The following is a 72,089-nucleotide window of genomic DNA, read 5'->3' on the forward strand; positions in this document are numbered from 1 at the left end:
TTAGGTCCTTACTACTTCTGGCCGTATGCAACCTATTAAATTAATTTCTTCAAGAATTATGTTTAATCCCTTGCATAACGGAATGATGTACAGAGTATGTTATTGACAAGTCTGTAATCATTCCCCCAGAGTCCGTTAAGAAGACAGGTTGATTCTGTCGTTAACCCTTCCGTATTAGTTACGGTATAATACGATCCTTTATCAACTACATCCTTGAACTGAATCTTATGACTATGGGTAATGTCAAGTCACATATAGCGAGACGTTCGTTTTACTTGTTACTGGCCGAGTCAACTCAAAAAGATAGGTTAAGTGAAATCTGTATTTCTACTCTTAAGCTATCACCTTGCAAGGGTTTAGAGTCAGGTCTTCCACAAGCGATCCTTGGATGTATCTCCCATTAATCGGGAGTGATAAATGCTCAATCCAATGTATAACTACCCTGAAATTACTTCCTGTGACACCCAACCTTTGCAGTTCACACCCCAGAATCATCTCTGTTAAGGATCGTGGGACCACAGGATCAAAGTCTCACATTCAGTAATTCAGAATGACCAATTAACATTCCTTTGAGTCTGAGGATTAGTTATACCTATTAATACCAATGAGATGAACAGTTGACAAGGATGAATCTACCTATCCTGTTATCTCAAATCGGATCCCCAATCCTAATGAACAACGTTTCATTGGATCTATGTAACTGTCCAGATATCTGTATATATGAAGCTTGTGAGATCAGCTTTCTGTCGGACAGAAGACATTGTTACATACAAGTCTCAACAGTGATATATCAATCCTAGACATATCACTTGACTTGGGGTGGTTTTAAGTTTATTAGTTTATTATAAAGTTTTGTCTCACTTCATGCTTGTATGAACACTTTATAATCACTTTAAACAAACTTACGGATTTCCTTTTATTAGACTTTATTTAGTGCTTAAAAGGGATTGCCTTTATATAGTTATAAAACATATATCTCATTAAAACAAATGATATAAAGAACAATTCATTTACAATAAGTTTGTATCCTGCAACAATTGACTATAGGACACAAAACCCCAATACTTGTGTCATGTGAAAGGGAAAATGGAATAGTGTCTTCCTCCTCGGATGACCTTAACAAAACCAATTGGGTTAATCAGTCGCAACATCGCCCTAGAAGACAATTCGGACTGGAATCGACTCTCTCCCCACCGATCATATCATCGATATTAAAAACCTCATTCTCTGAGTAGTAAATAATTTATTCCATCTCCTTTCATTTAATACATTATAAATTTTGTTGAAATTGGAATTGAAACCCATAACCTCATATACATATATGAATTTTATTTTATTTTGCAGTTTAATGGCACAACTCAATTACATGATATTTAGGACGTCACAGATCGATCCTCATTTTCTATATAGTTAAATGTCCATTTGGTTATGGAGAGTTGGGTTTCAATATTAATTTGGTAAGTTCTTAATCTATTTTTCATTTTTAAGGGTTTGATGTTTGAAAATGATGATTTTCCTCTTAACGTTTCTTTAATTATTAACTTCAATCCATAACACAAGTTAATTTTGCCTCTATCTCTAATGGTTAGGAGAACAAACATATGAACTTGAAACATGATCATATAAGACAAGTTATTCGAAAAATGTTAATTGAAAATGTTATTATTTGAATCTCTTCAATCTTTGAAATGTTGAGCTTATGATTCTAATTAATAGAATTAAATTCACATATTAATTTTAAACGTTTTTTTGTACTAAGTGGTTACAATTACAATTCCATTCTCTTTAACTCAAATTAATTTACGAACTTAATACTTTATTAAAAAATATTAATTTCTGAATTAATGGGGAAAAACATTTCCATTCATCTCCTCATAAGCATATATTCTGATATTCTCTCTTATTTTCGAATTACATAAAAACGAGACAAAGATAATTCTCTCACAATTTTCTTTTTGGTCCCTCAATTTTTGTTTTCTATTCATCTGTTTGTTCCGTGTTCTTGTATCTGAAACCCAGTCACATATAATTATTAGAAAATATTAATGAAGTCAAAGAAGTGATATCTGCGAGCATGACTAATATTGTACACAGTGAAAGAATGAAGAATAAGTTGATTGAATATCTTGATGGGATAATACGAGATGAAAATAGGGGACCTCATCACCGGTGATGAGGTCCCCTATTTTCATCTGGTATTAAGCTGATTCAATTGGATATATTGAGTTATTGTAGCCTAATTAATAATTGAATTTGAATACTTTGGTGTTCATAAAATTTCAAGCAAAATGATTATCATAAAGATTAATTTGTGTCTAATTCTTATGAATTTTATTTTTTTTATATGTAATTGAAGTTTACAAATGCAAAGACTAAACATGTATATCTAACGTATTGAATTGATAATGTCTCTTGATGTTCAACATTAGAAAAGTAATGATTGTAATACTTTATAGCATAATAAATTCATGTTGCTTCCATTTCAACATCTATCTATACTATATATAAACTTTCAACCAAATTTTCAACTAAACTTCGATTTATATAATAGTGAAAATAGAGATAAATTGTTTAAAGGCCTTTTTTGACACATTAAGAAAAATACGCTCTATAAAAAATAATTATTGATATGGATTCCTTAATTATAGTTAATTTTCATTATTTCTAAGCTTATATGGTAATTACAAATTTACCATTTAAACAGAAACGGTTTTATGAGAAGATCAATTAGTATCCCTATATTGATTTTCCCTCTATCATTTCACCTTCTATATGGCTTTAATTATCTCTCTCAACTCTCAAGATAAGAGTTTTATTCTTGTACATTTAAAATTCTTTCTTCTTTACTTACAGGTGAGTAAAACCTTTCCCAATTATGATTTTTTTGAAACAAAATTTCATTAAATTAAATCTGAAACAAATACATGGATAAGGAAAGGAGGGAGACATTCCCACACTCCATGAACATACACATAAACTACTATCTTAACTAAGCAATGAGCTGCAGAATTTGTTGAACGCTTCACATAAGAGATTGACACATTATTTAACTCTTTAATGAAATTACCACATTATACTATATATAATAGTGAAAGTAGAGATAAATTGATGGGGAGAGTTTTGGAGGACTACAAGATGTGAACTTGATGAACTTTCTAATCCAAACTGCTAGTTCTGTAATGAACTTTCTAATCCAAACTGCTTCCTTTGCTGCTTCCGCAGCAGCGATGTACTCTGACTCGGTCGTAGAGAAAGCTACGCTTCCCTGCTTGGAACTTTTCCAACTGACCGCGCCCCCATTTAGGATAAATAGATATCCTGATTGGGATTTAAAATCATTCTCATCTGTGAGATGACTAGCGTCTGAAAATCCTTGTATTTTCAGATCTCCTTCTCCGTACACTAGAAACATATCTTTAGTTCTTCTCAAGTACTTAAGAATGTTTTTGACGGCAATCCAATGCTCGTCTCCCGGATTCCCTTGGTAACGACTCGTTACAGATAACGCGAACGCTACGTCGGGTCTAGTGCATAGCATAGCATACATAATCGAACCGATCGCGCTGGCGTATGGGACTACAGCCATGCGTCGTTTGTCATCATCAGTTTTAGGACATTGATGATTGTTTAACTTTACTCCATGTACCATAGGTAAGTTACCTCGTTTCGATTCAAGCATGCTAAACCGATTTAGCACATTTTCAATGTATGTAGCCTGTGAAAGACCAAGCAGTCTACGCGATCTATCTCTGTAGATCTTTATACCAAGTATATAGGCTGCTTCACCAAGGTCTTTCATTGAGAAGTTACCGGATAACCATATTTTCACTGACTGTAATAGAGCAATGTCATTTCCCATTAACATTATATCGTCCACATATAGTATGAGAAATGCTATAGAGCTCCCACTTGCTTTCTTGTAAATGCAAGCTTCTTCGCAATTTTGTTCGAAACCAAATTGTTTTATGGTTTCGTCAAAACGCTTGTTCCAGCTTCTAGATGCTTGCTTGAGTCCATAAATGGATCTCTGAAGTTTGCAAACTTTATTTGCATCCTTTGATATGAAACCTTCAGGTTGCATCATGTATACATCCTCAAGCAGGTTTCCGTTTAGGAAAGCTGTTTTCACATCCATTTGCCAAATCTCATAATCAAAATGAGCGGCAATTGCAAGCATGATTCTGATTGATTTGGACATAGCAACGGGAGAGAAGGTTTCGTCATAATCAAAACCTTGTTTTTGACGATATCCTTTCGCTACCAACCTAGCCTTGTAGGTGCTAACCTTTCCATCCATGTCAGTCTTCTTTTTGAAGATCCATCTGCACCCAATGGGTTTTATCCCTTCGGGTGGATCAACCAAAGTCCAAACTTGGTTAGTATACATGGAATCCATTTCAGAATCCATGGCCTCAAGCCATGCTTTAGAATCTGGACTAGTAAGAGCCTCTTCGTAGTTTTCGGGTTCGTCGTCTAACACGGGAACCTCATCATCATCTCCCACTAGAAAACCATATCTAACTGGGAGTTCACGAACTCTTCGTGATCTACGAATAGGTGCCACTAGAGTCTCATCTAATGGGACTTCTTCGGGTACCTCAACCGCCTCCGTTGTTTCAGTCGGTGTTTCTTCCTCTTGAACTTCATCGAGTTCAATCACGCTTCCCTTTTGTGTTTCTTCGAGAAACTCTTTCTCTAAGAAGGTTGCGTGTTTGGATACGATCACTTTCTGATCATCTAGATGATAGAAGTAATATCCCATAGTTTCCTTAGGGTATCCAATGAAGAAACATTTATCAGATTTAGAATCTAATTTGTCGGACGCAACGCGTTTGACATATGCTGAACAACCCCATACTCTCATGAAAGAGAACACGGGTTTCCTACCAACGAACAATTCATATGGCGTGGAACTAGCGGATTTAGTTGGTACTCGATTTAGGGTGAAGAGGGCAGTTTCTAAGGCATAGCCCCAGAACATCTTTGGAAGTAAGGCCATGCTCATCATGGATCGTACCATATCTAATAGGGTACGGTTTCTCCTCTCGGATACACCATTGTGTTGTGGCGTATAGGGAGGTGTCCATTGTGAGCATATCCCACATTCAGTTAGATAATTCAGAAAATCATCAGAAAGATATTCGCCACCTCGATCAGATCGAAGTGTTTTTATTTTCTTTCCTAATTGATTTTCCACTTCATTCTTGAAGCATTTGAACTTGTCAAAAGCTTCTGATTTGTGCCTCATCAAGTAGATATAACCATAGCGAGTATGGTCATCTATGAAGCTAATGAAGTATCTGAATCCTCCTCTTGCTTGGACTGACATAGGACCACATACATCTGAATGAATGAGTCCTAGAGTGTCTGATACACGCTCACCTTTATTGCTAAAGGGTGTCTTTGTCATTTTACCTTTTAAACATGATTCGCATGTTTCCAATGATTCAGAATCGATTGGATCTATAAGCCCATCTGAATGTAGCTTTAGCATGCGTCTCTTGTTTATATGGCCTAAACGACAATGCCACAAGTAAGTTGAATTATCTAGCTTATGTCTTTTGGTATCAATTGCAAAAACAGGAGTTTTATCATCTAACACATAAATCCCATTTTGTTATATTCCTGAAAAATAAAAGATCGAATCTTTATAAAAATTGCAACTATTGTTCTTTATTGAAATATGAAAACCGTCGTCAACGAGACGGCTAATAGAAATAATGTTACGAGACATCTCAGGAACGTATAAACAATTCCTTAATTCTATTACAAGCCCAGAGGGCAAAAGTAAAACATAATCTCCAATTGCGAGGGCGGCAACTCTTGCTCCATTTCCCACTCGCAAGTTTATGCTTCCTTTCTTTAGTTCCTTAGTCTGTTTTAGCTCCTGCATATTTGTACAAATATGAGATCCATATCCGGTATCAAGTACCCAAGATTCAGACAATGAAACCGTATTTATTTCAATATAGAACATACCAGACGTAGAAGCACCGCCTTTTCCCTTCTTGAGGGTGGCTAGATACTCCTTGCAGTTTCTCTTCCAATGCCCTAAGTCACCACAATAGTAGCACTTTCCTTTGGGCTTCTTTGGTTCCTTTCCCTTTGTTTCGGTGAGCACAGCCCCCATGCATTTATCAGGATGGTTTGGATCGGGAGCGATCCCTTTCCTTTTTCTCGATCCTTCAATAGCAAGGGCCAACATTTCCTCGTTTTCTTTTATAATGGGCTCGACTGACTCGAGCATATGTGCAAGCTCTACAAGAGAGGTTTGCAAGCCACTCATCTGATAGTTCATGATGAACTGTGAGTAGCTCTCAGGGAGGGACTGTAGAAATAAGTTTTCACTTAGTTCATGGTCCATCGCATCTCCAATACTAGAAAACTTGGTTATGAGGCTGATCATCTTGGCACAATGTACCATCACAGATGTGCCCTCCTGCATCTTGCTTTTATATAACTCTTTGGTTATTTCGAAGCGCTCGCACCGAGTTTCTATCACAAATAGCTCTTTAAGGTGCTTGACCATGGAAGAGGCATCCATATCTGAATGTAGTTGCCTTTTAACTTCCGGTGTCAATGATGCAAGTATGATGTCCCCCACTTGATCATCATCAGCTTTATGCTTCAAGTAAGCATAAACCTCTTGGTAGGGAGCATCATCCATTGGGTAAGGGGGTATCGGTGTATCAAGTACATACCCTTTCCTTTCGAACTTCAAAACAATTTTGAGGTTACGAAACCAGTCGGTGAAGTTTGAACCATTCAATTTGTTATCGGTAAGGATGTTTTGCAGATTGGTTTTAGTTATGATTTTAAGAGTGTGTGTTTAAACAAAACCTGAGAGTGAGAAAGAGTAAACGTATGTCATTCATTTGCTTTAAAGTATAACAATCTAAAATTATAGGCCTTTTAATTTATTTCAGATTGCTCCCACTATTTTGCCAAATTAATAACCCTCCATATTAATTCGAAGAATTTCACAAATCCTTTAGTGAGCTAGGATCCTAACTCCTGAGATTTCGCCTTGAGTTTACTCAACAAGCTAGTCTCATTCATTAGGTAGATTCATATAATCAATCACATCTCTAATGTGATTCCTAGGTTATTGGGTTACTAACCACATTAGTAACTAATATGCTATTCATATTAATCCCAACCGTTTTGCCCATTAGTTTATGACAACATGAGTTTACTCATCCAATTATCATAATCTAATTTAAGTATTACCCCATATTCATGAAAAATGATTTTCGATAATTCAGGTGTTACCATAAGACCCCGAGCTTGAGTTTACTCAACAACCCAAAGGCCCCCAGTACTGCCGGCTGAATTATAATATTAGGGAGGGGCAACCGATTTTAATAACTTACTTATTTACTTAACTTTTTAATGAGGGATTTTATTTAAGTCTCATAATCTAACTTAGTCTTGATTTGCTTTAGCATACATCAGACATACACACATTCACATACATTGGCGTTATGGACACATCATCTAAATTATTCCGTCGAGCCAGAGACGGAATAAAAGGCCAAACCTAAGGAAATACTAACTATTACATATTTCTCTTTAGGTCCTCCGTCTTCTCCATGGCGCCTTGAAATTACATATTAATTTCTATACTACTATAAGAAAACTTCAATTGAATTGAAGGGAATCAGATGAGAGGAGAAATTACAATAGATAGTAGAAAGGGAGGACGCGCAGGCCCTATTTCAAAAATACCAAAAGACTAAAAGATGGTCCAAATATGTCCATAACTCCAAACATGCATAGACTCAATTAAATAAATTTAATTGGTTGATTACATAACCGGCTTATGTATTATTTAGGTTAATCATATTAACTCGTCAAATTAACTTTCATCCAATTTTACTTCTAATCGTTTTGTATCTTTATATTAATCCTTAGACTAATATAACCATATAAAATGTTGATTATGCTCGTCCCATTTATTTTGATTTTAATTCATTTAACACTTTGATTTACATATTTGTAAAAACAAACATTTAAACGAATTATTCATTCGATAATCAAAACAGAAAACTATTAATTTCTGAAACATATATATACATTTAACATAAAACGATTTAAAACCTATTTTAAAATCAAGTGGGTATCGGGCCGGGCCCGAGGGCGGGCTGCTGCCGATTAGCAGCAGCCCTTAGGGCACGCGGGGCGCTTTCGCCTTGCGGCAGCGGCGCCCCTGCGCCGCACGCGGCTGCTGCCGCGAGGCAGCAGCCACGTGACAGCGGCCAGTCGCGCCGTGAGGCGCGACTCGGGCTGCTGTCATATATTTTTTTTATATATATTAAATATATATATATATATATATTTATATATATCAGTTCTAAAATAATTTTAAAACGGTTTTCAGAAATAGGATAATCTACAATAGATTTCCGTCTTATCATTTAGAATTAATAAAACTAATTTTATCAACCTAACTATAAAACTAATAGATTTTGTTATAATGATTATCAACCGAAATAATTAGGAACATAAGCATAATCAGTTTTAATTAACAATTAATCAAAACTTTATTTATCTTTAGAATTAATTAACCAAACAATTTGTTAATTAATCCTAACCATAAATATTTATTCAATCCTATTGAAAACTTCTATATTTTCATATATCAAATAACGGATTTAACGATGGCTCTGATACCACTGAAGGAAATTAGGGCTAAGGTATAGCAGCGGAAATATAAAAATTTTAGCCTATTTCCTTTTAACCATAGGATCCGTTAATCGTTATTTCATATAAAGAGGGATAAGAAGGAATACCTTTCGATGAACAATCTACCGTTGTTAAAGAAGCTCCCACAATTCTTCTCCGAGGTTCCAACCGCAAAGTAGAATACGGTGAGGTTAAGATAAAATCAACCCTTATGAGATGCAATCAAAATAGATTGCCTCTAATTAACCAACACAAGATCAAGGAGAAAGAGGGATGAATAAGATTAATCAATCGATGGAATGCCGTATGAATTCTTGTCCACGAACTTGGGGAATAGAATTCTTTTCTCTCTCTCTCTAAGCAATTTCGAAAATCACAAGTGGGGAGGCTTAGGGCTTGGTCGAAATTCACTATAGGGAGGGGTATATATATTAGCTTGTATCTAAACCCTAGTTAGATAGGAATAGGTTACTTAATAGGAATCCAATTCGGAAAAGGATTCCTAATTATTATCTCACTATATATCTAATATATTTAGGATAATAATAAATAACCTAATTGGATAATAATAGGAGAATATTAATCTAATTAAAACTCCTAATTAAATTATCTCTTAATTAATTTAATTCATAATCCTAATCAAATTAGGATTAATGGAATAAAATCAATCCCTTACTAATACATACAAATTTCGGCCCCCTCCTTGTATTTGGGCCTTACTGGGCTCAATTGGGTTTCCATTTATTAATCATATCCATCTCTCTTTTGGTTCCGAGTCTTATGTGTGATCCATTAGGTCCTTACTACTTCTGGCCGTATGCAACCTATTAAATTAATTTCTTCAAGAATTATATTTAATCCCTTGCATAACGGAATGATGTACAGAGTATGTTATTGGCAAGTCTGTATTCATTCCCCCAGAGTCCGTTAAGAAGACAGATTGATTCTATCGTTAACCCTTCCGTATTAGTTACGGTATAATACGATCCTTTATCAGCTACATCCTTGAATTGAATCTTATGACTATGGGTAATGTCAAGTCACATATAGCGAGACGTTCGTTTTACTTGTTATTGGCCGAGTCAACTCAAAAAGATAGGTTAAGTGAAATCTGTATTTCTACTCTTAAGCTATCACCTTGCAAGGGTTTAGAGTCAAGTCTTCCACAAGCGATCCTTGGATGTATCTCCCATTAATCGGGAGTGATAAATGCTCAATCCAATGTATAACTACCCTGAAATTACTTCCTGTGACACCCAACCTTTGCAGTTCACACCCCAGAGTCATCTCTGTTAAGGATCGTGGGACCACAGGATCAAAGTCTCACATTCAGTAATTCAGAATGACCAATTAACATTCCTTTGAGTCTGAGGATTAGTTATACCTATTAATACCAATGAGATGAACAGTTGACAAGGATGAATCTACCCATCCTGTTATCTCAAATCGGATCCCCAATCCTAATGAACAACGTTTCATCGGATCTATGTAACTGTCCAGATATCTGTATATATGAAGCTTGTGACATCAGCTTTCTGTCAGACAGAAGACATTGTTACATACAAGTCTCAACAGTGATATATCAATCCTAAACATATCACTTGACTTGGGGTGGTTTTAAGTTTATTAGTTTATTATAAAGTTTTGTCTCACTTAATGCTTGTATGAACACTTTATAATCACTTTAAACAAACTTACGGATTTCCTTTTATTAGACTTTATTTAGTGCTTAAAAGGGATTGCCTTTATATAGTTATAAAACATATATCTCATTAAAACAAATGATATAAAGAACAATTCATTTACAATAAGTTTGTATCCTGCAACAATTGACTATAGGACACAAAACCCCAACACTTGTGTCATGTGAAAGGGAAAATGGAATAGTGTCTTCCTCCTCGGATGACCTTAACAAAACCAATTGGGTTAATCAGTCGCAACATCGCCCTAGAAGGCAATTCGGACTGGAATCGACTCTCTCCCCACCAATCATATCATCGATATTAAAAACCTCATTCTCTGAGTAGTAAATAATTTATTCCATCTCCTTTCATTTAATACATTATAAATTTTGTTGAAATTGGAATTGAAACCCATAACCTCATATACATATATGAATTTTATTTTATTTTGCAGTTTAATGGCACAACTCAATTACATGATATTTAGGACGTCACAGATCGATCCTCATTTTCTATATAGTTAAATGTCCATTTGGTTATGGAGAGTTGGGTTTCAATATTAATTTGGTAAGTTCTTAATCTATTTTTCATTTTTAAGGGTTTGATGTTTGAAAATGATGATTTTCCTCTTAACGTTTCTTTAATTATTAACTTCAATCCATAACACAAGTTAATTTTGCCTCTATCTCTAATGGTTAGGAGAACGAACATATGAAATTGAAACATGATCATATAAGACAAGTTATTGGAAAAATGTTAATTGAAAATGTTATTATTTGAATCTCTTCAATCTTTGAAATGTTGAGCTTATGATTCTAATTAATAGAATTAAATTCACATATTAATTTTAAACTTTTTTTTGTACTAAGTGGTTACAATTACAATTTCATTCTCTTTAACTCAAATTAATTTACGAACTTAATACTTTATTAAAAAATATTAATTTTTGAATTAATGGGGAAAAACATTTCATTCATCTCCTCATAAGCATATATTCTGATATTCTCTCTTATTTTCGAATTACATAAAAACGAGACAAAGATAATTCTCTCACAATTTTCTTTTTGGTCCCTCAATTTTTGTTTTCTATTCATCTGTTTGTTCTGTGTTCTTGTATCTGAAACCCAGTCACATATAATTATTAGAAAATATTAATGAAGTCAAAGAAGTGATATCTGCGAGCATGACTAATATTGTACACAGTGAAAGAATGAAGAATAAGTTGATTGAATATCTTGATGGGATAATACGAGATGAAAATAGGGGACCTCATCACCGGTGATGAGGTCCCCTATTTTCATCTGGTATTAAGCTGATTCAATTGGATATATTGGGTTATTGTAGCCTAATTAATAATTGAATTTGAATACTTTGGTGTTCATAAAATTTCAAGGAAAATGATTATCATAAAGATTAATTTGTGTCTAATTCTTATTAATTTTATTTTTTTTATATGTAATTGAAGTTTACAAATGCAAAGACTAAACATGTATATCTAACGTATTGAATTGATAATGTCTCTTGATGTTCAACATTAGAAAAGTAATGATTGTAATACTTTATAGCGTAATAAATTCATGTTGCTTCCATTTCAACATCTATCTATACTATATATAAACTTTCAACCAAATTTTCAACTAAACTTCGATTTATATAAACTTCGATTTATGTAATAGTGAAAATAGAGATAAATTGTTTGAAGGCCTTTTTTGACACATTAAGAAAAATCCGCTCTATAAAAAATAATTATTGATATGGATTCCTTAATTATAGTTAATTTTCATTATTTCTAAGCTTATATGGTAATTACAAATTTACCATTTAAACAGAAACGGTTTTATGAGAAGATCAATTAGTATCCCTATATTGATTTTCCCTCTATCATTTCACCTTCTATATGGCTTTAATTATCTCTCTCAACTCTCAAGATAAGAGTTTTATTCTTGTACATTTAAAATTCTTTCTTCTTTACTTACAGGTGAGTAAAACCTTTCCCAATTATGATTTTTTGAAACAAAATTTCATTAAATTAAATCTTAAACAAATACATGGATAAGGAAAGGAGGGAGACATTCCCACACTCCATGAACATACACATAAACTACTAGCTTAACTAAGCAATGAGCTGCAGAATTTGTTGAACGCTTAACATAAGAGATTGACACATTATTTAACTCTTTAATGAAATTACCACATTATACTATATATAATAGTGAAAGTAGAGATAAATTGATGGGGAGAGTTTTGGAGGACTGCAAGATGTGAACTTGATAAAGTTTTTCCCTCTTACTACGTTCTTTCCATAATAATTCATTTTACATGTTCAGTTGGTCCCTGTCCGAGCTGAATTAGTACTTAGCTCTTGAGGGCATCCTTCTAAAGTAGCCAAAATGAATTACACTTCTTGAACTAGTTACATGTATTGAGGATAATGTTTCGAGAAAAAACATGTTTTCACGTAGAGAGTCTCACGCTAGAAAAAAATGAGATTGTCCTTTTTCCATCTCTTGGTCACAAAGCACACATGGTATGAAAAACATGTGTTATGGTGTTCATTTGAAGAAAGCACATGTCTTTGCTCAAAACAACACCATACTAAGGTTTCATTTTCAATGTGTCATACCATCTAACCTTAGTCTCTCTCATTATAGGACTACCTTCGGCTATCTAAGACAGAAGATTTCATTCAAGCAACTCTGATTGAAATCTCAGATTATAAATAATCTTTTTATATACATATTTATCCACTCGTATGTATATTTCTATCCTGCAAGCTAATGAACCTAAATCCATTGTTACTGCAAGACGAGATCAATTATTGAGCAAGTTCTCGTTTACTCAAAAATTCGCATCATCCTTATCTTTGTCAACAAGATTAACAAAATAAAGGTAAGCGCTCATGTGAGTGAGTCGCTTTTCTGTCTGACATGCTCAATTGGAAACATTAACATACAACATTTATATATACATGTATTATAGGTGATTCATAAAGATACTTTATTCAATTTGAAACACATGTTACAAAAGTTACATGTGATAGCAATATGTTTAGATCCTAAATAATCCTTGGGACCTAATATGTTTCACAAAAACATCTTTCTTGATAGGTTTCATTAGAGGGTCAACAACCATGTCATGAGTCGAAACATATTTCATACAAACTTCTTTGCGTGCAACTAATTCTCTAAGAAAATTATACTTAATCTCAATATGCTTTGCTTTACTATGAAATATTTGATCCTTAGAAAAAGCAATAGCAGATTGACTATCACTGCTGATTATTACTGGATAGCTTGTTGTAACAATGTTTAGGCGATCCATGAATCTATTTAACCAAACAACCTCTTGGGTTACGAATGAGTAAGACACGTACTCAGCTTCCATGGTGGATAATGTTATACATGTCTATTTCTTGCTACTCTAGGAAATTGCCCCATTTTTGAGTAAAAAGACGTAGCCGGAAGTGGATTTTCTTTCATCAAAGTCTCTTGCCGATTCCATATCTGTTTATCCTTTAAGTAGAAGATTATTCCCTTGGTAACACAAAGAGTAGTCCGCCGTTCCTTTGAGATACCTTAGTATTCTCTTCACATCAGACCAATGAGCTTGACTTGGATTGGATTGATATATGTTTACCATCCCAATAGCATGGCAGATATCAGGCCTAGTGCATAACATTGCATACATAAGGCTACCAACCACATTCACATAACGAACATTTTCCATTTTCTGTGTGTTTTGAGGCACATCTTTGAGCTCAGAACATGATCTTTGCTCATTGGGCTATATATGGGTTTGTAATCTTGCATATTGAATTGCTCAAGAACTGTGTTGATGTAAGTCTCTTGAGACAAGGCCAATAGTTTCTTTGAGCGATCCCTTGTGATCTTGACCCCAAGGATATATGTTGCTTCTCCCATATCTTTCATCTCAAAGCTTGAACTTAACCAAGCTTTAGTTTGATTTACAAAAGTCATATCATTACATGCAATTAGGATATCATCAACATATAATGATAGAATGATAAAATTATTTTCGGAGCACTTGGTATAGAAACAGTGGTCTTCTTCAATTTTATTGAAGTTATTCGATCTTATCTCATCATGAAAATAGAGGTACCATTGCATTGAAGACTGTTTGAGGCCATTGATCGATTTGATCAATTTGCAAACCTTTTGTACGTAGCCTTCTTAAACAAAACCTACAGGCTGTTACATGTAAATTTCTTCTAACAATTCTCCATTGAGAAAGGTTGTAACATCCCTAAAACCCTAACATATACATCTTCCCACATTCATATATGTTTTCATGATTGAATACATACATTTTAGATTTATCGCATTGTCATTAGAAGTTTCATATGCATAATGCGATTACCGTGCGATTAGTAGACGATTAGTGTATCGTTAAGATGTAACGATTGGTTAATTGAGTTAGGACTTAAATGAATGAATGAATGAATCCATATGTCCTAAATTGATTAAGTTACACTTTAGGAGGGCTGAATTTGAGGTTTGTGAGCAAGCACGAGGTGTCACCCCAATATTAAAACAAAATACACCTCTTCATTTGCCAAATGATGTGCACAACTCATTCTTTATCTATTTCAGCCACAATTTCGACCAAAGCTTCAGCAAAACCTTCCTTGTTCATACCCTAAACCTCTCCAAAGAAAACTCTTCCAATTTCTTCCATTTTCGAGTCAAACAAGTCAAGTTAGGAAGCATACTAGGTGATAGACACGAGTTGAAGGTTAGTATGTTGTTTTAGCTTGTTTTCTATGAGTTTGAGATTCTGAAATACCTAGGTATGATCATAGGATTTGTTGTGGATGAGTTGTGATGGATTTTGTTGAGTTTTGGTGTTGTTTAAAGTGGTTATAGGTTGTCCAAATGAAAGATATGTATCAAGTGCCCTAAACAGAAATCTAGGGTACTGCTTTCAGTCATTTTGGAGCATGTTTTTCATATTGATATTGTTCGAATTTGAAGATACATAAACAATAACATATGTTCCTATATGTGTTATGAAACCCTCTGTAAAATATGGGACTTTAATTCCATATATAGAGGAAGAAAACCTAGATGGATCATGACTGCCTCGAAATTGAATGTCATGTGAGGCAGCCATGTTGATGTAGCATTTTGAGGATCTTAAATTCCGAATTGGAGAAAGTTTCTTCATACAAAGGTGTTCCTAAATACTTGAAGTATATGTCTGTAAAAGGATTTGGCAATCCATTGTGTTTATTGTGAGCTAGGTTGAGTGAATTATGGTAGATGCAAATCTGAATAGTCTGTTTCTTGGCTGGAAACAGGACCGAATCATTTTGCATGCCATATATTGTGTAGAAGTGATATTAAAGTGAATTTTGGATATGTTATACCCATATATGTGTAGTTTCAGTAGGTTCAAGAATCAGGGCATTTGGATTAATATAGAGAAAGTTATGGCAGAATGTGTGCAAGTAGGTCATGTGATGATCTAAGACAAAAGGATTAGATTGCCTGAACTTTGTGGCATTAGTGTCTTGTAAATCATATAGCATTCCTTAGTTTCTATTTTCATTAAGTTTATGTTAAATCTAATTGTATCAATGTTATGTGACATTAGGAGGGCAAGGTGCAATTGAACGCACACCCGCTCGTGTTGAATAGATCGAACCAAGTGCGACGGTAAGCATATTGCTTATATATGTGTATGAATGTATTGTGCCTTGTGACTTGTTGAGTGTGAGATGTGGTTGAATCTGATGTGAATGATGTGGATAATGTTTGAGTGTTTATGATACGTCATGATTGATAAGAAAGTGTTATGATTGAGTATGTTGCAGTGTTATGCGTAAATACGGCATGTTAAGCCTTGTGCACATACTGGAACTGAATAATGGTTGGATTATAAATGAATATGAGCTTGCTTAGATGGATATGTGAAATGGTCCAAGTTGAGAGTGCTATCCGAATATTGTGAGCCGGAAGCACATGTGTTGAGATATATGAGTACGTGAGTGAGTGTAACTCCTCCGTAGCACAGATGATTGTATTCCGAATTTAGTGAGCCGGAATACAGATTGGGCCCAAGGACCATTTTATATATATTGTCTAAGTATAGCAAGGCCTTTCTAAAATCAGTATTACTATTCTAAATGAATAAATTCTAACTTGGTACTGATGACCTATTTTGGTTTGTGCTCTTTACATTACTTGTATATACATATATGTGTAATATGTTTATTGAGTAGGCAGCTCACCCCTTGCCAACAGATTTTACAGGTTAGGTGGAGTTCTTCTTGCTTAAGGTCGCACCAGCAGTGTCAGTCCATTCTCATCTAGGCATTTTGGAGTCTTGTGAATGTACTTTTGTTTTGTAAATCCTCTGTGTAGGATAATGACTTAAACGTGTATTGTAAATTAAAAATGCTTTCTCTTATGTATAATATGTAAAATTTATATGAGATTGAAGTTTATATGATTGAGAATTGAAAACATGTCTATGACTGATATTGTGTGAGATATCATGTGATCCAAATGAAGGGGTTACAAAGGTAGTCTTAACATCCATTTGATGTCGCTCTAGGTCCAAACCTACCACAACTGCGAGTATGAGCCTTGTGGAAGTAAATCTCACAACAAGAGAAAATGTCTCCTCAAAGTCCATTCCTTCCTGTTGTGTATAGCCCTTGACGACTAAGTGAGCCTTGTAGCTATCGATACTGCCATCAACATTTCACTTAACCTTGAGAACCCATTTGTTCCCAATTGCCCTTCTACCCTTAGGTAAGTCAACCAAATCCCAAACATGGTTGACTTGCATGGAAGTTATTTCTTCTTCTATTTCCTTAATACATTTGTCCTTTTTGGGACATGAGAGAGCTTGTTGAATATTCTTCGGTTTCGTATCATCAGAAGGAGTTACTAAAAGAGCTGAGCCTTAGACATCTAATCATCAGTGATCAACTTTTTATCTTTTAGTGTGACGCAGTTCCGAATCCTGGTAGACGAATTTCATGTATTAATCATAATTGAGCATGCTCGCACTGGGACCAAGTTCCATATTTTTCATAATAATGGGGAATTACACTCCAACTTGCAACCAGATCTAGAGTATTCGTAACGTTCTGAGGTACATTGACATGATCTTGTTCCTCGAATTCCTGAGTGATTTAAACATTATCATGTTCCTCAGAAATTCTCCCACTCGAATTAAGAGGTCTGTTAGGCTCTAATTCCTCATAGAGAGTGCTATCTTGGTCCACATCACCTGATTTCGGAAATTCGTTTTCCAGAAAGATGACATCTCATGATTCAAATTCTGTAACTCTTCTATCTTCATTTTCTCCCACTATACCATATCCTTTTGACAGTTCTGGGTATCTTATAAAGATACATTTCTTACCCCTTGGGCCTAGTTTCCCAAACTTACTTGAGGTGTCAAGGGCGAAAGCGGTGCATCCCCAAGGTTTTACATAGTTTAAAACGGGCTTGCAACCGGTCCATAGTTCATATAGAGTGAAAGTTACAGATTTGGAGAGCACTCGATTTAGGACGTAGGTTGCCATGAGTAACGCATCTCCACAAAATAAAATGGGTAAGTTAGCCTTGGCCATCAAGGACCTAACCATATCGAGAAGAGCTATATTCCTCCTCTAGACAACACCATTTTTGTTGCGGATTCTATCAAATTGTCAACTGATGTTCAATTCCCTTTTCATCATATAAAGCATTGAATTCATCTAAAAGATATACTCGACCTCGATCAGTTCTCAAGGCTTTGACTTTTCTATCTAACTGATTCTCGGCTAAGTTCATTAACTTTTTGAAACAACATAATGCCTCAGATTTATTAGACATGAGATAGACGTTACCATATCTAGTATAGTCGTCAATAAGGTGATGAAGTAGTAGGCCACGTGCATTGCCCTCACATTTATTGGACCACCCCAAAATTATTTCGAGCAGACCTGCAAAAATCGACTATGAACAGACATTGGGAGATGTCGCACGCGCCGCGCGTGTGGGCGGCTACCAGCAGCACGTGCAGGCTACACATCGCCTTCTCGACATCCGACGGTCATGAGACTTCGGGCAATGGGGCATTTTTGAGGTCTCTGAGTTTGATGGTATGGTCGGTTTCGGGTTTTGGCGACTGGAAATATACGTTATAGAGCAAACGTTTGGTGTGTATTAAATTGCCTAATCTCGCCAAAAAATTCCAGTAGCCTCTGGAGCGATTTCGACAGACCAAAAATATCTTGAGACACATTAAAAACACAGATTTGAGACTTGACTCAACCGAGCATGCAATTATCCAATTAAAAAAATAATAGAATCACAAATCATGCATAAAGGGTTCCTAACAAATGGAACACGGAGCGAAAGGACTTTGATACCATTGTAGGCTTCATTGGAGAAGCTTAATGGATTTCTCTAACCTCTAAGGAACGAGTAATGAACCTGGATCTATCAATAAGTAAATCAATAGATTTATGCGCAGATCCGTTGAATAACAACGGAAGTAATTGACATTGACTCTGTATCACTGATTTAGGAGGTTACCACACCAAAGGAGTAATGTCAATTATTTTACGAACTAAGAACGTAAATAGAAGACAAAGAGAGAGAGAGAGAGAGAGAGAGAGAGACTCTTTTCTTTTCTTATATCTTAAGCTATCTTAGGGTTTTAGTCTTCTTAGCTATCTATTTATAGCTAGGATAAAACCCTAACCCTAATCCTAATCTGACTAGGTTACAGGCGGGCCATAAATGGATCAGTAAATGGGCCAAGACCCATTTACTCCATTTATCCCTACATAAAGTATTACAATTACACAATTGAGTTCTAATTACAACCAAAGACACTTTTACTTTAAATAAAATTATTTTTACACATAGACAAAATACAATCCCCCAAAAAATAACTTCTTAAATCGAAACAATAAATTATATGGTGGATATTTTACGTTTTTTTACTATTTTGACCATTTATAAACTTCATTTCACATGGTTACAATTTGATTTTGGAGTTTGTATTTTGTCAATATATAAAAGTAATTAAAAAAAATTAAAAAATGCTCTTGATTTTTATCAGAACTTAACAATTTAATTTCAAATATTTTGTTTTATAAAAAAATATCACATACCTCTTTCAAAATTTTAAACCGCAAATTTCTATTTGCAAATAAAGCTACCCACGAGCATTTTCTTGTGTACTTTGCCCTTATTATTTACCGATAGTGAGAGAAGAAAGAGCCTCCAATAATAAATTATTAATAAAAAAAATGAAATAAGAAGAGGACTAGGAATGGAGAGAGACTCCTCGATAATAGAGGGGATGAGAAGACTCTTAATGATTCGTGGACTTACGGAGATGCTGTTGAAGCTGGTTCTTAGCTTTCTCTCTTAAATTTTAGGGTCAAATACATTAATATCATAATTAAGTACAAATTACAACTAGTCATATAATGAAACTTAATTCTTAATACGTCATTATTTTGTATATATTATGATTTTATACCATAACTTAAAAATGGTAGACTCCAATTCATATATTATAAACCCTAAAAAATATATTCTAAACTTCTAATTTATAAATTATAATTATTAAAATATATTAAAAGTACTGATTTTACTAGTTTGATATAATCCAAAATTATGGCTTGACATAGTTGTAAATAGTTTTTAAAAGATGAATTTCTGTGTAATTTTCTCTAAATTTTAGCTTAAAAGCCTCACTAAGAGACGGTTGGAGATACTTTTAACCCTCCATCTAATAGCATCATAATTATTTTTATCAAAAATTAAAGTTTAGTGTAAGAGTTCTCGACTGTGCCTAATGTCAAGAATTTCAAATTAAATAAAATCAAATAAAACATTATAAGAAAATAGTTTTATGTGTGAAATGAAGAAAAAATTTCAAACACAGGATAAAAAGGTTAACCGGTAAAAGACCAATTTATCCCTTATTTAATTTAATCTTCATAATCTAAATAGATTTAACATCCATATAATACACAAATGTTTAGAAGATTACACCTAATTCTTATGATTCTGTTGCATCTCTCGAAAGTAATATGGCATAGCAGTTGTATTAGTGGTAATAAGATGAATTATGATATGCGTATTTATATTTCGATTTATATGTTAATAAATCTAACAAAATGAATTAATTCATTAGTAACTAGATATTGAAAAATTGGAGGACTTAAAATAAAATAAACTTTTGTTTGGACCAAAATAAGATTTTTTAATCAACACTCACTTCCCAACTACTCACTTACACATCCATAAATTGGATACTTATATTTGCACATTTTATTTCCCTTAAAAACTTATGTCCGTGGCTCATCTAATTTCAGCCACAAATTCAACAATCTAAATTTTACTAGATATGTCTTAATTTTGTATTCAAATAGGCTAGATTTTTTTTAAGGTAACAAATAGGCTAGATTTTTGTACTAACCTCAAATACGGTTTGACTTTTTAATACTAGATACATGATTGTTGCCTTATATAGTTACTTTGTCAAAAAAAAAAAAGTAAGCATAGACTCTATCATGATGATTTCAGTAGAATTTTCAAGATTGATATAATACTTTGTTAATGATATTGATTACAATAGCACAAAAACCAGGTTTTTACAAAATTGAACCGGATCAGCCGGTTCGGTTTGATTAGTCCGGATTGAACTTATTAATAGTTATCTAGTTACCAATTCTACTTGGGATTCCGTTTTTAAAACATTGAAAAAGCACTATAAATACACAGAGACATTGGAACTTATAAAATCATAATCAACATATCAACACATTTACTAGAAATGGCTATAGCTGTGTACTTAGAAGTGGCAGCAGCGTTTGTTTCAATTTATCTTGTTTGGCTATGGTGGTCTACCAGAAACTCACTATTCACAGATTGGCCTGTGGTCGGTATGATCCCTGGACTTCTCTATAACATATCTCAAATCCACGATTTCGCAACTGCTGTTCTTCAACAAAATAATGGAACCTTTGTTTTTAAAGGTCCATGGTTCTCCTCCATGGACTTTCTCCTCACTAGTGATCCCATGAACGTTTATCACACTTTAAGCAAAAACTTCTCTAATTATGTTAAAGGCCCTGAGTTTAACCAGATCTTCGATTACATGGGAGATGTAATTTTCACTCTAGATTCTGATAGATGGAGAATTCAAAGGAATATGTTTCATTCTTTGTTGAAAGACAAGAGGTTTGAGCTTGCCGTACACACCTCTTTGCACCAAAAGATTTCAGAATGTTTATTCTCGCTTTTTGATAATGCCTGCAAATTGGGAAATGAGGTAGATTTAAAAGACGTGTTTCAAGATTTTACTTTCGATCATATCTGTATTTTATTGTTTGGTATGGATCCTAAGACTTTGTCCATGGAATCCCCAAGTGCTCCTGCTGTGCAAGCCTTTGATGATATTACACAAGGTTTCTTTTATCGCTATAGTGTTCCTGGTGTTATTTGGAAGCTCCAGAGATGGTTACAGATAGGAGAAGAGAAGAAGATGAGCAAAGCATGCCGTACTTTTGATAATTTTGTGGAGAATTGCATTCAAACAAACCAACAAAAAGAGAAAAACATTAACGAATTCGATATGTTAACATACTTTCTGCAGGTGGAAGATCAGAAAGACAATCTATCAAGCAAGTTTATAAGAGATATGGTTGTGTTTGTTCTGGCTGCAGGAAGAGATACAACAAGTGCTGCTCTTTTTTGGACATTTTGGCTAATTTCAACAAACCCATCTTCACAAAAAAAGGTATTGGAAGAGATGGAACAGCATTTTGGGAGTGATAATAACGATGACAAGTTGAGATTTTTGGATTTTGAAAAAATGGAGAAACTTGTTTATCTACATGGAGTTGTATGTGAGGCTCTAAGATTTTATCCACCGGTACCGTATAACCGCAAAGCGTCGATTGAATCGGATATTCTCCCGAGTGGTCATCATATCTCTAAAAATACAAAGATTATGTATTCTTTGTATGCAATGGGAAGGATGAAGGAAATATGGGGTGAAGATTGCTTAGAATTCAAGCCGGAGAGATGGATTTCGGATAGTGGAGGAATCGAACATCAACCTTCATACAAGTTTATAGCATTCAATACTGGACCAAGAACTTGTTTAGGTAAAAATTTGGGCTTGTTGCAGATAAAATCAGTTGTTTGTGCAATCTTGTGGAATTATTCTCTTCACTTCATTGAAGATCAGAATGTTTTGCCATCTTGTTCTGTAATTCTTCATCCAAAAACTGGTTTGAAGGTTAGAGTTTTCAAAAGACATGCTTATTAAGGAAAGAAGAATGAAACACAGAATAAATATTAATGTTAAGTTGTTTGTAAAACTATGTTTTCATGTCTATGAAATAAATGAAATAACAATGTGTTAGTTTCATTTGCTTATACATTGTAAATGAAGGAATACTAACTATGAAATATATTTTGCAAGTGTGATTATTTTAGTTTTTACATCTGTTACCTAACGGACGGTCTTCCATTGATGATAGCATTTTTTTCTTATGACCCGTTGTCTAGCCGGAAAATCCCAGAAAGAGGTTTTCTTTTCTGGTTCGGCCAGGCTTCTGTCATGGCCAGCCATTGCAGAAGTTGAAGATGAAAGGAATAGCAACGTTATTAATATTAGTGTTTTGATTCTGAATTCCATTAGTGGATGCTTGCCTATTTAATTTGAGTTTGACCTTACCCATTTTTGTCGGTGGTGGTTTTATTTTTCAAGAATTTAGATTGAGTCAGTGAGGTATGAAAGGGGAGATTTTGAGTTCATCTATAATTTGTTTCTGAATGTCATCATCTATAATTTGTTTCTGAATGTCATCAAAATGTTAAGCTTTAATTTTGAGTATTGAATTCACTTATGGGTTTATATGCAAATGAAATTGCAAAATGGATATGAAAAATGTATCTCTGAATTATAATTGTATGGAAATTCTATATGTTACTTTGTTTAAAACAAAGTAATAATCTTTGTTAGTATCCAATACTAATTGAATATATGTTAATAAAAATAATTGAAAAAATTAACCTTCTATAATAGGTTATATTTAATTCTGGAAATTTTAAAAATTATTAATTATAAGGTAAATAATTTATCAGTTTCTATATTTTAATCTAATCACTATTTAGTCATTATGGGTTAATAATATCCTACTTAGTCTTTAATTTTAGTTCAATTCAACAGTTTAGTCCTTTATAGAGGGAACTTATAGAGGGGTGCCTTCTATGCTTACTTTGTTTTTTACAAAGTAAACTTTACTTTGTTCTTCCTACCAGTGGATAAGCTTACTTTGTCAAAGTTCATCAACATCCAATGGTGGAAAAAACAAAGTAATGCTTACTTTGTAAAAAAACAAAGTAAGCATAGCTTAACCCCTTATAGAGGAACTAATATGTTCAATAACTTAAAAATTTAAGTGACAAAACCGTTGATCAAAATAAAAAATAAACAATATATTAGGTATTTAATATAAGGATTGATAAATTATTTACAATATAATTAATTTTTTAAAATTTATATCTAAAACCTATGATTTTAGTTTTTTTTTTGAATTAAGTTCATTTGTTTTTTTATTTTTTTTAAATATCAATTTATTAATTAAGTCATATTTTATGTAAATTAAATCTAAAAAATAAAATAGTTACATAAATTTTAATTTTTTTTTACGTAAAATTCTATTTTCTCATAAGGTTTGTAGATTTTTCATCTTAAAATAAAAATGTTACATAAATTTAGTCTAACTTTTTGTAAATTATGTCAAAAAAATAAAAGAGTTTCGTAAAATTCAAAGGTTTTATGTAAAACTATAATTTTCACAAAGTTTCTAGATTTTTTCTTATACAATTACAAGGTTATGTAAATTTAGTCAAACTTTATGTAAATTATGCTTAAAACATTAACGTAAATTATGCTTAAAAGATTAACGTAAATTATGCTTAAAAGATTTACGTAAATTATGCTTAAAAGATTTACGTAAATTCAAAGGTCTTACGTAAAATTCTATTTTTCCACAAGTTTGTGGATTTTTTCTCCTGCAATGTTACGTAAATTTAGTCAAACTTTACGTAAATTATGTCAAAAAATAAAAGATTTACATACAATTCATAAGTTTTACATAAAACTATATTTTTACAAGGTTTGTGGATTTTTTTCTCTGAAAATAACAAGGTTACCTAAAATTAGTCAAACTTTATGTAAATTATATCTAAAAATAAAAGACTTATGTAAAGTCCAAATGTTTTACGTAAAACTCTATTTTTCACAAGGTTTGTGGATTTTTCTCCTAATGTAACAAGGTTATATAAATTTAGTCAAATTTTACGTAAATTATGTTTAAAAATAAAAGATTTACATAAAGTTCAAAGGTTTTACATAAAACTCTATATTTCACAAGGTTTCTGGATTTTTTTATACAATAACAAGATTATGTAAATTTAGTCAAACTTTATATAAATTATGTCTAAAAATAAAAAGATTTACGTAAAGTTTAAAGGTTTTACAAAAGACCCTATTTTTCACAAAGTTTGTGGATTTTAACTCCTAAAATAACAAGGTTATGTAAATTTAAAAATTTTAGGTAAATTATGTCAAAAAATAAAAGATTTACGTAAAGTTCGAAGGTTTTACGTAAAACTCTATTTTTCACAAGGTTTATGAATTTTTTCTCCAAACATAACAAGGTTACGTAAATTTAGTCCAACTTTACGTGAATTATGTCTAAAACTAAAATATTTACAAAAATTTCAGAGGTTTTACGTAAAACTCTATTTTTCACAAGATTTATGAAATTTTTGTTGAAACACCTTTTCCACATGATTTTGATTTGACAAAATTATTTAAGTTAATCCATGATTAAGGGACAATTAAATTTAAGTGTTTTGATTTAATTGTACTAATATGTTTGTTCAATGTTGAGTATAAACATAGATCAAAACAGAACCAAAAAGTAAGACAAGACGAAGTCAGCATGAGAACACAACACAAGCTGAATGGAGTGCAACTCAGAATAATAGAAGAAAAGTCATCTTCAGAACAAATACTCAAAGATGAAGCTGACCAAAGAAGCTGAGTGGAACGAAACTCAGGATCAAAGAAAGGAAGTCTTCCTCTAAGCCAATGCTTGCAGACGAAGCTGACCACGGAAGCTGAGTAAAAATACGACTCAGAAAAATGGAACAATAGCAACGTCAAAACAGTCAAGCTGAGTGTTCGTCAGGACAGCACGAATGATCCGTTTGCTAAAAGACAAGATCCGACAACTGTCTGCACCAATAATAGAAACCTCGGAATTACGCACAGAGTCAATTTCGAGATGCATGGGTTAATTGTTCGTTAGCTAAACGACGAACTGGCACTAGAAGACGCACCTGCGGGAAAAAGACAAGCCTGATGACTGCGGAATTCAGACGACAAGATTGGCCTGCAAAATATGAAGCTGACCAGAACATGTCGTAAGAAAAAGCCGTTTGAATCCAACGGATAAATCCAGATTCAAATCATTACAGCTTCAGACCTCAACTATAAAAGGACAAGCTCATTCTTGGATCCTAAGCCGATTTGAGACATACAAAAAGAGAAAAGAGAAAAATACAAAGCACAAAAAAAAAAGATCTTACACTAAACTTTCATTTCTGTGTAAAAGCTAGATTGATTTTGTAATCGTCTAAAGTGTTCTTCATCTAGCAAAGAACAAGTTTGTATCAATTGTAAAATTGAGAGAGTTGTGCTGAATACTCGGTTTAAAGTACTCAACAGTAGAGAAATCTAGGTGTTCGGTTATAGCACTTAGTAGGAGTTGAGTAGACGAATAGAGGACGGTACTCTTGCATATTCAACTGCCTTGTAAACGGTTTGTGCTCTACCTTTAAAGAGCTCAGTATTGGATTGAAAAAGCCCGGATGGACTCTGGGGACTGGACGTAGGCAGAGAGGCCGAACCAGGATAAGTCGTACTGAGTAATTTCTAACTCTCTCTCAATATATCTATATATGTGTTGCTTGATTAAATTGCTCAGGATATAAATTGTAAGAGCTGACACTGAGTAATCTTGGTGCTGAGTTGGAAGCTGACCTCAAGTGGTAATTTCCAACTCACAGGTAAAACAGTTCTAGTCAGCATCTGACTAATGCTGTCTTACACTTCTCGGCCGTGCTGACCTGAACTAAGCTAAGTTAACCAAGGAATTATACTAAGTCAGCATAATTAAAACGAAAAAGTTATATTAGTTCCTAACCCCCCCCCTTGGAACTAATCACACGGGACCAACAAGTGGTATCAGAGCTAAGTAGGTCACTACTCAAAGATATAACTATCTTGAGCTGATCCCGATAAATGGCTGAGAACAGCACTCGTTTCCTTCCAGGAAATCAAACAACACAGATACTCCCTTAGGGATTATCAATTAGTCGGCCTCCCTTATTTTTCGGATCAAATTATACATTTTGGAAAAACAGGATGAAGAACTTTATTCAAGCTACAAACATGAGTGCGTGGCTTGCAATAGTTCAAGGACCATATGTGCCGTACAAAACTGTTGACAACGAAAAGGTTGTCAAGAGTGAAACTGAGTGGTTAGAAGATGACCTTAAAAAATTACAAAATAATGCTTCGGCTATCAATATGCTTCACTGTGTGCTAGATGCTGCAGAATACAACAAAATTTCAGGTTGTGAGTCAGCACAAGAGATTTGGAAAAAGCTCGAAGTGACCTATGAAGGCACAAGCAAAGTCAAGGAGTCCAAAGTAAACCAACACATGAGATTGTACGAGCTATTCGAGATGAACGAAAACGAAGACATCTCAGAGATGAACTCAAGGTTCACCAATATTATAAATGAGCTTAAGAGACTAGGAAAGATCTTCACAGAAGAGGAGCAGGTGAAGAAAATCCTGAGAAGTCTCCCCAAGAGCTGGTAAGCTAAGAAGACAGCTGTGGAAGAAGCTCAGGACTTGACCACATATAAGTATGACGAGTTGATCAGATCTGTGCTGACTCATGAGATCTTTATGAAAAATTTTGAAGCTAAAGAGAAGTCAGAAGACAAGAAGCAGAAATCACTTGTCATGAAAGCTGACTCAACCGAAGCTGACTCATCAGATGATGAGGAAATGGCCATGTTCACAAGGAAGATGAAGAAGTTGTTCAGAAAGAATGATAAAAACAGCAAGAGGCCATACAAAAGAGGTGATAGGTACAAAGCTGAGTCCAGTGACAACAGATATAAAAAGGACAGCTTCAAGCCTGTCACGTGCTTTGAGTGCCATCAAACTGGGCACATTAAGTCAAGCTGCCCTAACTTAAAGAAAGAAAAGAAGGGAAGCAAAAACGCAATGGTGGCCACATGGAGTGACAGTGATGAGTCAACCTCATCAGAAGCTGATGCAAATGAGACATCAAACATATGTTTCATGGCCGACGATGCTGCTGACCAAAGCCAATCTGAGCAAGCTAACCTCTCTGATGGTTCTGACCAAGAGGAATATTCCAATGAGGTAACATCTCTACACATGCTTAGAAATGAAATGGTTAATGCCCTGAGTGATCTATATACACTGACTAAAAAGTGTAACAAGAAAATAAAGGCACTCAGCAGGCGGTGTGACGAGATTGAAGAGGTCAAACTCAGTGACCTTCGATATCTTCTCCAAGACAACTCAACTTTGCATGACAACATGGAAATCATGCACAAGTTTGTCTCGGAAGTCCAATCAGATTCAAAGAAACTGAGAAAGGATGTCACAACCCTACAGAACCAAACAAAAGGCTCAACTAAAAAATCCCACGCTGAGTACTCAGGTACTGGTCAGCATAGACAGTTCACTCAGTATGACTGTTGTGGGAAAAGAGGACACACAATAAATGTGTGTTGGTATAATAAGCGGATTGTCCAATGTGACTTCTGCGGAAAGAAAGGTCATACCACTAAGGTATGTTAGCATGCTCAGCACAATGGTGCTGACCAAAGACAATCACCCTAAAAGTGTAACTCATTGTGACTAGTGTGGTAAACAAGGCCACACCATAAATATATGCCGTCACAAATTAAAACATGATATAGCACCTGTCTATGCTAACCATCGAGGACCCAAAAAGAATTGGGTACCAAAAGATGAATGACTCAAAATGCAGGTGAGCCTGAGGTGCGTGGAGAAGTCAAAGCTTTGGTATATTGACAGCGCATGCTCGAGGCATATGACTGGTGATGAAACTCAGTTCATCACACTTGAGCTTAAACGAGGTGGTAACGTAAGCTTTAGAGACAGTAAAAAGGGTAAGATAGTCGGATCAGGTACAATCGGAGGTAACCCTACTATTGAGTCAGTCTCCCTAGTTAAAGGTCTCAAATATAACCTATTGTGTCACCCCCCTCACTTGGATCACATGATATCTCACACAATATCAGTTATAGACATGCTTTCAATTTTCAATCATATAAACTTCAATCTCATATAAACTTTACATATTATACATAAGAGAAAGCATTTACAATACACATTTAAGTCATTATCCTACATAGAGGATTTACAAAACAAAAGTACATCACAAGACTCCAAAATGCCTAGACGAGAATGGACTGACACTGCTGGTGCGACCTTAAGCAAGAAGAACTCCACCTAACTTGTAAAATCTGTTGGCAAGGGGTAAGCTGCCTACTCAATAAACATATTACGCATATATGTATATACAAAGTAATGTAAAGAGCACAAATCAAAATATATCATCAGTACCAAGTTAGAATTTATTCACCTGTTTCACTTATTATAGTAATACTTATTTTAGAAAGGCCTTGCTGTACTTAGACAATATATATAAAATGATCCTTGGGCCCAATCTGTATTCCGGCTCACTAAATTCGGAATACAATCATCTGTGCTACGGAGGAGTTACACTCAACTCACGTACTCATATATCTCAACACATGTGCTTCCGGCTCACAATATTCGGATAGCACTCTCAACTTGGACCATTTCACATATCCATCTAAGCAAGCTCATATTCATTTATAATCCAACCATTATTCAGTTCCAGTATGTGCACAAGGCTCAACATGCCGTAGTTACTCATAACACTGCAACATACTCAATCATATCACTTTCTTATCAATCATGACGTATCACAAACACTCAAACATTATCCACATCATTCACATCAGATTCAACCACATCTCACACTCAACAAGTCACAAGGCACAATACATTCATACACATATATAAGCAATATGCTTACCGTCGCACTTGGTTCGATCTATTCAACACGATCGGGTGTGCGTTCAATTGCACCTTGTGCTCCTAATGTCACATAACATTTATACAATTAGCCTTAACATAAACTTAATGAAAATATAAACTAATGAATGCTATATGATTTACAAGACACTAACTCCACAAAGTTCATGCAATCTAATCCTTTTGTCTTAGATCATCACATGACCTACTTGCACACATTCTGCCCTAACTTTCTCTATATGAATCCAAATGTCCTGTTTCTTGAACCTACTGAAACTAGACATATATGGGTATAACATATCCAAAATTCACATTAATATCACTTCTACACAATATATGGCATGCAAAATGATTCTGTCCTGTTTCCAGCCAAGAAACAGACTACCCAAATTTGCATCTACCATAATTCACTCAACCTAGCTCACAATAAACACAATGGATTTCCAAATCCTTTTACAGACATATACTTCAAGTAGTTAGGAACACTTTTGTATAAATAAACTTTCTCAAATTATGAGTCTAAGGTCCTCAAAATGCTACATCAACATGGCTGCCTCACATGACATTCAATTTCGAGGCAGTCATGATCCATCTAGGTTTTCTTCCTCTATATACGGAATTAAAGTCCCATATTTTACAGCGGGTTTCATAACACATATAGGAACATAGTTTATTCTTTATGTATCTTCAAATTCGAACAATATCCATGTGAAAAACATGCTCCAAAATGACTGAAAGCAGTACCCTAGATTTCTGTTTAGGGCACTTGATACATATCTTTCATTTGGACAGCCTATAACCACTTTAAACAACACCAAAACTCAACAAACTCAATCACAAATCATCCACAACAAATTCTATGATCATACCTAGGTATTTCAGAATCTCAAACTCATAGAAAACAAGCTAAAACAGCATACTAACCTTCAACTTGTGTCTATCACTTAGTATGCTTCCTAACTTGACTTGTTTGGCTTGAAAATTGAAGAAATTGGAAGAGTTTTGTTTGGAGGGTGTTAGGGTATGAACAAGGAAGGTTTGCTGAAGCTCTCTTCGAAAATATGGCTGAAAAATAATAAGGATGAAGTCTTGTACATCCTTTTAAAGATGAAGAGGTGTAATTTGTCTTACCTTGGGTGACATCATGCTTTGTGAGGTGCTTACCTACTGATGGCGGTTTCGTCTAGTGGTCGTATTTCTTACGACGAAATATATATATTATGAGTGTGGACTCTATATCTATGGATGTGATCTTTATAAATTGCTCTTAACTCTACTAGACGCTACGACTACTTAGGGGCAAGTGTACCCCGTCGTATCAAGTAATAATCCGGTTAAGACCGGGTATCGAATCCACGGGATTTATAACTGCAAGTATTAGACGAATCGGTTTTATACGTTATCTAAGCGGTGAATACTTTGAGTTGGTGTGAGACACAACTACAAACTACTCCTAACCTATTGGTGACACAAATTTATGTAATGGAAAACTCCACGGAGTGATATGGGTGACGATAAGTTATAAATATAATATGCAATAACTCCGAATATATTCGGTTGACGATTTACTCTTGCAAAGACGACTACGTGTAGTTTGACCGACCCGTGAAGTACTTAGACTACGTGGTTCCTAGTCAAGGCGTGTCTAATGCTGGGGATCAGAAACTAGGGCCCGTAAGTTCCTTGGCTTGTCAATTCCTACGGTTTCCGGTTTGTCACTTCTGGTAAGGCAACACCTATATGAATCCCTAAAGGTAGCCCGAATGGCGTCGGAAATCGCGTTCCCCTACACAATAGTCAATTATGAGTATCAAAACAAGCAATAAACATCAACACGTATATAGAAACGGAAATTGCAAATCATAAATTATAAATATGGAGGATAAAAATATAGAATACAACCAAGGCTAGTACATAGGATGAGATCAAGCTAATTAGCAAGTAAAAAGGGAAGAATCGGCCCTCGGGACTAGCTAACCGGACTCAAGGCCATCTCTTAGGACTTGGAGGTGGAACTCTCGAGCTTGGTGAACGAAGGTGGAACGGAACTTCGAGGAAATGACGGATCAAATGAACAAGCTCTCGAGGTGGTAGAGTTTTATTACATAAAACTGAATCTAAAACAACAAGAATTCTATCAAAAGAAATAAGATGTAGCTATGTACAAGGTGTCAAGAGATGTCTAAATGAGTGCTAGTCACTCTTATTTATACATCAAGCTAGGGGTAGGATTGTAACTTCACAAGGTACAAGTATGGAGCAACATTATTTGGTGCAGAAAACCCATGATACGCCCCGCGTAAGGTGGTCTACACCCCGCGTAAGTGCCCATTCCATCAGAAATCTCCTGCATGTGGACCAATTCTATGTCTTGTTGTCTCAAACACGCCCTGCGTAGCTGAAGTACGCCCCGCGTAAATGAGTTTCTGAGATTTTATCATTGAGGAATTGTCTGGTACGCCCCGCGTATATGGTGGTACGCCCCGCGTATGGAGAGTTGACTCGGGGAGACAGTGCAGTCTGACTTTCAATATTAGGCCAATTATTTCCGACATGTGTCATACGCCCCGCGTAGGGTGGCATACGCCCCGCGTATGCTGAGTCAATTCCACATGGCGTCTGCGGATAAGGCAATTATTGCTGACACCATGTTTTACGCCCTGGGTAAGGGATGATACGCCCCGCGTAAAGGATGATACGCCCCGCGTATTTGAGTAGATTTTTGCTCCTTGCTCGTACTTGAAATACAAATCTTAAGAGCCGAGTTAGCTTGACGTTTTTATTTCCTAAACTAATCAAAAACACGGAAAATTAACTGAAGGTACGAAATTTATTCTTATTTCTTTATTTTATCAAAACGCTTTATTTTTGTAATTAAACTTATTTATTTTATCCAAAATCAACCCGTAAATCACGCTAAAAGATAGGGGTAAAATACCCCTATCACCTACTAAACTTCATTTCCAACCCTCCATAAGTCTAATTTAATCAATTAAGGACATGTGCATTCATTCATTTAAGTCCTAACGCAATTAACTAATCGTTACATCTTAACGACACACTAATCGCCTCCTAATTGCACTGTAATCACATCATGAATACGAAACTTCTAATGACAATGAGATGAATCTAAAATGTATGTATTCAATCATGAAAACATATATGAATATGGGAATACTCATATGTTAGGGTTTTAGGGATGTTACAGTTCTTCCCCCCTTAAAGAATTTCGTCCCCGAAATTCACTTACCAGAAGCTTCAAATAGGTAAGGATATTGTGTCCTCATATTTTCTTCTACCTCCCACGTTGCCTCATCAAGTGTTTGATTATGACTCCATCTCACCTTAACCATTGGAATTTCACGGTTTCTGAGTCGTTTCATTTCTCGTCCCAAAATCTCTAAAGGTTGCTCACGAATAGTCAAGTCTGTGTTCACTATTGCAATCTCAGGTTCAGGAATCATATGACTTGGGTCTGATCTATATCTTCTTAATAATGACACATGAAATACATCATGTATTAAAGACAATTCTGGTGGTAGAGCTAACTTATAAGCCAATGGTCCAACTCTCTCAATGATCTCATATTGGAATTTTATAAAAAAATTCATCCATTCAAGGTGATTTTATCACTTAATATTAAGATATCATAAAAGGCTCGTGTAATTACAGATAATTTAGGTCTGACCAGTCTTTTGGATGAACATGCATACAACTATTAGAAGAAATTACAAAAAATCATATTTGGTTTTTCTTGTACAATTCACCATCTATGTATGGCTTTTCTCATATATAATACTTTTAATATCAGAAATTCATATTTTTGAATATTGTTTTGTCAAACAGTTATTTCATTCCCTTTTTTACAAGGATGTGTCTATTCATATAAAAACTGTTTATTTGACATTGTTAGAATTTCTGTTACCAACACAAGAGACTTGAAAATATTGATTCTATTTGTAATTATCCTGTAATTGTCCCTAACTATTAAGGCCATTATGGGCTGATGAATTACCCTAACTATTAAGAAATTATGCAGAAATTCCGAGTCAAGTGATTCAGAAGTTAGATTTCGATTCTGTAAAAAGCAATATGATGTACACACATTGTTTATTCAATAATAACAAATTCAGTAGCGTTTAGACATTGTTCCAATTTAGTTTTCATTTTGGTAGTAGACCGACCAAGTCTCTATTATGAAGATTCAACGAGAAGATTGAGTAGAGAATCCGCCCTTGAGTCTGACAAACTCTAACGAAACCCAAGGAAAGGATTGACAACCCGTTCACTTGCAAGTCGTCGAATGTTTCCATGCTCCATGTTCTCTGTAAACTTGTATAATTTATATTTCATCTAATAAAGTCTGTTCTATTCGATAGATTTTTATGCAGCACTTTGGTAAAGGATCTGAAGTGGATTGATGCTGGTGTTTTCATTAAAACGTATTTAATTCAAAATCTTTACAAAAAACTTTGTTGAACACTTAGGCAAATTATTATCTCGGTAGAGTTTTAATTTGATTAAGGGCAATTATCCCGGATAAGGGTTTTGTCATGTTCAAAGCCTAATAATTAGAGGTTCCGTCATTTATTTCATCTTTATAATTCATACAAAGTTTAAAGTTGTTTTCTTTGCTTAATGCAAACAAATACATTTGTTTACTTTTCTAAAAAGTACTAAACGTTCCTGTCTTGCAAATTCATTCTTAAATCAAAATATTTTCTAACATCTTCATACTCTAATCTAATTCTTATTCTAGCAATTTCAAAACCAAAACCGATTAAACGATTTTCCATATTATAAACCTTAAAAGTACATTTAACCGATTCAAAATAAGTTTTGTTAAAAAACGTTCCCTGTGGGATCGATATCTTTTATTACTACAAGCGTATACCGTGCACTTGCGGAAATCGCTCAACAAGTTTTTGGCGCCGTTGCCGGGGAACGCCAAAAATTTTCGTGTTTTATTTCGAATCTAGGTTTATTCATACTTATTTTAATTGTTTGTAATTTAATAATTTTCAATTACTAATATATTTATTCTTCAAATTCTATTTTGTAGGTAGTTTCGGTTCGTGCAAGATTTCAAGTTCATGCGCAGTTCTCGAAGTTCAGGCATACCACCAAAACCACTAGACCCAAAAATTGAAAAGACTCTTAAGAAGAACAAAAACAACAACAAAAACAAAAACAAAAACAAGAACAAAAACAAGAACAAAAACAAAACCCCAGTAAAGACAAATATCGAGTCTGGTAAAATGGCAGACCCACCGACACTTATGGATTACGCTAGGCCAGGAGTGGCCGGTGTGACCAACAGTATAGTTAGACCCCAAATTAATGCAAATCAATTTGAAATTAAGCCAGCTTTGCTTAATATGTTGCAAAATAATGTAACATTTTATGGGTTACCTAACGAAAATCCTAACACCCATTTAACAAATTTCCTTGAAATTTGTGACACTTTTAAAATTCCAGATGTGACTGCAGAAGCAATCAAACTTCGCCTCTTTCCTTTCACTTTGAAGGATAGAGCTAAAGAATGGTTAACTTCTATGCCAGCCGCAACTTTCGCCACTTGGGAACAATTAGCCCAAGCGTTTTTATCAAAAAATTTTCCTTTAGCAAAAACCGCAAGAGTCATTAAAGAGTTAACATCTTTTTCTCAAAATGATAATGAAACTCTTTATGAGGCTTGGGAATGTTTTAAAGAACTTCAACGTTTATGCCCACACCACCAATTGCCCGCTGAACTTTTAATGCAAACATTTTATAATGGACTAAATCCTACAACTAGAGGTTCATTGGACGCTATGTCTGGAGGGTTATTCATGAAGAAAACATCTGCCCAAGCAAGAGAACTTTTGGAGGAAATGGCAATCAACAGTAGTATGTGCCCCGCAGAACGTGGACACATACCAGTAGTGAAACCATCATCCTCAACAACATCATCAGTTAAAGGTATACTGAATCTTGATCCAGTTGCGATGTTGCAAGCCCAGTTTTCTGCCTTATCGCACAAAATTGATAGGTTTATGGCACCGTGTGATCCTAATGGTAAGCCAATCCAAACGAATGTGGATTACGAAGGTATGTGTGAAATTGAACAGGTAAATTTTGTCCAAGGGCAAAACCAAAATAATAACCCTTATTCCAATACATATAATCCTGGATGGAGAAATCATCCTAACTTTAACTGGAGAGATAATAATAATAATGCTAATGCTAATCAAAATCGTACTACTAATTATCAAAATCAATCAAGAGATACGATTAGCACTTTATCTTCTAAAATCGACAAATTTATTGATGCTATGAGCGGAAAAATAAGTAATCACGACGATGGTTTTAAACGGATCGAGAATAAATTCGATCAGCTTATTAAAAACCAATCATCTAGCATCCATAATTTGGAGGTTCAAATTGGACAACTCTCTAAATCAATTCCATCCAGCAAAAAGGGAAGTCTTCCAAGCCATATGGAAGAAAATCTGAAAGAGCATGTTAAGGCTATCACTCTTCGTTCAGGAAAAAATTACTTAGGTCCGGAAATGCCCGGAAATTCGACTTTATCTGGAACTGATTTACCAAAGTCCAAAGAAGATATATTAAATCAAAAAGATGCACCAATTGACTCTAGTATAAAAACTTTTGTACCCAAACCACCTTTTCCACACAAAGTCCGCAATAAGGACTATGACAAACAACTTTTAACATTTTTAGACAAACTTAAAAATTTGCATATTAATTTGACGTTTATGGATGCGATTACGCAAATTCCCAATTATGGTAAATTCCTCAAAGATTTAATTTCAAAGAAAATCAGTTGGGAAGGAATTTCATCCATTTCACTAACTGAAGATTGTAGTTCGATTGTGTCAAGCAATTTGCCCACTAAACTCAAAGATCCCGGATGTTTTACCATTCCGTGTAAATTGGGAGATATTGAATTTCCCAGTTGTCTTTGTGATTTAGGAGCAAGCATTAACTTGATGCCATTATCTATTTTTAATAAGTTAGGCTTAGAAGAAGATATCAAACGTACCAATATGGTTTTGCAATTAGCGGATCAAACCACTAAAAGACCATACGGTATAATCGAGGATGTTTTAGTTAAAGTTGACAATTTTATTTTTCCTACCGATTTCGTTATTTTAGATTTTGCTTATCACGTTAATTGTCCGCTAATCTTTGGTAGACCATTTATGAACACGGGACGTGCTCTAGTTGATGTGTCGGAAGGGAAAGTAGTTTTACGAATAGGAGATGATAAGATTGAGTTTGATATGAACCAAGCGATGAAATATCCTATGGAAGATTTCGCTTGTATGAAACTTGATTTAATTGAAGAATATGTCAATGACATTGTTCAAAAAGAGGAAATAATTAACCTATAATGAGTGAGGAAATAGAAGATAAGGACCCAGAGCCTTTGATTCGTGAAGATGGACCAGTTCCGCCTTCGATTATAGTTCCACCTATATTAGAACTTAAAGAATTACCAAGTCATTTGAGGTACGCTTTCTTAGGCGAAGGCGATTCTCTACCTATAATTATCTCTAACAAGTTAACACAGGTTCAAGAAGAGAAATTGAAAAAAGTTGTTAGAAATAGGATAGGAAGTATGGGTTGGCAAATTTCAAACTTAAAAGGTATTAATCCGAGTATTGTAATGCATAGAATTCACTTAGAAGTAGATAAGCCACCTAAAGCGGATAGGCAAAGACGCCTAAATCCGAATATGAAAGAAGTAGTAAAAAATGAGATTACTAAACTTCTGGACAATGGAATCATCTACCCTATTTCGGATAGTGAATGGGTTAGTCCAATCCATTGTGTACCTAAAAAGGGAGGCATAACAGTTGTAAGGAATGAAGAAGGTGAATTAATACCTACACGAACCACCACTGGTTGGAGAGTTTGTATAGATTATAGAAATCTAAATAAAGCAACTAGGAAAGATCATTTTCCTCTTCCTTTCATTGATCAAATGATCTAAAGGATAGTTGGTCATGCTTTCTACTGTTTTCTAGATGGTTACTCCGGATTCTTTCAAATATACATTTACCCGGATGACCAAGATAAAACAACCTTCACATGTCCTTACGGAACATTTACATATAGGAGAATGCCCTTTGGTCTATGTAATGCACCTGCAACATTTCAACGTTGTATGACTGCGATTTTTAATGATTTCATTGAAGATATCATGGAAGTTTTTATGGATGATTTTTCAGTTTATGGAGATTCTTTTGATTCGTGCCTAAAAAACTTGGATAAAGTTTTGTCTAGGTGTGAAGAAACAAATTTGGTATTAAACTGGGAAAAATGTCATTTCATGGTTGACGAAGGAATTGTTTTAGGTCACAAAATATCTGAAAAAGGATTAGAAGTGGATAAAGCAAAAACTTCAGTAATAGAAAAATTACCCCCTCCAACTACTGTTAAGGGAGTAAGATCATTTTTAGGACATGCCGGTTTTTACAGAAGATTTATTAAGAATTTTTCTGTAATTTCCAAACCACTCACTAATCTACTCATGAAAGATTCAACTTTTGATTTTAATGAAGATTGCGTTAAAGCTTTCGAAACATTGAAAACGGCTCTAGTCAGTGCACCTATTATTGCTAAACCAGATTGGGATTTACCCTTTGAAATTATGTGTGATGCAAGTGATTTAGCTGTCGGATGTGTTTTAGGTCAAAGGAAGGATAAGAAACTTCATGTCATTTATTATGCAAGTCACACACTGTCCGGTGCACAATTAAACTACACCACAACTGAGAAAGAAATGTTAGCTGTAGTTTTTGCATGTGATAAGTTTAGGTCATACTTGTTAGGGTCAAAAGTTATTATTTAGACTGATCATGCAGCATTAAGATATTTATTTGCTAAAAAGGATGCAAAACCACGTCTCATTAGATGGGTTTTATTGTTACAAGAATTTGATATAGAAATTAAAGACAAAAATGGAGTAGAAAACCTTGTCGCCGATCATCTATCGAGACTTGAAGATGAAAATGGTCCTATAGGTGAAACTATCGGTATACGAGATGATTTCCCTGATGAACATCTCTATCAAATGAAAAGTGTCATGTCACCATGGTATGCGGATATTGCAAATTATCTTGCAGCCAATATTGTTCCGGAAGGATTAACTTTCCAACAAAAGAAGAAATTTTTCTTCGACATTAAACAGTATTTTTGGGAAGATCCTTTTTTGTTTAAGACTTGTGGTGACGGGATAATTAGGAGATGCGTTAGTGAAAATGAATATGAATCCATAATATCGGAATGCCATTCTAGCTCTTATGGAGGACATAATGGAGATAGCAAGACAGTAGCTAGAATATTTGAATGTGGTTTCTTTTGGCCTACGATGTTTAAAGACGTCCGTTCATTTATTACTCGTTGTGATAAGTGCCAAAGAACAGGAAATCTAGGAAGAAAAGATGAGATGCCCCTCACAACCATATTAGAAGTTGAAGTCTTCGACATGTGGGGAATAGATTTCATGGGACCTTTTCCCCCTTCTTTTGGTAAAACTTACATATTAATTGCCGTTGATTATGTTTCAAATTGGGTTGAGGCAATTGCAACCCTGACCAACGATTCTAAAGTTGTCATTAGTTTTCTTGACGATATATTTTGTAGATTTGGTTGTCCAAGAGTCATAATTAGTGATGGCGGTACCCATTTTATAAACAGAAGTTTTGAAACGCTTATGAAAAAATATGGAGTACGCCACCGCGTATCAACGCCATACCATCCTCAGTCAAATGGTCAGGCGGAGATATCAAATAGAGAACTCAAATGGATTCTAGAGAAAACAGTTTCATCTTCAAGAAAAGATTGGTCTTCTAAACTCAATAATGCGTTATGGGCATACCGTACTGCATTTAAAACACCAATAGGAATGACTCCATACCGCTTAGTGTATGGGAAGGCATGTCATTTGCCAGTCGAATTAGAACATAAAGCCTATTGGGCTATTAGGGAACTTAACTTTGATTTACGACAAGCAAGTAAGAAACGTTTGCTCGATTTAAATGAGTTAGATGAGTTACGCCATCTATCTTACGAAAATGCGAAGATTTATAAAGAAAAAGTTAAAAAATGGCACGATGACAAAATTAAAGTCAAACACTTTAATGTTGGGGATAAAGTGCTGTTATTTAATTCACGACTTCGTTTATTTCCAGGAAAACTTAAGTCCAGATGGATAGGACCGTATTTAGTCGTCAAAACATTCGATTATGGTTCTTTAGAACTGGAAGGTCCTAACGGAGTTCGTTTCAAAGTTAATGGTAATCGATGTAAAATCTATTACGAAAATATTTCACAAATAGGAATTGAATTCGTAACAAGATTATCTGACGTATAAATCACTCAGTTTTTCTCACACAGTTTATTTTGTTTTATTTCTTTTTATATTTTTGTTCATTTTTATTTTTATTTTTACTTTTATTTTATTTTATTTTATTTTATTTTATTTTATTTTTCCAAATGCCATTTTTATGATTAGATGACTTAATGTTATGATTTAAATGCATAAAATATGTTTATTTCATGATTTTTAGATTTGATTTTAGGAAATTAGAATGAAATTGAAGTTTCAGGCAATTCTCTGCCGAGAATTTGGAATTCTCAGCCGAGAATCCTATGTTTCAGAGTTTTCCAAATAGGTTAGGTTTTTTTTCTGAACTTACCGAGAATAATTAATTCTCTACCGTGAATCAGAAAATGGGTTACGACGCCTGATTTTCGCAAGGAAATCAGCGTGTCGCGACCGAGAATTTGGAATTCTCAGTCGCGACACGCGTTATTCCTGCACTATCAGGCCTGAATCATCCTAAACCTTCAAACGAACCCTTTTTCAAACGAAACCTTAAGTTACTTCATTTCCGAAGGGTGTAATTTTATACCTTTTCGCATTAAAACAACACCTCTTTTCATCCTAAAATCTTATAAATTAGTCCTAGAGGATTCAAGTTCTGTTACAGATCTTTTTCATATTTGTCAGATTTCTGATTTTCTTCAAACACCGTTTTTCATTAAGTAACAGAAACTTTGTTTCTTTAATTCTACACCATGCCTACCAAATACAAACCTTCAAAGCACAATGCTGCCTCAAGCAACAAACGCCCAGATTTATCCAAACGATATGGGGTGCCTTTTCCTATCTTCAATCACGATGAAGGTAGGCGTTACTGGAGGCTCCGTTACAAATTCTTCACTAGAATGTTGTATATGGATGACTTTCTTAACACTCAACTTGGCTTTAGCAATGACATGAGCCGCTATTTGGAACGCTTAGGGTGGACAAAATTCGCCAAAATGCGATTTCCTATAATAGGCGACTGGATACTCGAATTCTTTTGTACCATTCGTTTTGTCAATAAACGACGGGTATGTCTCAGTTTTCGTCGATATGGCGAAATCTTCACTTTCGGCTATCCCGAGTTGCATGCTTGGTTTGGTTTTCCTCTGAAGGATACCATCAAACGTCATCCTGGAAAAGACATGACGTCCACGGATATTTGGAGAATGCTTACCGGTTTTTGGCGTTTCAATCCTAGACTCGCCTATAATCATTCCTTTCACTCCAGTTCCATGCTGTATTTGCACAAATTTTTGTGCCACAGTTTATTCGGTCGCACATTTAGTAGTGTGGTCCGTGACACAGATCTTTATGTTCTTGGAGATATATTCCAGGGAAATGCATGGATTCTTCAAAGATTCTGATGGAGGGTCTTGTCGCCGCTTCTCGATCCAAGGATAAAAAGATTGGGTTCGGCAATATAATCTGTGGAATAATTCTAGGTACCAAGGGTACCATTGATGTTCCTTGGAGTGATGATGAATTCTTCCCGATGATAGACTATGAGTTTTTAGAGTTTGAAGGACTAGTAAAACGTGTCTTTCGTGCAGGCCCGCATTTTCTTTCTGCACCGGAACGTCAAGCTTTCGTGCAGTTAAAAATCGACCGTTATAGGGCCACCGAAATCCCGCTTGATAGGGATGAATATGTAGAGTAGTTTAGGTTTTTCATTTTAATTTGTATATATTTTTCTTATTTTTGTTGTAATTTATTTGTTTGTTTTTAATTTTGTACATATATGATTCAATTAATAAATTCACTTTGTTCATATATTTCATCTTTGTTCATTTATTTTCTAATAGTTGCAAATATTGGTTACATGACAATAATTAAATGTTTAGATTAGTCTACAAAGATTTCTTATTTAAAAACACATAATCCAGTTTCACTAACTTAATTCATTAAGTTTAGTACATTAGGATTTACCAATTCATTCGATTGATTACTTTCATGTATTCAAAAGATATATAAATGCACTTAACATGGTTCTTTTAACTTGTATGCATAAATAAGCATTTAAGTTTCATTAATTCTATATTTATCACCATTTAATTCCAATTAATTAAGGTTAAACCTTTGGTTTTCCTTGCAATTAATAACATTTATTTTAGATTTTAAGTGCAGGGACACTTTATTTTACGTTCAGGAACCAATCCATCAACAAAATTGCACAAACCAAGTCACAAGGCACCCAAATAGCCATTTTTGACCAATTCTCTACCGAGAATTAATAATTCTCGATATGAGCAGCAAAAACGGACCAAAATTCAGGGCAAAAAATTCCCCGAAAGTCGCGTGCAACGGCCGCGGCTTTGCCATTCTCGGTCGCGACACGCGACCTGCAGGCCCTTTTAATTCTGATTTTTGACCTATTTTAGCCTATTCCTATTCCTATTCTACCTCTACATCTACCTATTTTCACCCTATATAAACCTACCTCTTACACAAACCTCACATCACCTCTCTTTTTACCCAATCCCTTACTCCAAACTCTTCCCCATAAACCAACTTTTACTCTTCCCAATTTATTCATTACCATTCCTATACTCTTTTCCATTCAATCACTTCCAATTACAACTCCCAAACTCATCTTCAAGCTTTGCTCTCTCTCTCTATTTTTATTTTTTTTCTTCTTCTTCTCCAATCCTAACCACCATTACCATGGTAAGAACTAAGCGTGTTGGTAACAAGCCCACTGTTACGGAAGCTAATCGCCTTCGGGTTCAATGTGGAGCTTATTTCGACATCGCTTCGGAGGAGGAAGCCGCTCGTTTCAAACATTTTTCACAAGCTGATCGCCAATTTGTGGACATGCACTTCCTAGACTTCCATTCGGTAAGAGCATTGAATTTCTCCACTAGAATTGATGCTTTTATTGAGGCTTTGGGTTGGCAAGAATTCATTAATATGCGTTTTCCCCGTATTAATGAGTATGTGGTGGAATTTTTGGTCACTTTGACCATGAACAAGAAGAAGACTTCAATCTCTTTTAGGAACAATGGTGTGACTTACACCATCGATTATGAAGCAATGGGAAACATGTTTGGTTTCCCTACTTCTGATTTTTATGATAAGCCTAAAGATTTTGATAATGATGCTGTTTGGCAAACTCTTTCGGACCACGAGTATTTTAATTCGAAAAACACCTCAAGCAAGTTGATTAAGGACAATTGTGTGTTCTTCTTTCACAAATTTTTGAGTTTCTCCTTGTTTGGTCGTGTTGAGAGTTCAAAGATTCAGGTTCGGGATTTATTTGTTTTGGATAGTTTGTTTAAAGGCTTGAGGATTGATAGCATTGATATTCTGTTTGACAATTTGTTCCGTGGGTATGTTCCACTCTTGGACATCTCGGCTCTTGAGCGGGCTCATTTATTGCTTCCGCAAGGTCCCCCCGTCTTTATTTCGTATGCTTCCCGTATTGCCCATCTTCGTGGCACTATGGGTGGTGGCGCTTCAAGTTCTCAATTTGTAGGTACCGAAGGCGGCGGAGAGGCGGAAGGAGAGGAGGATGAACCACAAGCTCAACCACAACCCCAAGCACCTCTAGAGGATGATCCGGTGGATTTGCGGAGAATTTTGAACCAAATCAATTCCAACAATCGTCAAATGAATTTAAGAATTGATGATTTGATGGAAAATAACATGGTGATGAATGACAACCTCAACCTTTTGAGGCGTGAGCATAGATCGACTCGGCATCGGATGCTTTCCTTTTTCCGACGCCGAAATGTGGAGACTTCACCAACACCTCCGGATTCCTCAACGAATGCTTAGGTTGTTTTCTTTATTTTTATTTTTATCTTGTTAATGTTTGGTACAATTTTCTTATTATTATGTTTCGTACAATTTTCAATTTTTTATTTTTTGTTGAATGTTTCTTTTGCTACATTTCTATCTTTCATATCGTATGTCTTATTTCGTATTTATTTTTTTATGTTTTCTCAATTTTTGCACCAATGCGGATATGGTCCAATTTAAGTGTGGGAGGAGATATACATATATTAATTTTTAGCACATATAACAAATGCAATGAATAATCTTTATGCAAATGCAACATATATTGCAACACATTTTATTTTCACACTATTTTTATAAACTTGACATTTTTTATATATTTATAAAATTAATCATGAGTTAATATGATTATTTTAGGCTATCATTATCGTTAGAAAAAATATTTCTATACGAGTAATACTTTTCAAATTTTTCACAAATCTCCGATACGATTTTAAGTAAAATTGTCTCGAGTGAATGTATTTTAATTAAATAAATTCTTTATTTTTAATCTCTATTTTTTTATCATGAAATTCATGATACAATAAATCTTATTTTAAATTTTCAATTAGGTTTATAGGCATTAAATTGAACTAACAATTTTTAGCTCGGTTTGATTTCGTCTTACATTAACACTAATTGAAGTTTTTAAGGAAACTTTAGCCATAATACATGTTGAATTTTAAGTCAATATAGGATGAATGTGCTATCTTTCTTTTTCCCAATTTCAAATTTATATTTCATATTAATTAATCAATTAGTTGAATTCTTAACTTTTAGCCACGATTGAGACCAACCTTATCACAATCGAGGTATGAAATGGAAGAAAATTAAGTACCGTTTACTTTTGGCCACGGTTGCGACCACCCTTATCACAATCGAGGTATGGAAGGAACGTTAAAAAATTAAGCGTGTTTAAGTTTAAAGTAACGATTGCGTCCACCCATGGCATGGTCGTTACCTCTTAAGCAAACACAAAGTAAAAATACGTATAAGGTTACGGTTGAGACCACCCTTATCTCGGGCATAACTAAGCAAAAAAATTAATCCTAAGTACTTATTCATTTAATATATCTCATATATTAGTTTAGGTTTGGGAAAGGAAATTTTGTGCTTTGAAATGCCTTGAGACGAAAGACTCAATAACATGCGTATATCATCCCGAATACTTCAATCAAAATTGAAAATACAAGACGAATGATATATCGTATTTATACTAAGTTAGTTTGATATTTTGCGTTTAAATTTGCCATGAGAAGTTAGTCTTTTCGGCTTAACTAATTTAAAAGGTAATACAAAGATATATATTTTATTTTCATAAAGAGATTAGTTAAAGAATAAATTCAGTGAAATTTTGCTCGGGACTAGCAAAAGATTAAGTGTGGAGATTTGTTAAGCCCAAAATATACCTAAAATATCATCAATAATTACATCAATATTGCTACGAATTTGTGCTATTTATATCTGTTTAGAAAGCTTTTACTCTCGAATATGTTTCTTTTATGCAAGGTACATAAATATTTGGTAAAATCCAAATAGGAACAAAAAGAGCTCAAAAACAGAAGAAAAACTCTACAAAAGGAGTCGAAGACGACGAAAATTAATAACGCCAAATCGAGGACGAGAACGAAAGTCGAAGACGACGAAAACGTTCCGTGCCACGATCGCGACCCCCCTATTCTCGGTCGCGACACGCTCCCTTCAGCTTCTCCTTCCCTTCGTTCGAAGACCAATTGATGCTCCCCCATTCTCGGTAAGAGCAGGAATCTGTAGAAGCCAAATTGCACACTTTCATTTTCGACGAAACGCGTTCGTTCGGGTGGATAAAGACGTCCTTTCACAACGGATACGATCCTTCACAATGGACATGACACTTCAATCAAGACTCTTCAATATCTATAAATAAAGAGTTGATGAAGAGTTGAAGATATATAGAATAAAGAGATTAGTATAGAAATTATGCAGAAATTCCGAGTCAAGTGATTCAGAAGTTAGATTTCGATTCTGTAAAAAGCAATATGATGTACACACATTGTTTATTCAATAATAACAAATTCAGTAGCGTTTAGACATTGTTCCAATTTATTTTTCATTTTGGTAGTAGACCGACCAAGTCTCTATTACGAAGATTCAACGAGAAGATTGAGTAGAGGATCCGCCCCTGAGTCTGACAAACTCTAACGAAACCCAAAGAAAGGATTGACAACCCGTTCACTTGCAAGTCATCGAATGTTTCCATGCTCCATGTTCTCTGTAAACTTGTATCAATTTATATTTCATCTAATAAAGTCCGTTCTATTCGATAGATTTTTATGCAGCACTTTGGTAAAGGATCCGAAGTGGATTGATGCTGGTGTTTTCATTAAAACGTATTTAATTCAAAATCTTTACAAGGAAACTTTGTTGAACACTTAGGCAAATTATTATCTCGGTAGAGTTTTAATTTGATTAAGGGCAATTATCCCGGATAAGGGTTTTGTCATGTTCAAAGCCTAATAATTAGACGTTCCGTCATTTATTTCATCTTTATAATTCATACAAAGTTTAAAGTTGTTTTCTTTGCTTAATGCAAACAAATACATTTGTTTACTTTTCTAAAAAGTACTAAACGTTCCTGTCTTGCAAATTCATTCTTAAATCAGAATATTTTCTAACATCTTCATACTCTAATCTAATTCTTATTCTAGCAATTTCAAAACCAAAACCGATTAAACGATTTTCCATATTATAAACCTTAAAAGTAAATTTAACCGATTCAAAATAAGTTTTGTTAAAAAACGTTCCCTGTGGGATCGATATCTTTTATTACTACAAGCGTATACCATGCACTTGCGGAAATCGCTCAACAACAAGCTCTCATCATATCCTCTAAGGTCTGAATAGTTCTTTCTGACTGTCCATCTGTCTGTGGATGAAAAGCTGTACTGAAATGCAATTTTGTTCCCAAGGAGTGCTGTAAACTGCCCCAAAATCTAGATGTAAATCTAGGATCACGATCCGAAACAATAGATATAGGTACTCCATGCAATCTCACAATTTGTTCCACATAAAGTCTAGCCAATTTATCCATCGAGTCTGTCTGTTGAACCGGTAGAAAGTGAGCAGATTTTGTAAGTCTATCCACTATCACCCATATACTATCGTGTCTACGCCTTGTTCTTGGTAATCCCATCACAAAATCCATAGTGATCCTCTCCCATTTCCACTCTGGTATGGTTAAAGGTTTTAGTTTTCCCACAAGAGCTTGATGTTCGGCTTTAACCTGTTGACATGTCAAACATTTGGAAACAAAATCAGATACATCTTTCTTCATTGTAGGCCACCAGTAAAAAGGTCTCAAATTTTTGTACATCTTTGTCATTCCTGGGTGCATAGCATAAGGAGAATTATGTGCTTCCTGTAGAATTTCTGATCTTAAATCTGCTACATCTGGAACACATAATCAACTACCTATCATCATAGTTACATCATCTTCCACAGAAATATCAGGTCTTTTACCTTGTTGTACATGATCTCGCATTTTCTGTAAATAAGGATCATGCCATTGCACTTCTTGGATCCTTTCTTTCAAATCTGGTTTTACCCGTAGTGTAGCCATCAAACCTGTTACTTCATTTACTTCTAACTGCACATCCATGGCTCGCATCTCCACTAGTGAATTTAAACTATAACTCTTCATACTAGCCATAATATCAACACTCTTTCACCCATCTTTTTAAGCCTTTCAAAAATTTTATCAAAGATTGGCGCATCTCGACGAGCTTGAACACATGGCTGAGGCTGACCTTGAGCCAAATAGATTCCCATCATTTCTTCAAACTAGTTGTAACCCTGCGGATAACCTGCATGTCCTGAAGCTCCTATATGTTCTGAGCCCCCAGACTCATGAACATGACCAACTGAACCATGACTAGACACATTACCAGATTGTCCATTCTCACCATCAGACTCCATAACCCTACATGAAACATGACCATGTCAACATGCTTTAGCATAAGGAAATATGATTATGTGGTCTTAACCTAGGAATCCAAAACAAGTCATACACAACCTAATCGCTAGGAAAGTAGACTCGCTCTGATACCACTAAATGTAACCCCCCTCACTTGGATCACATGATATCTCACACAATATCAGTTATAGACATGCTTTCAATTCTCAATCATATAAACTTCAATCTCATATAAACTTTACATATTATACATAAGAGAAAGCATTTACAATACACGTTTAAGTCATTATCCTACATAGAGGATTTACAAAACAAAAGTACATCACAAGACTCCAAAATGCCTAGATGAGAATGGACTGACACTGCTGGTGCGACCTTAAGCAAGAAGAACTCCACCTAACTTGTAAAATCTATTGGCAAGGGGTGAGCTGCCTACTCAATAAACATATTACGCATATATGTATATACAAAAGTAATGTAAAGAGCACAAATCAAAATATATCATCAGTACCAAGTTAGAATTTATTCACCTGTTTCACTTATTATAGTAATACTTATTTTAGAAAGGCCTTGCTGTACTTAGACAATATATATATAATGGTCCTTAGGCCCAATCTATATTCCGGCTCACTAAATTCGGAATACAATCATCTGTGCTACGGAGGAGTTACACTCAACTCACGTACTCATATATCTCAACATATGTGCTTCTGGCTCACAATATTCAGATAGCACTCTCAACTTGGACCATTTCACATATCCATCTAAGCAAGCTCATATTCATTTATAATCCAACCATTATTCAGTTCCAGTATGTGCACAAGGCTCAACATGCCGTACTTACTCATAACACTGCAACATACTCAATCATATCACTTTCTTATCAATCATGACGTATCACAAACACTCGAACATTATCCACATCATTCACATCAGATTCAACCACATCTCACACTCAACAAGTCACAAGGCACAATACATTCATACATATATATAAGCAATATGCTTACCGTCGCACTTGGTTCGATCTATTCAACACGATCGGGTGTGCGTTCAATTGCACCTTGTCCTCCTAATGTCACATAACATTTATACAATTAGCCTTAACATAAAATTAATGAAAATATAAACTAATGAATGCTATATGATTTACAAGACACTAACTCCACAAAGTTCATGCAATCTAATCCTTTTGTCTTAGATCATCACATGACCTACTTGCACACATTCTGCCCTAACTTTCTCTATATGAATCCAAAAGTCCTGTTTCTTGAACCTACTGAAACTAGACATATATGGGTATAACATATCCAAAATTCACATTAATATCACTTCTACACAATATATGGCATGTAAAATGATTCTGTCCTGTTTCCAGCCAAGAAACAGACTACCCAAATTTGCATCTACCATAATTCACTCAACCTAGCTCACAATAAACACAATGGATTTCCAAATCCTTTTACATACATATACTTCAAGTAGTTAGAAACACTTTTGTATAAATAAACTTTCTCAAATTATGAGTCTAAGGTCCTCAAAATGCTACATCAACATGGCTGCCTCACATGACATTCAATTTCGAGGCAGTCATGATCCATCTAGGTTTTCTTCCTCTATATACGGAATTAAAGTCCCATATTTTACAGCGGGTTTCATAACACATATAGGAACATAGTTTATTCTTTATGTATCTTCAAATTCGAACAATATCCATATGAAAAACATGCTCCAAAATGACTGAAAGCAGTACCCTAGATTTCTGTTTAGGGCACTTGATACATATCTTTCATTTGGACAGCCTATAACCACTTTAAACAACACCAAAACTCAACAAACTCAATCACAACTCATCCACAACAAATTCTATGATCATACCTAGATATTTCAGAATCTCAAACTCATAGAAAACAAGCTAAAACAGCATACTAACCTTCAACTTGTGTCTATCACTTAGTATGCTTCCTAACTTGACTTGTTTGGCTTGAAAATGGAAGAAATTGGAAGAGTTTTGTTTGGAGGGTGTTAGGGTATGAACAAGGAAGGTTTGCTGAAGCTCTCTTCGAAACTATGGCTGAAAAATAATAAGGATGAAGTCTTGTACATCCTTTTAAAGATGAAGAGGTGTAGTTTGTCTTACCTTGGGTGACATCATGCTTTGTGAGGTGCTTACCTACTAAACTTCATTTCCAGCCCTCCATAAGTCTAATTTAATCAATTAAGGACATGTGCATTCATTCATTTAAGTCCTAACGCAATTATCGTTACATCTTAACGACACACTAATCGCCTCCTAATCGCACTGTAATCACATCATGAATATGAAACTTCTAATGACAATAAGATGAATCTAAAATGTATGTATTCAATCATGAAAACATATATGAATATGAGATTACTCATATATTAGGGTTTTAGGGATGTTACATATTGAGCGTAGCTCAGCTGTGTGACAGCGGGAGAAAGGTTGTATTTGATGCCACTCAGTGTCGGATACTCGAGGGAAAAACAAACAATTTAATTCTAACTACCCCTCGTGTTGACAATGTATACATGTTGAGTTTAGAAAAACAGTTTTCTAAAAATATATGCTTAGTGTCAAAGGAGGACAACTCCTGGCTATGGCATAGGAGACTTGGTCATGTAAGCATGGACCTCCTTGCCAAATTAGCAAGAAAGCAACTAGTTGAGGGATTGCCCAAGTTGAAATTTGAAAAGGATCAATTATGTAATGCTTGTCAGCAAGGTAAACAAACGAAAAAGTCTTTTCAAAGTAAAAACATTGTCTCAACCAAGCGACCATTGGAACTACTACATTTGGATCTTTTCGGACCTGTCCAGCCACTCAGCTTGGGAGGTAAGAAATTTTCCTTAATCATTGTAGACGATTTCTCTCGGTATACTTGGATCATCTTGCTGAGTAGCAAGAATGAAACATTTGAGATGTTCACAACATTGATTAAAAAGCTTGAAAATGACAAAGACCTAAGAGTAGCTTGATAGGGGTATTTTACCCCTATCTTTTAGCGTGATTTACGGGTTAATTTTGGATGAAATAAATAAGTTTAATTACAAAAATAGAGTGTTTTGAATAAAATAATGAAATAATAATAAATTCCGTATTTGCGGATATATTCCCTTGTTTTTGATATATTTAGGAAATAAAAACATCAAGCTAACTCGACCCCGAGATTTGTATTTCAGGTACGAGCAAGGAGTGAAAATCCACTCAAATACACGAGGCGCATCATCCCATACGCGGGGCGTGAAACATAAAGTCAGAAATGATTGCCTTATCCACAGATGCCGCGTGGTATCGAGTCAGCATACGCGAGGCGTACGCCAACTTACGCGAGGCGTATAAACATATGTCAGAAATGATTGCCTAATCCTGAAAGTCAGACTGCATTGTCTCCTGAGGCAACGATCCATACGCGAGGCGTACCACCTTGCACGCGGGGCGTGTAAGGGAGTTTGTCAATACAAAAAGTTCAGAGACTTATTTATGCAGGGCGTGCCTCAAGCTACGCGTGGCGTAAAAGGCTCAATTCAAGCAATAAAATCTCAGAGACTCAAACACGCAAGGCGTACCCCAATCAACGCGGGGCGTGTTTGAGACAACAAGATCTGAATTGGTCCACATGCAGGAGATTTCTGACGGAATGGGCATACACGCAGGGCGTACACCACCATACGCGGGGCGTATCATGGGATTTCTGCACAAAATAATGTTCCTCCATGCTTGCACCTTATGGAATTACAATCTTGCCCCTAGCTTGATCTATAAATAAGAGTGTCTAAGCACTCATTTGAGAGACCATACATTAGAGAGAGCAAAAACTATACTTGTTTTGATTGTTGTAGTTTAGATTTGTTTTTAGGCTTTGTGTAACTAAACTCTTCCATCTCGAGAGCTTGTCCGTTGCTCCCGACATTTCATCAAAGTCTCGCTCCATCTCCGCACACCAAGCTCGAGAGCTCCACCATTCAAGTCCTTAGAGACGGCTTTTCAGTCCGGTTAGCTAGTTCCGAGGGTGGATTCTTCCCTTTACACTTGCTAATTAGCTTGATCTCATCCTATGTACTAGGCTTGTTTGTAATCCATATTTACACTTTCCATATTTATAATTTATGATTCATAATCTTCTTTTCTATATATGTGTTGATGTTTGTTACTTGTTTTGATATTTATAATTGATTGTTGTGTAGGAGAACGCGACTACCGACGCCATTCGGGCTATTTTTAGGGATTCATATAGGTGTTGCCTTACCGGAAGTGACAAACCGGAAACCATAGGAATTGACAAACCACGGAACTTACGGGCCCTAATTTCTGGTCCCAAGCATTAGACACGCCTTGACTAGGAACCACGTAGTCTAAGTACTTCACGGGTCGATTTCTCTATATGTAGTCGTCTTTGCATGAGCAACCCATCAACCGTATGAACATTAGAAGTCATTATTTGTCATAGTTATAACTTATCGCATTCATATCACTCCATAGAGTTTCGTTATATAAATTTGCCTCACACGTAGTTAGGAGTAGTTTGTAGTTGTGTCTCACACCAACCTCAAAGTCTTCACCGTTTAAATAACGTATAAAGCCGAGTCGTTTAATACTTGCAGTTATAAATCCCGTGGATTCGATACCCGGTCTTAACCGGATTATTACTTAATACGACGGGGTACACTTGCCCCTAAGTAGTGACATCTAGTAGATACAAAGCACTTAGAAAGATCACATTCATAGTCATAGCGCAATCATCATAATATACATTTCGTCGTTAAAAAGAACACTACTAGGTGACACGCATCAAGTTTTTGGCGCCGTTGCCGGGGATTTATAATTTCTTGCAATATTAGACAAAAACGTTTTATTGTTAGTTTAAGCATTCTTTTTGTATAAATTGTTTACATCAAATTCTTTTATATTATTCTCTTTTTGTGAATAATTTATTTTGTTGTTAGTAATGATCTTTTTCATGATATGACGCCTTATAGTCGTCGTCTGTGGGACGACCATAAGGATGACGAGTGTTCACACTAACAACCAACCTCGCAACTCGATGTGGTAATCTCTATGCTTAAAGATATTCATGTGAGATTATCTAACACTGAGGCATTTTGTAGGGATTTGGGAAATCAAATCGCTAGATTGAAGTCTCGTATCGATTCAACCGCGGACGAATCAATTAGAGACGCCAATCTGGTTGGTCAATATGAGGAACTCGAGTTAATTGAGCTTTCTCAAGAGGACTCTCCAAATACCGAAGGTTGTCTCAACTGCGAGGAACCGGAGATCCTAATCGATGCACCGGTTGCGTGTGAACACATGGAAAAGAATCCAAAACTAGAAGAGTTTGAGGTTTATTCTAACTCGGAATATTTCACTCTTTTTGAACTACCAAAAGAGTCAAAAAGGGAGCAAACTAAACTCTTCAATAATTTCTTTAAATATAGCTTTTGGTTTTCGTTAAATTTCTTTGAAACTAACAACCCGTTTTGTAGGTACGGATTGGTTATTCAAGAATTTGCATTTCTAACGCGAATGGAAGCATACACCTAGGAGGAAATTCTAAGTCGAGCTCACCGACTATAAAGTAGCGCTTCTTGGGAGGCAACCCAAGCTCGAATAAAGTTTAATTTTATGTCTTTAATTTACCTTTTAAGTTTTTACATTTAAGTTATTATTGTGTGATTAATTACTTTTTCTTACATTTTATTAGGTGTTCGTGTAATTTTGTGTCAATTCGGTGGGGCGATTTGGAAGAGAATTGTAAGTATTGACGTTGGCAAAAATAAAACAAAAATGGAAAAAATGAAAAAATTATTTTATTTTATTTTTATTTTATTTTATTTTTATTTTTTTATATATAATATATTTATGTTGATTTTCTATATAAAAAAAAGGTGCTGATGGCCGCCGCGGGGCGCGCGGCAGCACGCTCCGCGCGCAAGCGCTGCCGCAGCTCTAGGAGCTGCGGCACGCGGGGTGCGCGGCAGCACGCTCCGCGCGCAGGCGCTGCCACAACTCCAGGAGCTGCGGCACGCGGGGCGCGCGCAAACGCTGCCACAGCTCCAGGAGCTGCGGCACGCGGGGCGCGCGCGGCAGCACGCTCCGCGCGCAAACGCTGCCACAGCTCCAGGAGCTACGGCACGTGGGGCGCGTGGCAGCACGCTCCGCGTGCAGCGCTGCCTAGCGCTGGGCACCGCCGTTGTACGACGCCCGCCGGCCGCAACGAGTTGAAATTTTATTTTTATTTTTTTTCTTTCTTCTCTATTTTTATTTTAATAAAAAAATTATATATAAATATATAATAAAAAAAAACAAACAATAAATAAATTAATAAATTAATAAAAATATTTACATTAATAATCATACACCCAATTTAAATTTTCAATTTTATATTTTAAATAAATGCCAACCAAGTTCGAGAATTGATACCTCGAATACTTCACAAGTCATTTCTTTCGGGAGCGGAGCATGTCATATCCACCACCATCGGAAGATGTTTGAGGGAGTTTTCTCTACCTTACTCTTTTTCTTTACACCTTGTTCTTCAAATTTCTTTCGCAATGTCGGAACTTATTGCGTTTTTAAGTATGAGGAGGGATAGGGTAGATCACCCTCTATCTTTCAATTTAAATGCTATCTTTCTTTTTGTTTTTTTTTCTTTTCTTTTGCAACGTCCTTGGAATAGACGTCATTTTAATAACGCGGACCTTCAAAAAATTTAGGGATCAATAAAAATTTTAGGGATCAATAAATTAGTTTAATCATTTTAATTTCCGTGCGCACCTTCAGTTTGTTTTGCACTAACAAAAACAAAAATAAAAATCAAATAAACAACAAAATAATTAAACTAATTTATTGATCCCTAAAATTTTTCCCGACACACTAACCGCCCTCGGAAATTATTTAAATGTTCCGTTGTTTATCCTTAAATGTAAATACCGTCGGAACACAAAGGATCAGTTTTAGTAAGAAATTTTAGTCTTAATTTTGAAGTTATAGAATTTATGCAAAGCCTAGGTTCGTACCAAACAAAAGCATTGAGTCCTAACCCATAAGTCATCTCCATAATGAAATTTAAAAGGGCAATAAAAACGGGATGTTTGAAAATTTAGCGAAGACTCGATAGTACACAATTTAAACCCGAATCTTTTGTGAGATACTTTTGAGCCTAAAAGAGTTCGTACGAGAACTCTATTTCTTTCATAATTTTCGAGAGCTTTGACTTCACTCGACTCATAGAGTTTGCACCTAATGTCGGGATTAGTACACTTATTTTGGTTAAAATGGCAATAGATGATGAAACAAACTCACTTAGTCTAATTCTTTTCTTAACTTATTTTTCTCGTTTTCATTAACCTCTAGGAAACCCCCTTTGAGCCTATTAACCAACGTCTTTGTTTTTAATACCCTTTTTAACATTTAACCCTTTTTCTCTTGATTAAATACCAACAAAAATCAAGTCGCACCCGAAATGAGCAAAAGCCTTGATAAGTAAACACCTTAAACCCTCGAAATCGTTTTTGTGCCGCTCTCAAAACAAAAAGAAAAGAAAAATACAAGAAAGAGCAAAAGGCATTCTCAAGCTCCACACGAGCAATTTCGAGTATATCTTATGAACTCGCTAAGGCCAAAATAAAAATACGGTGCGATCACCAAAATGGTATTTAAACTCGAGTTTCCAAAAAGTAACCACTAAAAAAGTCACCCACATTACAACCCCCCTCCGGGTTCATTTTTAATATTGTCTAAAACCATAACATAGGAGGAAAAACCCGGATGAAAATGCAAACTCAAAGTGATCTCGGGTAAGTGCAAAGAAGAGTGCTAAAACACCGACCCACCAAAGTTTGAGCGTAAGAGTGAAATCCCTTGGTGAGGTACTATCGGGTTCTCAAAAGATAATCAACCCCCGTTAATATTGCCTATTAATTTTGATCATGGAGGTTTCAAATAAGTTTTGGTCACTCGATTGTTTGCGTAGGTGTTTACCGAAAACTTTGCATAAAACTTTAACTTTGAAATCACGTACTTGGTAAAACCAACCGACGGTTTATTTCTTAATAATTTCAATCCCTTGTCTTTCGATTTCTTTTACTTGAGGACAAGTAAAACTTTAAAGTCCGAGGAGGTTTGATAGGGGTATTTTACCCCTATCTTTTAGCGTGATTTACGGGTTAATTTTGGATGAAATAAATAAGTTTAATTACAAAAATAGAGTGTTTTGAATAAAATAACGAAATAATAATAAATTCCGTATATGCGGATAAATTCCCTTGTTTTTGATATATTTAGGAAATAAAAACATCAAGCTAACTCGGCCCCGAGATTTGTATTTCAGGTACGAGCAAGGAGTGAAAATCCACTCAAATACGCAAGGCGCATCATCCCATACGCGGGGCGTGAAACATAAAGTCAGAAATGATTGCCCTATCCACAGATGCCGCGTGGTATCGAGTCAGCATACGCGAGGCGTACGCCAACTTACGCGAGGCGTATAAACATATGTCAGAAATGATTGCCTAATCCTGAAAGTCAGACTGCATTGTCTCCTGAGTCAACGATCCATACGCGAGGCGTACCACCTTGCACGCGGGGCGTGTAAGGGAGTTTGTCAATACAAAAAGTTCAGAGACTCATTTACGCAGGGCGTGCCTCAAGCTACGCGCGGCGTAAAAGGCTCAATTCAAGCAATAAAATCTCAGAGACTCAAACACGCGAGGCGTACTGTTGAAACACCTTTCCACAAGATTTTGATTTGACAAAATCATCCATGATTAAGAGACAATTAAATTTAAGTGATTTATTTTAATTGTACTAATCCGTTTGTTCAATGTTGAGTATAAATATAAATAAAGATAAATATAAAAAGTAAGACAGGAAGAGGTCAGCATAGAAGCCTAAAGTGTCAAGCTGAGTGGAATTAAACTTAGCATCAAAAGACAAAGACATACACGCCCACAACAACTGTCTCACGAAGATGAGCTGACTTAAAATATACTCAGCTTGGAAATTGCCGATAACAATGATTTACGCAATAGAAGCTAAGTGATTCTTCAGGACAGCATGAAAAAGTCGTTTGCTAAAAGACAATGATTACCGCCCCTCTGCACCAATAATTGAATCCTTGGAAATACACATAAGACACATTCCAAGATGTATGGGTCAATGGATTATTGGTAAAGGACAACTGGCACAAAAAGACAAGCCAGACGCAAGATGACAAGCCTGACGTCTGAAGAAATGTAGAGAAAGGGAATGGCCGGAACAGTCTGAAGCTGACCAGAATCTGTCTCCTAAAAGAGCCGTTTTAACATCAACGACTACATCATTTCAAAATGATCCATCACAGATTTTCCCTATTTAAGGACAATCAAACTTCTTGGATCATCGGCGGAATTACAAGAAGAAAAATACAAGAGAGAAAAGATACAAAAGCACTTAGATACAAAAAGAGATCTTACACCCATCTTCTATTCCTTGTGTAAATGCTAGAGTGATTACTTGTAATCTTCTAAAGTGTTCTTTATTTGAAAAGGAACAAGTGTTTATCAATTGTAAAATTGAGAGTGTAGTGCTGAGTGTTTAGTTGTAAACATTCAGTGGTAGAGAAATCTAGGTGCTGGGCTATAGCACTTAGTAGGAGTTGAGTAGACGAATAGAGGAAGGTACTCTTGCATATTCAACTGCCTTGTAATTGGTTTGTGCTCTACCTTTAAAGAGCTCAGTGTTGGATTCTAAAAGCCCGGAGGACTCTGGGGACTGGACGTAGGCAGAGAGGCCGAACCAGGATAAGTGATACTGAGTAATCTCTAAACTCTCTCTCAATATATATATGTACATGTGTTATATGTGAAGTTTACTCAGCATATAAAATTCTTTAAAGTTGACTCTGAGTAATTTCAAGTGCTAAGTTAGAAGCTGACCTCCAAAGAGTGTCAATATCTAACTTATAAATAAAACAGCTTTAGTCAATATCCGGCCAAGCTGACCAAAAGCTGAGTTGACAAACTCGCAAAATAACTAAGTCAGCATACAATTAAGCGAAAAAGTTATATTAGTTCCTAACCCCCCCCCCCCCCCTTGGAACTAATCACACGGGACCAACAAGTGGTATCAGAGCCTAAGCTCACTACTCAAAGATATAACTATCTTGAGCGGATCCCATAAATGGGTGAGAACAGCACTCGTTTCCTTCCAGGGAACCAAACAACACAGATACTCCCTGAGGGATTGTCAATCACTAGACCTCCCCTATTCTTTGGATCTAATTATACATTCTGGAAGAATAGGATGAAAAACTTTATTCAAGCCACAAACATGAGTGCATGGCTTGCAATTGTTCAAGGTCCACATGTGCCATATAAAACTGTTAACAATGAGAAAATTACAAAATAATGCTTCGGCTATAAATATGCTTCACTGTGCTTTAGATGCTGCAGAATACAATAAGATTTCAGGTTGTGAGTCAGCACAGGAGATTTGGAAAAAGCTTGAAGTGACCTATGAAGGCACCAGTAAGGTTAAGGAGTCCAAAGTCAATCAGCATATGAGACTCTACGAGCTGTTCGAGATGAACGAAAATGAAGACATCTCAGAAATGAACTCAAGATTCACCAACATCATAAATGAGCTCAAAAGACTTGGAAAGAACTTCACTGAAGAGGAACAAGTGAAGAAGATCTTGAGAAGTTTACCTAAGAGTTGGCAAGCAAAGAAAACAGTTGTAGAAGAAGCTCAGGACTTGACTACCTACAAATATGATGAGCTAATCGGATCCCTGCTGACCCACGAGATCTCTATGAAAAATTTTGAGGCAAAAGAAAAGTCTGAGGATAAGAAACAAAAATCTCTAGTAATGAAAGCTGACTCCACAGAAGCTGAGTCAACTGATGATGAGGAAATAGCCATGTTCACTAGAAAGATGAAGAAGTTGTTCAAAAGAAATGACAGGAACAGCAAAAGGCCATACAAAAGAGGCGACAGGTATAAAGCTGAGCCAAGTGACAACAGATATAAGAAAGATAGCTCCAAGTCTGTCACTTGCTTCGAGTGCCACCAAACTGGGCACATCAAGTCAAGCTGCCCAAACCTAAAAAGAGATAAGAAGGGAAACAAGAAGGCAATGGTAGCAACATGGAGTGACAGTGACGAGTCAACATCATTCGAAACTGAGCAAAATGAAACTGCCAATATATGCTTCATGGCAGATGATGGAGCTGACCAATCTCAATCTGAGCAAGCTGACCTCTCTGATGAAACTGACCAGGAGGAACACAACAATGAGGTAACATCCCTACTTTTGCTTAGAAATGAAATGGTAAATTCCTTGAGTGATTTATATGCACTAACTAAAAAGTGCAACAAGAAAATCAAATCACTCAGCAGGCGGTGTGATGAGATTGAAGAGGTCAAGCTAAGTGACCTCCGATATCTTCTCCAGGACAACTCAGATTTACATACCAACATGCAAATAATGCATAAGCTTGTCACGGAGGTTCAATCTGAGTCAAAGAAACTTAGAAAGGATGTTACAATCGTACAGAGTCAAACAAAAGGCTCAAGAAGAAATAAACCCCATACTGAGTACGCAAGTACTAGTCAGCATAAGCAATTCACTCAATGTGAATGTTGTGGAAAAAGGGGGTACACAAAAGAAGTGAGTTGGCATGACAAGCGAGTTGTCCAATGTGACTTCTGCGGAAGAAAAGGACATTCCACAAAGGTATGCTGGCATGCTCAGCACAACAATGCTGACCGCACTCAGTACAATGCCCAAAGGGTAAAATTTTGTGACTTTTGTGGTAAGCCAAGCCACACTATAAAAGTATGTCGTCACAAATTAAAGTATGATTTTGCACCTGTTTACACTAACAAGAAAGGACCCAAAAAGAATTGGGTACCTAAAAAGGAATAGTTTAAAATGCAGGTTTGCTTGACATGCGTAGAGAAGTCAAAGCTGTGGTATATAGACAGCGCATGCTCAAGACACATGACAGGTGATGAAACACAATTCATCACACTAAAGCTTAAACGAGGTGGAAGTGTAAGCTTTGGAGACAATAAGAAGGGTAAGATAGTCGGCTCAGGTACTATCGGAGGTAACCCAACTATTGAGTCTGTCTCCTTAGTCAAAGGTCTCAAATACAACCTACTGAGTGTAGCTCAGCTTTGCATGAGCGGTAGAAAGGTTGTATTCGATGATACTAAGTGTCAAATACTCGAAGGGAACACAAATGAATTGATTTTAACTGCCCCTCGTGTAGATAATGTTTACATGCTAAATTTAGAAAAACAGTTTTCCAAAAACATATGCTTAGTGTCTAAAGAGGATAACTCCTGGCTATGGCATAGAAGACTTGGGCATGTCAGCATGGATCTTCTTGCCAAATTAGCTAGAAAGCAATTAGTTGAGGGATTACCCAAATTGAAATTTGAGAAAGATCAATTATGTAAAGCTTGTCAGTAAGGGAAACAAACCAAAAAGTCATTTCAAAGTAAAAATATTGTCTCAACCAAGACACCATTGGAATTACTACACTTGGATCTTTTCGGACCTATCCAGCCACTCAGCTTGGGAGGTAGGAAATTTTCCTTGGTCATTGTAAATGATTTCTCTCGGTACACTTGGATCATCTTGCTGAGTAGCAAGGATCAAACTTTTGAGATGTTCACTACACTTATTAGAAAGCTTGAAATTGACAAAGACCTAAAAGTAGCTCATATTAGAAGCGACAATGGTGGAGAATTCAAAAACCAACAGTTTGATGAATTCTGTGAAACCAGTGGTATTGACCACAATTTCTCTGCTCCTAGAACACCTCAACAGAATGGGGTTGTTGAAAGGAAGAACAGAACAATTGTCGAAATTGCTAGAACCATGATGAGTGAAAATAGGCTTCCAAAGTACTTCTGGGGTGAAGCTGTCCACACAGCATGCTATATACTGAATAGGGCTCTAGTAAGACCTATACTTAAGAAAACCCCATATGAACTTTGGAAAGGACGAAAGCCCAACATTGGTTACTTTCGTGCTTTTAGGTGTAAATGTTTCATACTCAATACAATGGACAATCTTGCAAAATTTGATGCTAAAACTGACGAAGCGATCTTCTTAGGGTACTCAACAAACAGTAAAGCATATAGAGTCTATAATAAACGAACTCAGGTTGTAGAAGAGTTTGTTCATGTTGAGTTCGATGAAGCTGACCCAACAGGAAAGACAACTCAGCTCACTGAAGATGAACCAAGCTCAGCTTCCGCTGATCAGAATGGAGCCTCTGAATCATCAATACAAGGGCTGACCAAAGGTAAGCAAGAAGTTGAAATAACATTTACTGACCAATCTATTCCTGTAGAGATTGTAGAAACACCTATTCCAAACGACTCAACATTGCCTAAAGAAATAAAAATCCCAAGAGGACATTCAGAAAAGTCCATTCTTGATGCTGCTGACAATAAGCTGATGACCAGAGATCAGCTTAGGAAATACCTTAGCAATGTTGCGTTCGTCTCAATACATGAACCAAAGAACTTTGCTGATACTGAGCATGATGAATATTGGATCAATGCCATGCAAGAAGAGCTTGACCAATTCACCAGAAATGAGGTATGGGATTTAGTGCCTAAACCTAGGAATCAAAAGCCTATAGGAACTAAGTGGGTGTTTAGAAACAAACTAGATGAGCATGGAAATGTAATAAGAAACAAAGCTCGACTTGTAGCCCAAGGCTATAGTCAGCAAGAGGGTATTGACTATGGGGAAACATTTGCACCTGTTGCTAGGTTAGAAGCAATACGCATATTGTGTGCTTATACCAGTTTCATGAACTTTAAGTTATACCAAATGGATGTCAAAAAGTGCATTTCTTAATGATTTCATAAACGAAGAGGTATATGTTAATCAACCTCCTGGGTTTGAAGATCCAAAATTTCCAAACCACGTTTATAAACTCAAAAAGGCCCTGTACGGTCTGAAACAAGCTCCAAGAGCTTGGTATGAGAGGTTGACCAACTTCCTGCTGACCAGGAACTATGTCAGGGGAAAAGCTGACACAACCTTGTTCATTAAGAAAAAGGGGAAACATACCCTACTTGCACAAATATATGTAGATGATATAATATTTGGTGCTACTGACGAATCTTTGTGCAAAGAATTTAGCAAACAGATGCAAACTGAGTTCGAGATGTCCATGATGGGGGAACTCAACTTCTTCCTTGGACTCCAAATCAAGCAAGGTAAGAATGGCATCTTCATAAGCCAGTCCAAGTACACCAAGGAAATGTTAAAGAAATTCAATATGATGGACTGCAAACCAATATCAACCCCTATGGGTACTGATACTGTCCTATGCAAAGATGAGAAAAGTAAGTCAATAGACACTAAACTCTATCGAGGTATGATAGGTTCGTTACTTTATCTCACAGCTAGTAGACCAGATATACAGTACTCAGTATGTTATTGTGCGAGATATCAAGCTGACCCCAGAGAATCTCATATAACAGCTGTAAAAAGAATCTTTAGATATTTGCAGAGTTCAGTTGATGCAGGTCTATGGTATCCAACTTCAAATGACTTCACACTCATTGGATATACTGATGCTGACTATGGATGAGATAAGCTAGAACGTAAGAGCACTTCAGGAGGATGTCATTTCCTTGGAAGCTGTCTAGTATCTTAGTTCAGCAAGAAGCAATCATCTATGGCCCTGTCTACAACTGAAGCTGCGTACGTGGCTGCTGGAAGCTGTGTTGCTCAAGTCCTCTGGATAAAACAACAGCTTGAGGATTATGGAGTGAAGACTGAAACAATGGAGATCAAATGTGACAACAAGAGTGCCATTGATCTGTCCAAAAATCCAATCCAACATAGCAGGATGAAGCATGTCAGCATAAGGCATCAGTTCATCAGAGATCACGTACTAAAAGATGAGATCAAGCTGACCTATGTGCCAACAAATGAACAGCTTGCAGATATCTTCACCAAGCCCTTGGCACGTGAACAATTCAACATACTAAGGGAAGCTATCGGTATGTCTAATCCCCTTCAATAAATTTCTAAGTAAATATTGTATGACTGCCATACTGAGTGAAAATTTGAACCTTGTGCAAATGCCATGCTGAGTGAAAATTTGAACCTTGTGCAAATGCCATGCTGAGTAAAATAAACTACTACTGTGCTCAAAATGTAGAAAAATCACCTCATACTGAGTTAACATACATGTGGTGTGATTATCCTGAGTAGGTATATATACTGAGCAACTATCATACACTAAGGTAGGAATTCACCTCGATAAGAACTAAGTTCTCAGTATCACAAACGGTTCATTTTCTAGGAAAACTGCGCTAAAACCCACTTGCACCATTAAATGCCAACACGTGTAATAAAAAGCACCTAGGAAAGGCAAACAATTATGAGACAACCCATGCGCCGGAAATGTCATAAATGACAGAATCTCTGTCGGTTGAACGCCCCAAGGAAAAACGGCTACTTCAATTAATAGGACCACTTTAGGTATATATATAAATAATGGATAAATTACTCCTCAAATCTCTTCACACGTAAATCCTTTGGTATTCAGAATCTCTCTCTCTCTCTCTCTCTCTCTCAAATCTTCCACAAAAATCTCTGAAAATGACTAACACTCAGAAAATCTTCGGTGAAAATTCTGGAAAATTGATCACCGATGAAAGCCCCAAATCTACTCCTCAGTCTAATCTAACTCTGAGCAAGCGCCGACAAACAGACCTGGCAAGTTCCTCAAAACAGAAGAAACCCAAGGCCAGAACCATGGTAAAGGTTCACACGAAAGTCCACAACCTGGAAGTCCTAAAATGCCGCTAGTTCTCTCCCAGCTTCGTTACCGCCGAAAAGCCATTCTGTGAATGGATTGAGAAGAACGAATGGACATGCCTCTTCTCTCTCCCCGGAACCACCTATCCTCGGTTGGTTAGGGAATTCTACTGTGGTCTCCATATGGACAAGGACGATGCTGACTATTTGGAGACACACGTTAAAGGTCACAAGATTGTAATCACTCCGTCCTACTTGGCAACCTTACTCAACTTGCCTAACAAAGGAACCGAGTTTAGAACAACAAAAGAAAAGGTATCAATGGAAAAGCTTGACTAGATGAAGCGATTTTGCAAACCCAAAAATTACAAAGGAGAAATCCCCAGCACCAGTATGGGGAAAAACCAGAAGATGGCGCACTACCTATTCACCAACTTCATCTTCCCTAAACTCAACTCGGTCTCGTTTGCCTCCAACTTTGAGCAGTGCTTTATATGGCACATGCTAACCTATTGCCCACTCAATATGCCTGTATTTTTGGTAGGAGCACTTCAACGTGGGGGTAAGAAACTTCGACTAGGTTCTCTAATCACCAAGATCCTTGAAGATCACAAGATTGAGACCATCTCTGAAACTAAAAGCTTGGGAACAGAAATAACCGCGGCTCTACTACTTGGGTTATTGTTCAACCAAACCTCTAAAAGGGAGGTGAAGATGTTGACGAAGATGAGGAAGAAAATGATGCTGAACAAGAAATTGAAACTGAGCTAGCAGCAGATGATGCTGAGCCAGAAGTTGAACCAGAGGAAGTTCCTGCCGATTCCCCTAAGGAAAAGAAGAAGAGAAAGACACTTGCCACTTGTGCAAAGGATATTGAAACTGTGCCCAGGAAGAAGAGGGCTATGACCAGAGGAAAGAATGTTGATGCTGACCCACCCCAGGTTATACCTAAGTCAGCAGAGAAAAGGAAAGGGCGAGCTGAGCCCGAGGAAGAAAGTGAAGAATCCCCAGAACAACCTCTGAGGAAGAAAAGTCGAAGTTCTGTATTGAAAGTTGTTGAGGCTGATCCACTTGATTGGGTTGTGACACCCAAATCTCATTGCACTTAGAACATTGGGATTGATCTTAAGAAAACTCCAGTTGAGCAAGCTGATGAAGGAGAAGAACAAAGACAGGTTGATACTCAGCTTAATGCTGAAGAAACAGATCATGCTGAGCCGGATAATGTTGAGCAAAATCAGGAGGCACATGTTGAACACGAAGAAGAGGAACATCAAAGAGAAGATCTGAATGTTGAAGCCGAGGTTGAGGATGCAAATGTTCAAATTGACCCTTCACCTCCAAAATCTAAGTCCCTCAAAAGACTGAAAAAGAAAGCTGTCAAAACCCTTCTTTTTGATCTCTTGGCTGAGTCTCCATCTTTGGAGCAGATCACAGATCCATCCGAAATCCAGTTCAAGTATTTTTCCCATCATGTTGAGTCTCCTCCCAAGGAATCAGAGCAAAATCAAGGCTCTGTTACTCACTCTGAGGAACATGCCAAGACTCCACCAAATCCAAATCCTGCCGAGCAACAGCTCGAAGATCCAGCCACTCAACATGGGGAGAAAGCTATGGATCCACCTGTTCAACCTCAACATCCTGGTACTGCACCTCATCAAGCCCCAGTTACTCAAGCTAGTAAGCAGCCAACTCCACCACCATCCAGCTCCACCTCCATTCCTGCGTCTGAGCCAACTTCTACTGAGCAACATGCCTATCTTAGTGCAACTCAGTCTGGCCGTCGCATCATTGAAACGGCTCAATCTATTCTGTAGGAGTTCACCACTTCTGATGTTGCTAGGTCTGCTCATCCTGAGTCAACCAATATCTCTGCCATCACTCAACTTCTCACGGAAATTAAGGGACTCAAGGATCTTATCAGTATTGTGACCACCATCCAATCACAGCAACCTAAGCAAGATCACATTGCCAAGCTGACTGAGCTATTCCTTCTGATGATAAACCACATGAACTCCCTTGAAGGTGAAATCAACAATCTATCTGCCCCTACTCCAGGATATGCAACTTCGGCTGAGTTAGATCACCACTTTGCCAAGCTGAGAACAGAACTGCCCAACCTTGGGACAACGGCCAATCTTGAGTATGCCACATCTGCTGAGTTGCAGGGATGCTTTGCCAAGCTGACTGCCGATCTCACATGTACGCGAGAGCTCGTTTCCTCCACTTCTCAATGTACCATTGATCAACTCAGTGAAGCTGTGAGTCTTCTCAGTGTCAACAAAGCTCAGATGGATGTTGACCCCATCAATGATAAACTTTCACAAGGTATTCTGCAGGCCATTCGCTATGACAATGCTCAACGCATCTTCTATGACTCTGCCCTATTGAAGATGTATCATCAATCCTTTGCTCAGATTACCAGCTCTCTTACTTGGCTCAGTAAGTCCCATGAGTGTATTATCAACCTGATCACTGGGTCTATCCCCATTCCTCGAAACGTTCGCGATGATTGCGTTCCTGTGATAGATGGCTTGAGTGAGAGCACGAAGCGTTTACAACGCTATTCGAATGTTCTATCCTCAGCTGCAAGAAATGACACCTTTGTCTATAAACCCGATGCTGGCAAAACGGGGGAGAGAACTCAAGCTGGAACTCAACAAAAGACAGGTGCATCAGGAAGCAAAGTGAAAGGAAAGGGTAAGGCCTTAGAGTGAGAAAAGAAGAAAGGGTTAAGGCAGTTCTTGAAGCACAAGTGAAACTTAAGTTTTTGTTTGGTTAAAAAATCTATTTTGTGGGCACAAGTATTGTGTATGTGTATGCTTGGTTAAAAATCTATGTGTATGTTTCATTCTAACAAATGAACTATTTTTCTGTTCAAATGCCATACTTGTCAATACACATTAACATAAGCAAATTGAACAAACTGATACTCAGTATATATAATAACGAGTGAATCAAACTGAGTATTCAAGCATTTCTGAAAGCTGACCTAGACTCAAAATAAATTAGAACTAAATCTAGTTAGTACACACATCCTTAGTCTGTCTCAAAATTAAATCTTGGAAGGTTTAAGAGGTAAATTAACAGATGCAACCCTTACGGGGGAGAAATTTCAAAAATGTGAAAAATAAATCAATCATGGGGAATTTCAAAACTGAGTTCCATAATTATGCATTTTGCCAACATCAAAATGGGGGAGTTTGTTGAAACACCTTTCCACAAGATTTTGATTTGACAAAATCATCCATGATTAAGAGACAATTAAATTTAAGTGCTTTATTTTAATTGTACTAATCCGTTTGTTCAATGTTGAGTATAAATATAAATAAAGATAAATATAAAAAGTAAGAAAGGAAGAGGTCAGCATAGAAGCCTAAAGTGTCAAGCTGAGTGGAATCAAACTTAGCATCAAAAGACAAAGACATACACACCCACAACAACTGTCTCACGAAGATGAGCTGACTTAAAATATACTCAGCTTGGAAATTGCCGATAACAATGATTTACGTAGTAGAAGCTGAGTGATTCTTCAGGACAACATGAAAAAGTCGTTTGCTAAAAGACAATGATTACCGCCCCTCTGCACCAATAATTGAATCCTTGGAAATACACATAAGACACATTCCGAGATGTATGGGTCAATGGATTATTGGTAAAGGACAACTGGCACAAAAAGACAAGCCAGACGCAAGAAGACAAGCCTGACGTCTGAAGAAATGTAGAGAAAGGGAATGGCCGGAATAGTCTGAAGCTGACCAGAATCTGTCCCCTAAAAGAGCCGTTTTAACATCAACGGCTACATCATTTCAAAATGATCCATCACAGATTTTCCCTATTTAAGGACAATCAAACTTCTTGGATCATCGGCGGAATTACAAGAAGAAAAATACAAGAGAGAAAAGATACAAAAGCACTTAAATACAAAAAGAGATCTTACACCCATCTTCTATTCCTTGTGTAAATGCTAGAGTGATTACTTGTAATCTTCTAAAGTGTTCTTTATTTGAAAAGGAACAAGTGTTTATCAATTGTAAAATTGAGAGTGTAGTGCTGAGTGTTTAGTTGTAAACATTCAGTGGTAGAGAAATCTAGGTGCTGGGCTATAGCACTTAGTAGGAGTTGAGTAGACGAATAGAGGAAGGTACTCTTGCATATTCAACTGCCTTGTAATTGGTTTGTGCTCTACCTTTAAAGAGCTCAGTGTTGGATTCTAAAAGCCCGGAGGACTCTGGGGACTGGACGTAGGCAGAGAGGTCGAACCAGGATAAGTGATACTGAGTAATCTCTAAACTCTCTCTCAATATATATATGTATATGTGTTATATGTGAAGTTTACTCAGCATATAAAATTGTTTAAAGTTGACTCTGAGTAATTTCAAGTGCTAAGTTAGAAGCTGACCTCCAAAGAGTGTCAATATCTAACTTATAAATAAAACAGCTTTAGTCAATATCCGGCCAAAGCTGTCTTATAGCATATCTGGCCAAGCTGACCAAAAGCTGAGTTGACAAACTCGCAAAATAACTAAGTCAGCATACAATTAAGCGAAAAAGTTATATTAGTTCCTAACCCCCCCCCCTTGGAACTAATCACACGGGACCAACACGTACCCCAATCAATGTGGGGCGTGTTTGAGACAACAAGATCCGAATTGGTCCACATGCAGGAGATTTTTAACGGAATGGGCATACACGCAGGGCGTACACCACCATACGCGGGGCGTATCATGGGATTTCTGCACAAAATAATGTTCCTCCATGCTTGCACCTTGTGGAATTACAATCTTGCCCCTAGCTTGATCTATAAATAAGAGTGTCTAAGCACTCATTTGAGAGACCATACATTAGAGAGAGCAAAAACTATACTTGTTTTGATTGTTGTAGTTTAGATTTGTTTTTAGTCTTTGTGTAACTACACTCTTCCATCTTGAAAGCTTGTCCGTTGCTCCCGACATTTCATCAAAGTCCCGCTCCATCTCCACACACCAAGCTTGAGAGCTCCACCATTCAAGTCCTTAGAGACGGCTTTTGAGTCCGGTTAGCTAGTTCCGAGGGTGGATTCTTCCCTTTACACTTGCTAATTAGCTTGATCTCATCCTATGTACTAGGCTTGTTTGTAATCCATATTTACACTTTCCATATTTATAATTTATGATTCATAATCTTCTTTTCTATATATGTGTTGATGTTTGTTACTTGTTTTGATATTTATAATTGATTGTTGTGTAGGAGAACGCGACTACCGACGCCATTCGGGCTATTTTTAGGGATTCATATAGGTGTTGCCTTATCGGAAGTGACAAATCGGAAACCGTAGGAATTGACAAACCACGGAACTTACGGGCCCTAATTTCTGGTCCCAAGCATTAGACACGCCTTGACTAGGAACCACGTAGTCTAAGTACTTCACGGGTCGGTTTCTCTACATGTAGTCGTCTTTGCACGAGCAACCCATCAACCGTATGAACATTAGAAGTCATTATTTGTCATAGTTATAACTTATTGCATTCATATCACTCCATAGAGTTTCGTTATATAAATTCGCCTCACACGTAGTTAGGAGTAGTTTGTAGTTGTGTCTCACACCAACCTCAAAGTCTTCACCGCTTAAATAACGTATAAAGCCGAGTCGTTTAATACTTGCAGTTATAAATCCCGTGGATTCGATACCCGATCTTAACCGGATTATTACTTGATACGACGGGGTACACTTGCCCCTAAGTAGTGACATCTAGTAGATACAAAGCACTTAGAAAGACCACATTCATAGTCATAGCGCAATCATCGTAATATACATTTCGTCGTTAAAAAGAACACTACTAGTTGACACGCATCATAGCTCATATTAGAAGTGATAATGGCGGAGAATTCAAAAACCAACAGTTTGATGAATTCTGTGAAGTCAGTGGCATTGACCATAACTTTTCTGCTCCTAGGACGCCTCAACAAAATGGGGTTGTTGAAAGGAAGAACAGAACAATAGTCGAACAATGCTGAGCGAAAATAGGCTTCCAAAGTATTTCTGGGGTGAAGCTGTCCACACAGCATGTTATATACTAAATAGGGCTTTAGTTAGACCTATACTCAAGAAAACTCCTTATGAACTTTGGAAAGGACGAAAGCCCAACATTGGCTACTTTCGTGCCTTTGGGTGTAAATTTTTTATACTCAACACAAAAGATAACCTTGCTAAATTTGATGCTAAAGCTGACGAAGCGATATTTTTGGGGTACTCAACTAACAGTAAAGCATATAGGGTGTATAATAAACGAACTCAAGTTGTAGAAGAGTCTGTCCATATCGAGTTCGATGAAACTGACCCTGCAGGAAAGACAACTCAGCCTGACGAAGATGAACCAAGCTCAGCTTCCGCTGACCAAGTTGGAGCCGCTGAGTCATCAGTACAAGGGCTGACCAAAGGTAAACACAAAACAGAAATTACCTTTGTTGACTAATCTATTCCTGCAGATATTGTAGAAACACCTATTCCAGACAACTCAACATTACCCAAAGAAATAAAAATTCCAAGAGGACATTCGGAGAATTCCATTCTTGATGCTGCTAACAACAAGCTGATGACAAGAGACCAGCTTAGAAAATATCTCAGCAATGTTGCATTCGTCTCAGTTCATGAGCCAAAGAATTTTGCTGAAGCTGAGCACGACGAACATTGGATCAATGCTATGCAAGAAGAGCTTGATCAGTTCAAAAGAAATGAGGTATGGGATTTAGTACCAAAACCTAGAAATCAAAAGACCATAGGAACTAAGTGGGTCTTTAGAAATAAGCTAGATGAGCAAGGCAATGTAGTCAGAAACAAAGCCCGACTTGTAGCTCAAGGCTATAGTCAGCAAGAGGGCATTGACTATGGTGAGACCTTTGCTCCCGTTGATAGGTTAGAGGCTATACGTATATTGTGTGCATATGCTAGTTTCATGAACTTCAAACTATATCAAATGGATGTCAAAAGTGCTTTTCTTATTGGATTTATAAACGAAGAGGTATATGTTAGTCAGCCTCCTGGGTTTGAAGATCCAAAGTTTCCAAACCACGTTTATAAACTCAAGAAGGCCATGTACGGCCTGAAACAAGCACCTCGTGCTTGGTATGAGAGGTTGACCAATTTCTTCCTGACTAGGAACTATGTCAAAGGCAAAGCTGACACAACCTTATTCATTAAGAAAAAGGGTAAAAATACCCTAGCACAGATTTACATAGATGATATAATTTTTGGTGCTACTGACGAATCCCTGTGCAAAGAATTTAGTAAACAGATTCAAACTGAGTTCGAGATGTCTATGATGGGAGAACTCAACTTCTTCCTTGGACTTCAAATCAAGCAAGGAAAGAATGGCATCTTCATTAGTCAGTCTAAGTACACCAAAGAAATGTTAAAGAAATTCGATATGGAAGAATGTAAGCCCATATCAACCCCAATGGGTACTGACACTGTCCTTTGTGCTGACGAGAAAGGTAAGTCAGTAGATAGCAAATTATATCGAGGTATGATTGGCTCTTTACTTTATCTTACTGCTAGTAGACCTGACATTCAGTACTCAGTATGTTATTGCGCAAGATATCAAGCTGACCCCAGGGAATCTCACTTTATAGCTGTAAAAAGAATTTTCAGATATTTGCAGAGCTCAGTTAATGCATATTTATGGTATCCAAAAACAAATGACTTTACACTCATTGGACACACTGATGCTGACTATGGATGAGATAAGCTAGAGTGTAAGAGTACTTCAGGAGGGTGTCACTTCCTTGGAAGCTGTCTAGTATCTTGGTTCATCAAGATGCAATCATTAGTGGCCTTGTTAAGAACTGAAGCTGAGTACATTGCTGTTGGAAGCTGTGTGGCTCAAGTCCTATGGATAAAGCAACAGTTTGAGGATTATGGTGTAAAAACAGAAACACTAGAAGTCAAATGTGACAACAAGAGTGTCGTTGACTTATCCAAAAATCCAATTCAACACAGCAGGATGAAGCATATCAGCATAAGGCATCACTTCATAAGGGATCATGTACTCAAGAGTGAGATCAAGTTGACCTACGTTCCCACAGATGAACAGCTTGCGGATATCTTCACAAAACCTCTAGGTCGTGAGCAATTTAACATACTAAGGGAAGCTATCGGTATGTCTAATCCTCTTCACTAAAATTATTTGTTTAAATTGAATGTTGAGTGATTACCATACTGAGTGAGCTGTGCTATATGAGTAACAATTGCATGCTGAGCTAAATATGAACTATATCACCCCATGCTGAGTAGACATACATACTGAGTGATTAACATACGCTTAGTTACTAAGCATGACGAAATTCCTCTACGAAAAAAACTGACTACTCAGAATATCAAACGTTTAGAATTCTAGAAACTGAGTAAATCCGTTGCATAATAAATGCTAGCACGCGCATTAATAGCCACCTAGGATGACGTAGGCGTAATAATTAGAAAACACATGCGCCGATTGTGTCATAAATGCCAGAATTAGTGTCGATTGATCATCTCGAGGTAAAATGGCTACTCCAACGTATCAGATCAA

The 72,089-nt window shown here is 36.2% G+C and overlaps 1 protein-coding gene and 1 non-coding gene across 2 annotated transcripts; one reads left to right on the plus strand and one right to left on the minus strand.

Moving 5' to 3' along the window:
* The first annotated feature begins 21,182 nt into the window (after positions 1–21,182).
* LOC136217260 (alkane hydroxylase MAH1-like) lies at positions 21,183–22,769 on the plus strand. Its single transcript, XM_066003853.1, has one exon. The coding sequence runs from the start codon at positions 21,183–21,185 to the stop codon at positions 22,680–22,682; it is 1,500 nt and encodes a 499-aa protein (XP_065859925.1). The 3' UTR covers positions 22,683–22,769.
* Positions 22,770–35,266: 12,497 nt separating this feature from the next.
* On the minus strand, positions 35,267–35,373 carry LOC136221141 (small nucleolar RNA R71). Its single transcript, XR_010684927.1, has one exon. It is a non-coding gene; the product is annotated as a small nucleolar RNA R71 (small nucleolar RNA).
* Between the last annotated feature and the right edge of the window lie 36,716 nt (positions 35,374–72,089).

The sequence above is a fragment of the Euphorbia lathyris genome, chromosome 2, assembly GCF_963576675.1.
Source record: "Euphorbia lathyris chromosome 2, ddEupLath1.1, whole genome shotgun sequence".
NCBI classification, from domain to species: Eukaryota; Viridiplantae; Streptophyta; class Magnoliopsida; order Malpighiales; family Euphorbiaceae; genus Euphorbia; species Euphorbia lathyris.

Bases quoted from the DNA above. Each gene is read 5' to 3' on its own strand.
- LOC136217260 (XM_066003853.1), top strand. From the start codon at position 21,183: ATGGCTATAGCTGTGTACTTAGAAGTGGCAGCAGCGTTTGTTTCAATT.